Source organism: Coregonus clupeaformis, unplaced genomic scaffold (genome assembly GCF_020615455.1).
Source record: "Coregonus clupeaformis isolate EN_2021a unplaced genomic scaffold, ASM2061545v1 scaf2507, whole genome shotgun sequence".
Classification (NCBI taxonomy): Eukaryota; Metazoa; Chordata; class Actinopteri; order Salmoniformes; family Salmonidae; genus Coregonus; species Coregonus clupeaformis.
The window spans coordinates 8335-74091 of NW_025535961.1; the positions used below are offsets into that span (position 1 = coordinate 8335).

Below are 65757 nucleotides of genomic sequence, written 5' to 3' on the forward strand. Positions count from 1 at the left end.
CTCAAACCATAATATACAGAATTATTTTAAATCATGTCGATTCATCAATGATTTCTCTTTAAGTTGTTTATTGAAATGAACAACATTACCAAAGTTTAACTGTGGTACATCTTGCAATCAAACAAAAAGGTTGAACAAACACTCGGAGCATGCTACGTTTCGATCGGTTTTCCTCAGGCAATGCAGTTCCTCCAACATGTGGCATGCTCTTGAGTGTTTGTTCCTTTTGTTTGAATTCTGTTCATTTCTTGGAAAAGGTACCACAGTTAAACTGTTTTGTTACAGTATATGAGTAGGGAAGATCGGGGACAACAGTTACACATGAGTTTTTTTAAACGTATTTATTTAACACGGTTTGTTTTAGAGATTTCAACATTTCACATGAACAACTTACATTTATCTGCTTAACTAAAAGTAGGCTACAGTTACATGTAGACATATTACAATTCTGGCTTAGACCCAAAGTCTGAAAAAGTCCTAATGTTACAATAACCCCAATAGCAGGGACAGTTCTAACACTGTCTTTAATGGTAAAACATTAGGGGTAATTCAACAATGGTATGATTTAAAATTGATATTTGGATGAAAATAAAATTAATGGACGAAAAAATTAAGTTATCTTTTAGGCATGTCATATGGCCCATAAACTGAATTAGCGTTGAAAAAGATTTTGGACTCCATGTGGACTCCATTGGGTGCTGTAGGTGTCTTGGAGGGCGGGTAGTTTGCCCCTGGTAATGCATCGGCAGACCGCTACCACCCTCTGGAGAGCCCCTGCGGTTGCGGGCGGTGTAGTTACCGTACCAGGCGGTGATACAGCCCGACAGGATGCTCTCAATTGTGCATCTGTAAAAGTTTGTGAGGGTTTTAGGTGCCAAGCCAAATTTCTTCAGCCTCCTGAGGTTGAAGAGGCTCTGTTGCGCCTTCTTCACCACATTGTCTGCGTGGGTGGACCATTTCCAGTTTGTCAGTGATGTGTACACCAAGGAACATGAAGCTTTCCACCTTCTCCACTGCGGTCCCGTCGATGTGGATAGGGGGGTCCACGATCATCTCCTTTGTTTTGTTGACGTTGAGTGAGAGGTTATTTTCCTGGCACCAACTCCCAGAGCCCTCACCTCCTCCCTGTAGGCGGTCTCGTCATTGTTGGTAATCAAGCCTACTACTGTTGTGTCGTCTGCAAACTTGATGATTGAGTTGGAGGTGTGCTTGGCCATGCAGTCATGGGTGAACAGTGGGCTGAGCATGCACCCTTGTGGGGCCCCAGTGTTGAGGATCAGCGAAATGGAGATGTTGTTTCCTACCTTCACCACCTGGCGGTGGCCCGTCAGGGAAGTCCAGGACCCAGTTGCACAGGGCGGGTTCAGACCCAGGGGCTCAAGCTTAATGATGAGCTTGAGGGTACTATGGTGTTGAATACTGAGCTATAGTCAATGAACAGCATTCTTACATAGGTATTCCTCCTGGGATAGGGCAGTGTGCAGTGTAATGGCGATTGCATCGTCTGTGGATCTTTTGGGGCGGTAAGCAAATTGAAGTGGGTCTAGGGTGACAGGTAAGGCAGAGGTGATATGATCCTTGACTAGTCTCTCAAAGCACTTCATGATGACAGAGGTGAGTGCTACAGGGCGATAGTCATTTAGTTCAGTTACCTTTGCTTTCTTGGGTACAGGAACAATGGTGGCCATCTTGAAGCATGTGGGAACAGCAGACTGGGAAAGGGAGAGATTGAATATGTCCGTAAACACACCAGCCAGCTGGTCTGCGCATGCTCTGAGGACGGGGGTTAACATGCTTAAATGTCTTACTCACGTCGGCCACGGTGAAGGAGAAACCAAAGTCCTTGCTCATGGGCCTCGTCGATGGCACTGTGTTATCCTCGAGCGGGCGAAGAAGGTGTTTAGCTTGTCTGGAAGCTGAGACGTCGGTGTCAGTGACGTGGCTGGTTTTCCTTTTGCAGTCCGTGATTGTCTGTAGACTCTGCCACATACGTCTCGTGTCTGAGCCGTTGAATTGCGACTCCAATTTGTCTCTATACTGATGTTTTGCCAGTTTAATTGCCTTGCGAAGTGAGTAGCTACACTGTTTGTATTCTGCCATATTCCCAGTCACCTTGCCATGGTTAAATGCGGTGGTTCGCACTTTCAGTTTGTGCGAATGCTGCCATCTATCCACGGTTTCTGGTTAGTGTAGGTTTTAATAGTCACTGTTGGCACAACATCACCTATACACTCCTGATAAACTCAGTCACCGTTTTCAGTGTATTCGTCGAAATTATTTTCACAAGGTACCGGAAAATATCCCAGTCCGCATGATCTAAACAATCTTGAAGTGTGGATTCCGATTGGTCAGACCAGCATTGAATAGTCCTTAGCACGGATACTTCCTGTTTGAGTTTCTGCCTATAGGAAGGAGGAGCAAAATGGAGTTGTGGTCAGATTTGCCAAAAGGAGGGCGGGGGAGGGCCTTATAACCATCCCGGAAGTTCGAATAGCAATGGTCGGGGATTTTAGCAGCCTTGAGTACAACTAGTCGATATGTTGATAGAACTTGGCCAGCCTAGTCCTCAAATTTGCTTTGTAAAAATCCCCGGCTACAATAAATGCAGCCTCAGGATATGTAGTTTCCAGTTTGCAAAAAGTCCACTGAAGTTCTTTGAGGGCCGTCGTGGATGATGTAAAGTTGATGTAAAGAAGTGAAATTTGATATAAATATGTGAATGTGTCTAAATACTACATAATTTTAGGTAAAGGGGTAAGTTGTACCAATGAGTTACAACAACTAACCCCAATCATAGGAGTCTTGTGAGAAAATACAACAATAATTATTGTCATCAACTAGACTAATCAAAAGGCCTCTTACTGATAAAAATAATATATGTGTCGATACATGGAGAATGTTCCTAAGGTCAATCAAAATAGAGGCGGCAAAAATATATTTTAAAAAATGGCCTCAAAACAATGTTTTGTCAATAAAACCAAAGATAATTGATGGATACCATTTTTATTTATTTATTCAACTTCATAGTCATGTAAAGACTAACCAATCATTGGCACATTGAACAGCTTTCTAAGTAGGTTTTAATTTGATATATTTAGCCTGTTACAACTGATCCATGTTACAATTGACTTAAACTCTGCAGAGGAATTTGGATGGCCAGCCAGGGAGCCAGTGATCCCAGACAGATGTTCCAGCAGAGGGTCGGTGGCGTTCTCCGTCCGCTCCCGCACCCTGCTCCTCCCCGTGTGGGCATCCGGCTCCCCAACCCCCCACCACCACCCACCTCCCAGGGTAGTAGCCCTGTCATCCGCCTCCAAAGCCCTGGGAGCCAGGGCATGAACCAGGGCCTTCTCAGGAGAGACAGGAACCCCAGCCCTCAGCAGGCAGCTCACCAGGAGGCTGGAGGGAGATGCGGGGGAGGGGGAGGTGGGGGTCTCCAGGAGCAGGTCCAAACCCTGGGCTCTGAGATCCACAGTCTGGGCCTGGCGGTGCGCATGCTGGTGGAGCAGCAGTACCGTCTGGAGAGGGAGCAGGTCCAGCAGACCCATGTCCAGAGGCAGATTCTCAGCGCCCTGCAGACCCTGGCCTCCAGACTGGAGGCACCCTGTACCAGCCTCCAGCAGCAACGACAGCATCCCAAAACTCCCCCACCCCCGGTCTTACCTGCCTCAGGCTCTGCCTCCGCCTCCTACAGCCAGGACACGTTCCCCTTCAGCCAAGGAGGGTATGCCCAGTGCAGCCAGGCCCAGCCCAGCTCAACGGGATGGACAGCTCCAGTCTGGAGACCGTAGAGGCCTTCAAACTGGTCGGACTCAGCCCCAACGGCATCAACGGCTTCCAGACGTGCAGCAGCAGTACCACCGATAGCCTCCCGCTCACTCACACCCCGACACACACACAGCCTTACACGTCATCCTACACACAGCAGCCACACACTCAAACACACATGCCCTCATGCACACAGTCTTACGCCACCACATACACGCAGTCGCATACGCAGTCCTATAGAGGAACAGACATTACAGACTATCCCAGCACCAGCACAGAGGGGGCTCTCCAGGACTGCATGGCCCCCACCCAGGTCTCTGTTGACCTGGACTCAGACATCACAGTCTCCCCACAGGAAACTCAGCTCAACATCATTAAAGTGGAGGCACTCTAAGGCTTTAGTTCGCTCATATCCAGAGCTTATAGGGACAGTTTCCTGGACACAGATTAAGCCTAGTCCTAGACTTAAAAGCATATTCAATGTATAATGGAAATTCTGGAAAATGTGCTTTTTAGTCCAGAACTATGCTTAAATCGGTGTCTGGGAAACCAACCCCGTAGGGTTCAGTTCCATAGTTTAAATCCAAAGTTGCTTCTGCTCTGTTCACATTTGTACATTTGATTATCCACTACCTCTCCATTAGCCAAATGTTTCCGTACATGTTATGTCTTGGGTTTTTTAAAGGGATATTTTTATGCTTTTGTAGCATGGGTCATAATTTTAGAACTGTGATATCCCAATCCCCATAGAAAATAATACCACTTCATTGTCCATTCTGAAAGGGACATTAGTCGTCGAGCCTATCTACAATTTTTACATGAAACACGTTCTATTATCAAATCCCAAAGAGCAACACAGAAGCAATTATTTTCATTTTAACAATAATGCATTTAGATTATGTTGCCATCAGTCTTTACAGTGCATAAAACTCTTCACCAATGCAACATCTCTGCTGCCTTCTGCTAGATCAGCCTTAAAGTGCAGAATGTCCTGTCTGTGTACAGAACTAAAGCTACTTGAATAAATTGCTACATAATATCCAACATGAGTCTCCATCTTGTTTATAAGTTAGGAAGTTATTTTGGTTGAAATATGTATGTCAGTGTTAAAGTGAAACTGGCAGCATTTTAACTACTTTGCAGATATGAAACAAACAGACAATCATAATATCAGTAAAAAAGATCAAATTCCCAGTGTATGCTTCAAAACCAACTTTATAAAACGTTTTAAAAATAGGTTCTATTTTACTCAAAAATCCATGACCTACAGTAAGATATTGTTGACAGAATATATGGATGCAGTTCAATGCATAATTAATATAATTCACCAATACATTTCTTGGTAGTCCAAAAAATATTGTTATCAGGTTGTAAATCACAGCTGGCCTGGTACATAGTTTGCTGCCGCCACCCATTCCGGATGCACCGTTTCAGTTTCAATGACTCAATATTTTGAACAAAAACACGACTATAACTAAGGCTGGGAATGTCAATACAATCAAACTAGCAAGGGCAATGATCACAAGCCAGTCATAACGTGGCTAATAGGCTAGCGTACATGTGTCAAACAAGGCTCGCGGGCCGAATAGGACACACACAAGCGAGTCTAAATGAGTCAAGAGTTGAGTCATTTACTTTATTAAATTACAGCCTGATGCGCTCGCATTGGTGTGTCCAGTTTACAGTGCGCAGCCGAGGGAAAGTGTATAGACACATGCCATTGTCCTACCAAACTACTAAAATGTTGCAGTCTGGCCGGTTTTTAAAGCTTGACAATTAATAACCAAAAACAAAACACAATGCAAAATAGAAACATGTAGGCTTATTACAGCAACATTTGAGCAGTAACCTAGGTTGGCTACTCAACTACAATATACAGTATTTTGAGTGCACCATAGAGCAATGCTGCATTCAACTGCATAGGTGAACCATGTAGTGCAAATTTTTTTTAAACATGTTTTAAGTTTAAATGTACAACAACCCATAAAGTTATTTGGAGTTAAATACTTTTTGATTATGGTTGCAGCATGTTATGCACACCTCTGTAAGCATAGCAGCAAAGGCTGGACAAACATTATTTATCTCTGGTTTTAATATGTTAAAATGCGACAGCATTATGTACATAAGTGGACATTATAAAGGGCCATATTTATCCTAATAAAACAATGGCCAGTTTGGGTCGCAGTTGCACGTAAAAAAACAAATAGGCTATGTCTGGTCCGCGAATTCGTTTTTTTTCCCTCTATATGGCCCATGCACTGATTGAATTTGACAACCCTGGGCTAGCGTATCTAATTATGTAACTAGCTACTTATTTAGCAAGCTAAAAACACAGAGCCAACGCTAGCTAGCTGCTGGGAGGATGTCATGTCATTGGAGGAGTGGGTGAGTGACCGACATTTACCCCTCATATCATTTTTCGTTGGCCACAGCTAGAGATTCTGCAGGTGTCATTTGGTACACGTTCCATTGGAAATGAATCTACTAGCTATGCTGAACTTGAACAAATGTATTTGGCATCGATCAAATGGGTCGGCAGGCAGGCAAGTTCCCATTCAGTTGTCAAAACGTGGGTTGGGACATGCATGCATTGGCAGGCAAGCTGCAGAAGGACGAGCAGGCTACTATTCCCCATATTTTATCAGGCAAATTTTGACGGCCAACTAGCTGAAATCGTTTGAGAGGGTTTATCAAACGTTCCCTCGTTAGATTTGAGCTCATCTCGCTGTGGCTAGCATTAGTTGTTGATGTGCATAGGTAACTGAGGGAGAAAGAGCCTACCTTTTCATGGTTGTTTGATCAATAGGGTTGTGAAGTTCCCAAATGTAAGAGGACTCCCGTGGTGGTATTTACATATTTGCATAAATCCATTCACGTGGCTTTTGGCGAATGCGTTCTAATGATCTAAAGTCGCGCTGTTGCTAGTGCTACTGCCTGTAAACACACAGTCCAGTTCAAAGTGAATGTTGGCAGGCCCTTGTGGCAACTGGCTTATTTGCATATAGGCCTACTGTAGCTTTGATTGGCTATGGTGCACCGGTCTGTGTAGACTCCAGTCCTGGACAGGACAGACGTTTTTATTAGGTTTTATAAACTGGGTGGTTCGAGCCCTGAATGTCGATTTGTTGACAGCCGTGGTATATCAGACCATATACCACGGGTATGACAAAACAGTTATTTGTATTGCTCTAATTACGTTGGTAACCCGTTTATAATAGCAATAAGGCACCTCGGGGGTTTGTGGTATATAGCCAACATACCACGGCTAAGCGCTGTATCCAGGCACTCCGCGTTGCGTCGTGTTAAGAACAAACCTTAGTCGTGGTATATTGGCCATATACCACACCCCCTCGGGCCTTATTGCTTAATTATTTAATGCAGTGTATATTCATTGTCCAAACGCACGGCCGCTTTCCCACTCTATATTGCAATAGAATTTTCACAAATGCCTTACTATATGAATTTATGATAACGTGAAAATGACCATATCTAAGTGCTCGCTTGTCAGAAGATATAAAAAAAGGTGTCATATTCTTCCTGGGGGTGTATATGAACAGATTTTATTAAGATTTCATGTTGTTAAAATGCTGATAGTTCCACTTTAAACCTTTATTAACAGTTTTGGTGAAATCTTCTAGTTGACTGTTCTACATTGCTGCACAGTGATTGGTTCCACTGAGCACAGACAGCAATTCAATATCTATTCCACGTTGGTCCAACATAATTTATTTTGGTGAATGACAATGACTCCAGGATTTTTGGAGTCGACTCCAATTCCAACTCGTTGGAGTTGACTCGCTCCAAACTCCGACTCCGATTTGACAAAATGGACCAAAATTTGCCGATGTCAAGCACACTAATGAACTGTATTATTGATTAGCAATACATATTAAGCCTTCTGACACTCTACTAACCAAATAGTCAAAGGCAAATCAGCAGCCTACATCTTAGCTTAGGGGTGTATCCAAGCTTAGCAAAGACAATCATCATCTAGCTGTTATCAATAACTGACACTGTTAGTGTTATGTACATTAAATTTTTGTCATTTAGCAGACGCTCTTATCCAGAGCGACTTACAGGAGCATTTAGGGTTAAGTGCCTTGCTTAAGGGCACATCGACAGATTTTTCACCTAGTCGGCCCGGGGATTAGAACCAGCGACCTTTCGGTTACTGGCACAACGCTCTTACCCACTAAGCTACCTGCCACCCTTTGGTTGGCCCGTTTGAATAGGACAAGAAAGCTTAAAGGTGCAATAAGTTGGATTTTCGTGCCCACATTTACCCAAATGTATTATATGTAAATAGTAATTAGTAGCTAATGTGGCTAATGCTAACCACTAGCTAACGTCAATGGACAAGGAGTAGCTTAAACTAGCCACCAGCTAGCTAGCGAACAGTTTGTAAATAACTTTACTTCACGCAATACTTTTTGGCTGCGTTTACACAGGCAGCCCAATTCTGGTATTTTGCCTAATTGTAGGCAAAAGAGCTGATCTGGTTGGTCAAATGACCAAATAGTGGAAAAAGATCAGAATTGGGCTGCCTGTGTAAATGCAGTCTCCTTCAATAACTGGCAGCCGAACTTCCACTCCGGCTGGAGCTAGCTAGCTAGTTAGTGGTTAGTGTTAGTTATTTGTTCTAGCTAGGGAATATGGCTAAGTATGCTTGCTAGTCATATAAAAACATGCCCACAAGGTTGCATACTCAGTAGTGTCAACTACTGATAACATTAGCTAGATAACTGATTGACTTTGCTTAGCAACAGCTGTCCAGTCCCAGACAAGGCAGGACAGCAAGCAAAAAAATAAACATTCTGTACATACATAATAGCAGTGCTTTGTATCAATCAATTACATTGTCGGAATGTATAGCAGTCAAATTCAACCAAAACCATTAAGGGACGAATCTCTCATCTTAGACCTGGCTCACAGCACAGCCGGTAAGGTAACCTATTTCAGCATGTTTGTCTAAAGTGGAGCATTTGTTTTAAGTCATGTATAATATACATTAGGCCCAGACTCTGAACCCCACGGCCGGTGTCAGGTCCAGATCATCCTCTGTTACTCCAGGAGGAGGAGAGAAATGAAAGCGCTGCAGGAAGGAGGTGACGAAGAGGAAGAGCTCCATTCTGGCCAGACCCTCCCCCTGACACACCCTACGACCTGGAAGAAGATAACATCAAACCAAATCAAATTGTATTTGTCACATACACGTGATTAGCAGATGTTATAGCGGGTGTAGCGAAATGCTTGTGCTTCTAGCTCCGACAGTGCAGTAATATCTAACAAGTAATATCTAACAATTTCACAACATATACCTAATACACACAAAACTAGTAAGGAATGGAATTTAAGGAAATATACATATATGGAAAAGCAATGACAGAGCGGCATGGACTAAGATACATTAGAATTTTATAGAATAGAATGCAGTATATACATATGAGATGAGTAGTGCAAGATATGTAGACATTATTAAAGTGACTAGTGTTCCATTTCTTAAAGTGGCCAGTGATTTCAATAGGCAGCAGCAGCCTTTAATGTGCTAGTGATGGCTATTTAACAGTCTGATGGCCTTGAGATAGAAGCTGTTTTTCATTCTCTCGGTCCCAGCTTTGATGCACCTGTACTGACCTCCCCTTCTGGATGATAGCGGGGTGAACAGGCAGTGGCTCGGGTGGTTGATGTCCTTGATGATCTTTTTGGCCTTCCTGTGACATCGGGTGCTGTATGTGTCTTGGAGGGCGGGTAGTTTGCCCCCGATAATGTGTTCGGCAGACTGCACCACCCTCTGGAGCCCGCTGCGGTTGCGGGCGGTGCAGTTGCCGTACCAGGTGGTGATACAGCTCGACAGGATGCTCTCAATTGTGCATCTGTAAAAGTTTGTGAGGGTTTTAGGTGCCAAGCCAAATTTCTTCAGCCTCCTGAGGTTGAAGAGGCTCTGTTGCGCCTTCTTCACCACATTGTCTGCGTGGGTGGACCATTTCAGTTTGTCGGTGATGTGTACGCCAAGGAACTTGAAGCTTTCCACCTTCTCCACTGCGGTCCCGTCGATGTGGATAGGGGGGTGCACCCTCTGCTGTTTCCTGAAGGTTATTTTGATGATTGAGTTGGAGGCGTGCTTGGCCACGCAGTCATGGGTGAACAGGGAGTACAGGAGGGGGCTGAGCATGCACCCTTGTGGGGCCCCAGTGTTGAGGATCAGCAAAGTGGAGATGTTGTTTCCTACCTTCACCACCTGGGGACGGCCCGTCAGGAAGTCCAGGACCCAGTTGCACAGGGCTGGGTTCAGACCCAGGGCCTCGAGCTTGATGATGAGCTTGGAGGGTACTATGGTGTTGAATGCTGAGCTATAGTCAATGAACAGCATTCTTACATGAGGAAGACAACATGAGGACAATAGATCTACATCTATTGGTTCCTATAGTTGACAAATATCAATACTGTCATCAATATAGCTTCCATCCCCTCAACTCTCTCTGGGCCAAAGCAATGAGCACCATAGAAGGATATCTGATTTAGATCATTGCAGGATAGTGTCAATAAAGAAACAAACAGTTGAACTCACATGCAGAGAAGGGCATGAAGGCATCCCTCTCAACGAATCACCCTTCCTCATCCAGAAAGTGGGTGGGGTTAAAGGTGTGTGGGCTCTCCCATTTGCGTCTGTCTTGTAGGACAGACGTAAGTAGAGGAAACACAAGCGTCCCCTTCTTGATGAAATATCCCTGGAAGGTGATGTCTCGGCTGGTGGTGTGAAGGATGGCCATGGGTGCAATGTTGGCCAGTCTCTGGATCTCATGGATCACTGCATCAGCGTAGGGCAGGTTCTTCCTGTCCTCTACCAAGGGCTGACGACTTCCTATGACCCTGTTGATGTCTTCCTGCACCCGGTCTGTAAATTAAAGAAAGAGGGAGGTACAAAGTTAATATAAAATCTGAATGATCTTTACCTTGGCTGCAATTCAAAGACCTGTGGTTCAAGTGGTACTAAGGTGTATGTGTCAGGTTAGTGTATGGGTTTCTATCAAACCTTACCCTGTATGTGGGGGTACTTGGCCATTAGCAGCAGACCCCAGTGCAAGGTGGTGTCGGTACCAGCAGAAAATAGGTTGGCCACAGTCTATCAAATTCTAATTGTGGTAATGAGAGTCCATGATGCCTGATTCCTTACATACACAAACAAACGCAGGTAATGTTTCAGCAAACAAGAACAGTTATTTCAACTGTTTTTAATAAAACGTGTATATTTCTTTTTTTATGTGTGTGGGGGCTACCACCGGACTCCCCTAGTTATTAATTCCAAGACGTTACATGTTTCTAACTATAAAAAGTCTCCTTACCTCCAGGGTCTGCTTTCGGATGAGGAACAAGTCCACGAATCCTCTACACATCTAACGGTTGAAAGTCCCCTCACCAGCTCCCTCATCTCCTTCTTGTTGTCAATTTTTCATGACAAGCGTCCTGATCTTCAACAATGGGTCCAGCCATGGAAACATGTTATACAACAATTTCTCCATAAACAAAAATGAAAGCAATAATTCACTTTTATTTTGTCTGGATATTATAATTGAAATAATCAAATCAAATCAAAATGTATTTGTCACATGCACCGAATACAACAGGTGTAGACCTTACAGTAAAATGCTTACTTACAAGTGTAGTATCTGAACAGTTTATAATTTTGGCTGACGTTTGCAAATGGTGTGTTAGATGAATTTTACTCTGTCTTGCTGAAACATCTGGAAAGCATCACTATATGGGCCCCCTGAAACAGAGGAGACTTGGATATGTGGAAGCCAGGGATTGGTCTATTCAAAACACCCATCTTATGTTACATAGGATATATATCAGGTTTTCAACAAAAGACGGGGAGAATAATCATATTTGAGATTGGGTTAGTTGTTCTCCAGATTCTGCAGAAATCTGTAAATTGACGCTGAAATCTTTTGATATAATAAACCTTTATAATCAAAGTACAGTGTCAGCGGATTCCTTGTCAACACAGCATATCAGCATCGTTGTCTCGACACCACAGAGAATTGGCGACGAGGATTTTAGGTCGTGTTGCATCTGTTTCAACGTTCCATCGTGGGCTGCGAGCTGACTCCCGCTACAGAGGCCGGCAGATAAGGTGAGCTTTCTCACAACTTTGGGCGCTGGTCAGTTCGTGTGCCTGTGTGTGCGTTGGGGGATGCACCGTTAAAAACTTGTGTGTGCGCTTTGCTGTGGGATGACAATCCGTTCTAAATTTCTAAAGTTGTTTGCGTTGAAAACAACGCAAACAGGGGGGAGTGCGAATATATAATACAGGATAAAAGTGTCTATAGGAATTGATAACACTGGGCCCATGGAAATTTGGCTTGAATAAAATTAAAGGGAAAAGGAATAAAATAACGGAATAGAATGGAAAAGGAACTAAGGAAAAAAGTATACTGTTAGGACGTCGCTGATCTACGGAAGCCCTCAAACGAGGCGATCATTAAGATGGGCCATAAATCCTGGAGAGTCACTAGGTGAATTTTCAGGTCAGTTCAAGGAACTGTGAGATTGTAGAATATACATTCAATTGTATGTTACCTCTCGGTATATAGTTGACGAAGTATATGTCCGAAGTAGCCTCTCATTGAATATCTGCAACTCAAGGTAGCATAAATTTAGGAAGGAATATAAAGGAAATAGGAGCGACGTAAGCATGCTTTTAAGGACCGTATGAATGGATGCATTCTTTTCATGTGTGTGTGAGGGAATGAGAGTGTGTGTGTTTGCGCAAAATTAAAGAGGTCTCTGTTGTGTTTCAGCTGTGTGTTGACTCATGCTATGATAAGATTTATGTTAGAGATATATACATATATATGTTTTGGTTGAGAACAGGGGTTTTAGTTTTTGTAAGGAAATATGTTAATTACGGTTAAAACCTTATGAGTCTCCATTTGAGAGAACGTTTTTAAAACATTGTTAAAAAACTATGAGCCCCGGGGAGGACGTTATGATTGTTAAAAAACTATGAGCCCCCGGGAGGACGTTATGATTGTATAGAGAGGATTCGTTTTAAACATTGTTAAAAAACTATGAGCCCCCCGGGAGGACGTTATGATTGTAAAATAAAAAATAAATAATATGCCATTTAGCAGACGCTTTTATCCAAAGCGACTTACAGTCATGCGTGCATACATTTTTTTGTGTATGGGTGGTCCCGGGGATCAAACCCACTACCTTGGCGTTACAAGCGCCGTGCTCTACCAGCTGAGCTACAGAGGATTCGTTTTAAACATTGTTAAAAAACTATGAGCCCCCCGGGAGGACGTTATGATTGTATAGAGAGGATTTGTAATGGATAAGAAAATAACTATAAATCTGCAGATTAGAATAAGTGAAGATAAGAAACTTCGAAGTAGGATTTGTGTTCTATGTTTTGTGTTGGTTTGTGCGTTTGTTCAGTGTTACTGTTTGTCTGTGTTAGAAAGAACGGAGGGACAGCTGGTCTGTCTGCTGTCTGACTTAGAGAAAAGTTACTGTGGGAGAGCTCCTCTCACCTTGAAATCGCACTAGCAAATGTGCTGCGCATGCGTGGGATTTTATGAGTTTAGAGTTACACAGAGCAAATATGCCACTCCCCTGCCTGCACTGAGCTGCTGGGAGACGCAGACTTAGAGCTGAAAAAGAAGGAGGGGGACTTTGAATACACACGAATAAAGTATTCTGTTTGTTAAGTGGCTGTTGCTTAATTATGAAACTATTTGATTGAGATCCATTGAATGTACAAATAAGAGTTATGTTGATGGATTAAAAATAAAAATAAATAAATAAAATAAAATATTATTGCGCTATTTATAATATTCCTGAGTTAAGCTGTTTGCTTATTTCTTAGCACGAATGTGAACATAGGTATGTCTAAACGTGTATTGTATGGTTGAAATAACCCAGTGAGTGCATAAAAGACTAAATTCTTGTCTGTTTCTTTTGTTCTTCTGTGATGTGAGAAACGAGAAGGAGGGGACAGAGAGAGAGGAGGTGCTGACCAGTACGTCACGCGACAGCGTGTGCTGCCCCGGATCCAGTCCAATTAAGGCCAGTACTGTTCTATCCACAAACTTACTTTTCCTTACAGGATATAATAGATACAGTGGGGAAAAAAAGTATTTAGTCAGCCACCAATTGTGCAAGTTCTTCCACTTAAAAAGATGAGAGAGGCCTGTCATTTTCATCATAGGTACACGTCAACTATGACAGACAAATTGAGAAAAAAAATTCCGAGAAAATCACATTGTAGGATTTTTAATGAATTTATTTGCAAATTATGGTGGAAAATAAGTATTTGGTCACCTACAAACAAGCAAGATTTCTGGCTCTCACAGACCTGTAACTTCTTCTTTAAGAGGCTCCTCTGTCCTCCACTCGTTACCTGTATTAATGGCACCTGTTTGAACTTGTTATCAGTATAAAAGACACCTGTCCACAACCTCAAACAGTCACACTCCCAAACTCCACTATGGTCAAGACCAAAGAGCTGTCAAAGGACACCAGAAACAAAATTGTAGACCTGCACCAGGCTGGGAAGACTGAATCTGCAATAGGTAAGCAGCTTGGTTTGAAGAAATCAACTGTGGGAGCAATTATTAGGAAATGGAAGACATACAAGACCACTGATAATCTCCCTCGATCTGGGGCTCCATGCAAGATCTCACCCCGTGGGGTCAAAATGATCACAAGAACGGTGAGCAAAAATCCCAGAACCACACTGGGGGACCTAGTGAATGACCTGCAGAGAGCTGGGACCAAAGTAACAAAGCCTACCATCAGTAACACACTACTCCGCCAGGGACTCAAATCCTGCATTGCCAGACGTGTCCCCCTGCTTAAGCCAGTACATGTCCAGGCCCGTCTGAAGTTTGCTAGAGTGCATTTGGATGATCCAGAAGAGGATTGGGAGAATGTCATATGGTCAGATGAAACCAAAATATAACTTTTTGGTAAAAACTCAACTCATCGTGTTTGGAGGACAAAGAATGCTGAGTTGCATCCAAAGAACACCATACCTACTGTGAAGCATGGGGGTGGAAACTTCATGCTTTGGGGCTGTTTTTCTGCAAAGGGACCAGGACGACGACCCGTGTAAAGGAAAGAATGAATGGGGCCATGTATCGTGAGATTTTGAGTGAAAACCTCCTTCCATCAGCAAGGGCATTGAAGATGAAACGTGGCTGGGTCTTTTAGCATGACAATGATCCCAAACACACCTCCCGGGCAACGAAGGAGTGGCTTCGTAAGAAGCATTTCAAGGTCCTGGAGTGGCCTAGCCAGTCTCCAGATCTCAACCCCATAGAAATTCTTTGGAGGGAGTTGAAAGTCCGTGTTGCCCAGCGACAGCCCCAAAACATCACTGCTCTAGAGGAGATCTGCATGGAGGAATGGGCCAAAATACCAGCAACAGTGTGTGAAAACCTTGTGAAGACTTACAGAAAACGTTTGACCTGTGTCATTGCCAACAAGGGGTATATAACAAAGTATTGAGAAACTTTTGTTATTGACCAAATACTTATTTTCCACCATAATTTGCAAATAAATTCATAAAAAATCCTACAATGTGATTTTCTGGATTTTTTTTTCTCATTTTGTCTGTCATAGTTGACATGTACCTATGATGAAAATTACAGGCCTCTCTCATCTTTTTAAGTGGGAGAACTTGCACAATTGGTGGCTGACTAAATACTTTTTTCCCCCACTGTACATTGTGTATGCATAGAATATTTCATGTTGTGACCATTTGACAGGGACTTGGCATCAGACTGATTAATTGATGTAATTGACAATTGCACATTAGGGTATTTTTTTTATGCATGAGTTGTTTTGATTAGAGTTGTGTTGGAAATCCAGCACTGAGATTATTCTGTAAAATTAAAGTGATTGGGTGCTTATTAAGCAATTGGTTTGTGGGTGCTGTAGTGTTGCTGGATTGCAGGTCTTTCTTTTTTGATTGCTCTGAAGTTGACTACTTTCCTTTACTTTTCTTTATCGGATGTGGTAAGATTGCCACTAATCAATAATTTGGTTTAAAAAATAAATACATTAATAAATAAATAAATAAATAATCTAAAAAAAGTTTTAAAAAAGAAAGAAAAAAAAATAGGAGGGAAAGATGAGCTACATAGCTTAAAGTATTTTTTCGTTTACAAATTAATTAGTTTAAAATAAATAATAATAAAATAAATAAATAATTCACAATAAAGGAATATAAAAGAGTTGTTACAATGGGGAAAAAGGACATAAAAACTACAAAAGTAATTACTCCTGTTGATGTAGTACAAAATAGTAATCCTCTAGTTAATGGTATTGCAAGGTTATCTGGAAAATTGAATAAACGTTGGCCTGACATTGAACAACCATGGCCAGTGGAAGGGACTCTTAACCCAGACGTAATTAAAATAATGCAAGTGCTTGTGGCCACATATAAGGCAGATCAAAAGAAGGGGAAAAAAGGGGAACAACGTAAAGAAAAGAGACAAAGAGAGCTGGGTGTTCTTAAGTTGTTTGAAAATGAGGGACAAAAACTGATAAAAGATAAAAGAGACAGAGGTATAGAGAAAATGGCAAAAGAGGCGAAGGTAACAGAAAAACTAATGGCAGAAGTCAATACACCTTTCTCACATACGGATTCAGCAAAGAGGCCCCCACCTTACGAGGAAAAAGTAGAGTTTAAGGACGTCTATCCTCAGCTTCCAATGATCATTCAGGAGGGTGATTATTGCATCAGAGATGAAGATGAACGAATAATAGAGAGAGGACAAGCAGAAACAACCATAAAGATTAATCCAAACTCCAAAAGTAAGAAGAAAACGACATGTCTGGAAACTAAGGGTAGAGTGAGGTTCAGGAGGATGGAATTTGAAGATGATGATGATGATGATGATCAGAGTGATTCAGAAGAGATCATGGGTGGATATGACCCTGTAATCAGACAGAGGTTGGCCAGAGTGGAAAGAAGGTGTGATGGAAGTTGGAAGGAGAAGGATACAAGAGATCCGAGCTCTGATGAAAGTCAAGATGAAGACAGCGATGAAGATTTGGAGATTAAAGGTGCTTCATGTTCAAGAGGATTTTATTCTACAATGACTAGCACAGAAGAAATAGAAAGAGATATGGATCGATGCATATCATGCTTGGATAAGGCGAATAATTTAGAAGAAGTAAGAGAATTGGAAAAACAACTAAAGAAGCTGAAGATACAGAAGGAAAAACTGCTGAAAAAAGGATCTCAAGAATTGGGGAGGAGGTATACATTGCGGCCAAGAAAAGGGAGCACGAGTAAGAAGATGATGCTGTGATAATTCGAGGACAGAATCTGGAGTATAAGCCTTTGCAGAATACCGATATGTCAGATATACTTGAGAAGCTGCCTACTCTTCAAGATGGAGCATATCCTTGGATTTCTAAATTGGAAGAAATTACGGTGGGAACACAGTCTGCCATAGGAGACATTAAGAGACTTTTGGCTAATCTCCTTGGGATTCCAGGGATGGAAGACATTTTTCAGAGAGCTGGACTTAATCGATATGTGGAGACTGCGGTGAATGATCCTGAGTTGTTAGCTGCAAGTAGAAATCAGCTGTGGAGAGCACTGAAAGATACGTTTCCAACAAATGTGCATCCTGACAACATTCTGATTGACCCACTAGGACAACAAGAAAATCCGAGAGCCTATGTGTCAAGAGTTCATCAAGTGTGGATAAATATTACCAGAAATGATCCAGATGTGAGTCAAATAGAGCAGTCAATTTTGCGAGCTAAACTGCAGATGGGGCTGCCCTCACCGGTAAGGAGCAAACTGGCAGAGGTGGTTGGACTTGGAAGCATGACAAAAGGTGTCTATACAGATCATATAGCCCATCAAGTGGATCTGTACCGGAAAAAGGAACACAACCAGAAAGAACAGGCCAAGAAACTCTCAGAAAACTCAATCAAATACAACTGGTGGAGAATAAGAAGAAGGAGAAGAAACAGGCTTTGGTTATGCAGAATCAGTGTTCACCAAATCAACAATCACTGCCACAGCTTCAACCGAACCAGGTCCAACCGCAATTGTACCAGCCACCATTAGTGGGATCAGTTGTTTCATATCCACAGCCAGTTTCTGGACAGACACAGAATTGGAGAGGAAGAGGACGAGAAGGCTTAGGAAGAGGAAGAGGAGGAAGATTTAAGCCATACTTCCAGCAATCTTCAGAAGTGTGTTATAATTGTGGACAGGTTGGTCACTTTGCCTGTGAGTGTAATGGACCAGGAGGAAACACCAGAGGGAATTTCAGAGGAAGATACAGGGGCCAGTCAAGATCATTTGGAGGACCGGTGAACCCTTATAGGGGCCCGGAGCCAGGACTCTAGAGGTGCCCAGAAGATCCGAAAGGGGGGTGTCAGCTGGTAGCATCAGGACCGGAAAAAGATCCAACAATTGAGGTGAAAGTAAACAATCGACCATTGGAAGTGATGGCGGATAGCGGAGCTGCTTTCACCTGTGTTCGAACCTGAAGATGCTACACATCTTCCCATGTCCAATCAACTAATTAGGACAATCGGATTTGAGGGAGTGAAACAGCTGATTCCTCTTACGGAACCAATTGAGCTCTGCTATAAAAATCAAAAAATTACAATACCCATACTGGTATCGGAACATACACCTATTGCATTGTTGGGAAGAGATGCATTGTGTAGATTGAACTGTACAATAAAATGTACGCAAGACGGCTGTCTGGTAGAAGTGCCAAAAGAAAAGGTTTACCAATTGTTGATGACGACAGAGATGGATTCTTCTTCAGTATTTTGGATTGGATATCTCAGTGCAGATTTTTTGAAGCAGGCTAAGATATGGGAGAAATTCATTGTGGCAAACATGCCAGGTGCGAGGCTTCCGGAATATCCATTTCATTGTACGCTCAATTATTTCAAGAATGCTGCCCAATCGAACTCAGAGGAATGGTTGAGTCATCAACCAAAGAAAGTTCAACTCAGCTCATGTTGCATAATTTTAGGACCACAAGGAGCAGCTATGAAGATAAACACAGACGATTTTCTGGATAAAGAATTTGAGATTGAGAAGAGTGTGCCACATGTGACCTTGTTGGTTTCTGAAGACTATGAGCAGAAGCGTATAGGAGGAATTATGACAGAAGTAGAGAAAGCTGTTTTCGTACCAATGAAAGAGAATTTGGCGATTTGGAGGAGTGAAGATCAGCGATTTCTCAAAATCATGATTTCGGCTCAAGGACAAGGACAGCCACAAGCTGTACGGATGACACATGAATCTATTTGCAGTGCGAAGATGGATTCAGACCCTATGAAAGAGGAGATGTTGCAACAAGTTCCAGAAGGTTTGTGGTCTCAACACAGTGCCGATATTGGACTTGTGAAATCAGCCCAACCGGTGAAAGTTGAACGTCGACCAGGAGCCAGACCTCCTTGGAAGAATCAGTATCCATTGAAAGATGAAGCAATCCAAGGGATCGAACCACAAATTGAAGGACTTTCGAAAGCAGGTGTTTTGAGGACAACAAAAAATCCTCAGAGTAACACGCCTTTGTTGCCTGTGAAGAAACCCGATGAAACTTATCGTGTGGTTCATGATTTGAGAGCGGTGAATGAGGTAGTGACTGATTTTCCAGCAGAAGTGCAGACCCACATACAGTGGGGGAAAAAAGTATTTAGTCAGCCACCAATTGTGCAAGTTCTCCCACTTAAAAAAAGATGAGAGAGGCCTGTAATTTTCATCATAGGTACACGTCAACTATGACAGACAAATTGAGAAGAAAAAAAATCCAGAAAATTACATTGTAGGATTTTTTATGAATTTATTTGCAAATTATGGTGGAAAATAAGTATTTGGTCACCTACAAACAAGCAAGATTTCTGGCTCTCACAGACCTGTAACTTCTTATTTAAGAGGCTCCTCTGTCCTCCACTCGTTACCTGTATTAATGGCACCTGTTTGAACTTGTTATCAGTATAAAAGACACCTGTCCACAACCTCAAACAGTCACACTCCAAACTCCACTATGGCCAAGACCAAAGAGCTGTCAAAGGACACCAGAAACAAAATTGTAGACCTGCACCAGGCTGGGAAGACTGAATCTGCAATAGGTAAGCAGCTTGGTTTGAAGAAATCAACTGTGGGAGCAATTATTAGGAAATGGAAGACATACAAGACCACTGATAAGCTCCCTCGATCTGGGGCTCCACGCAAGATCTCACCCCGTGGGGTCAAAATGATCACAAGAACGGTGAGCAAAATCCCAGAACCACACGGGGGACCTAGTGAATGACCTGCAGAGAGCTGGGACCAAAGTAACAAAGCCTACCATCAGTAACACACTATGCCGCCAGGGACTCAAATCCGGCAGTGCAAGACGTGTCCCCCTGCTTAAGCCAGTACATGTCCAGGCCCGTCTGAAGTTTGCTAGAGTGCATTTGGATGATCCAGAAGAGGATTGGGAGAATGTCATATGGTCAGATGAAACCAAAATAGAACTTTTTGGTAAAAAACTCAACTCGACGTGTTTGGAGGACAAAGAATGCTGAGTTGCATCCAAATAACACCATACCTACTGTGAAGCATGGGGGTGGAAACATCATGCTTTGGGGCTGTTTTTTCTGCAAAGGGACCAGGACGACTGATCCGTGTAAAGGAAAGAATGAATGGGGCCATGTATCGTGAGATTTTGAGTGAAAACCTCCTTCCATCAGCAAGGGTATTGAAGATGAAACGTGGCTAGGTCTTTCAGCATGACAATGATCCCAAACACACCGCCCGGGCAACGAAGGAGTGGCTTCGTAAGAAGCATTTCAAGGTCCTGGAGTGGCCTAGCCAGTCTCCAGATCTCAACCCCATAGAAAATCTTTGGAGGGAGTTGAAAGTCCGTGTTGCCCAGCGACAGCCCCAAAACATCACTGCTCTAGAGGAGATCTGCATGGAGGAATGGGCCAAAATACCAGCAACAGTGTGTGAAAACCTTGTGAAAACGTTTGACCTGTGTCATTGCCAACAAGGGGTATATAACAAAAGTATTGAGTAACTTTTGTTATTGACCAAATACTTGTTTCCCACCATAATTTGCAAATAAATTCATAAAAAATCCTACAATGTGATTTTCTGGATTTTTTTTTCTAATTTTGTCTGTCATAGTTGACGTGTACCTATGATGAAAATTACAGGCCTCTCTCATCTTTTCAAGTGGGAGAACTTGCACAATTGGTGGCTGACTAAATACTTTTTTTCCCCACTGTACCTTGTTAGCCCAAATTCCTCCTGATGCGACACATTTCACAGTGTTAGACTTATGTGGTGCATTTTTTAGTGTTCCACTTAGTGTAGAAAGTCAGGGTTTATTTGGGTTCACATATAAGGGACAGTTCTATGAGTACAGTAGATTGCCACAGGGGTACAAGCATAGCCCTCACATTGTCAATAAAGTACTGAAGGAAGATTTGGTAGGGATAGATCAGATATTGCAAAGCACTGTCATTCAGTACGTGGATGATATAATTATCTGTTCACAGAATGAGGAAACATGTCATAAAGACTCAATTAAATTGCTACAGGTATTGGCAGAAAATGGGCATAAGGTTTCACAGAAAAAGTTGCAATATTGCCAGGAGAAGGTTGTTTATTTGGGTCAGAATATAACGCATGGACACAGAAGCATTTCAGACAGTCAATTGGAAGCTATTCGTAAGGCTCCGAAGCCTAGAACTGTCAGAGAGATGATGACATTTCTTGGTATTGCTGGTTATTCTTCAGCTTGGGTTGAGAGCTATGCTAGTTTGACGGGACCTTTGAGAGCTATGGTTAAAGATACTGGGAGTGGTCAACTCCATAGCAATCTTTCCTGGACACAAGAAGGCCTTGTGGCATTTGAAACGATCAAACAGAGGTTACAGGAGGCACCTGCACTCACACTACCAGACTACTCTAAGAATTTCTTGCTATATGTGTCTACTTCCACTGGAGGTAAATATGCATGTGCAGTTCTTTGTCAGCCGACAGGTACAGGGACGAATCCTCAACCTATTTCCTACTACTCTACTGCCTATTCAGAAGTAGAACTAAGGCTACCACTGTGCTACAGAGCAATGGTGGGAGTATATTCAATGTATGACAAAGCATCATCTGTTACGATGGGTTACCCAGTAACAATTCTTACCCATCATAGTCTCAGAAATCGTCTGAACTATGGAAAATATACATTGACTATGCCTAGGCTTAGAGCAGGAAGATGTCACCCTAGTGAGGTGTGATACGGTGAATCCAGCCGAGAATTTGCCAACTTCAGAGGATGGTGAGCCACATGATTGTGCTCAAGAAGCAGAAAAATACTTGAGGCTTAGATCAGATTTGAAAGCCTTTCCATTACGTGAGGCAGACCTAGAGTATTGGATTGACGGGTCTTGCTATCGTGTGGGAGATAAATTGTGTGCTGGCTATGCAGTAGTTAAATCCCAAGGAACTGGATTTGTTGTTGAAAAGGCTGAAGTAATACCACAGCCTCGTCGCACAACTTGCTGAACTTGTGGGGCTAACAGAAGCGTGTTTGTTAGCAGAAGGAAGCGAGTGACAATATATACTGATTCTGCATATGCACATAGTGTATGTCATTTGTTTGGAGCAGTGTGGAAAGGTCGAGGGTTTAAGAAAACGGATGGTTCTCCGATACAACATCATGCGCAAATAATGAAACTGTTGCATGCTATGATGAAGCCTAAAGCGATAACGATAGCTAAGTGTGCAGCTCATAAAACCGATGTGTCAAAAGTCACACAAGGGAACAAAGCTGCTGATGAAGCTGCAAAAGCCGTCACAGGAGTGGACAAATTGGGCAAGGTTTTTCTGGTCACTCATGGAGTGGACTTGGAAGACAAAAGTACGCTTAAGGATTTGATTTTGATGCAGGAAGCTGCTTTTACGATTGACAAACAGTTATGGCTAGACCGAGGTGCCGTCAAATATGCTACTGGTCTTTGGAGAAACCATGAGGAGTTGATAGTAGCGCCTCTAGACCTATTAGGCCTGATGATTCAGGAAGCACATGGGTTAGCTCATGTTGCAAGGGGAGAAAAGATCACAAAGGAGTATGGTTTTTGGGCACCATATTTGCTTGAACAGGTTGACTATGTCATAGGCAGGTGCACAATCTGTCTGAAAAATTATGTTCGTAGGGGTGTGACTGTTCTTCCTGGTCACATTCCTACACCGAGAGGTCCTATGCGTGAGTTGGTTATCGACTTTGTTGATATGATAAAACCAGTTGAAGGGAAAAGATATATGCTGGTGGTTGTGGATAGATTTTCACGATGGACGGAGGCCTGTCCAACCAAGCGAAAAGACGCTCAATCGGTTGCCAAGTTCTTGTGTAAAGAAGTCATAAGCAGGTGGGGACTTCCTGATCGAATATCCTCAGATAATGGGAAAGAGTTTGTGGATAAATCAGTGAAATTGATGTTGCAAAAATTGGGAATTAAGCAACGTCTTGGAGCAGTTTATCACCCACAAAGTCAAGGGATTTGTGAAAAAATGAACGGTGTTTTGAAAAATCGCATTGTCAAAATTTGCCAGCATACGGGTCTAAACTGGTAGGCGGCGCTTCCTTTAGCATTAATGGTATGTCGCTCAAGTGAGTTGCGTGATCTACGTATGACACCCCATGAACTGGTCACAGGAAGAAGGATGCCTACGCCTTGTTTGCGAACAAGCGGAAAGGGTCCAAGTTTGGCTCTTTTGGAAGATGAAATTAGAGCGAACGTTACATATATGGCCAATTTTCATAAAAAGTTGTCCACATATGTTTCTGACAGGCAAAGAAAAGAAGAGGTGCAGGAGAAGCTCGATGAGCAAAAAAGGAGTACAGTGCAACCTGGGGACAAGGTGTTCGTGAAGGTATTTAGAAGGAAGTGGTATAACGAACGTCGTGAAGGACCATTTGAAGTTGTTCGTAGTACTGGAACGGCTCTCCAGGTTAAAGGGTCTCCAACGTGGTATCATTTGTCACATTGTGTTAAAGCGCCTAGAGAAGAGGTGTCACGCGCAGAGAGACAGGATGTTGAAGGCTCAAGAGAGCAGGATGAAGATAGGGAAGAACAGGCAGAAGGAGAGATGCATGACAATATCCAGAGTCAAAACCCAGAAGGAGAGATTGTCCATGCTGTGGAGAACGTTGATGATCATGTGTACACTTCTGATGATGCCAGAGATGACTCTGCAATGGATGGACAGGAAAGGAGATTTGGAGACATTGATTTTTGTCCCAGAAACAACAGGGCATATTTCAGTGGAATGTGAAACCGCAGAGATCACCAAGGGCAACTCTGTTACAGGAGAAGCTGGTGATTCGGTTAGACAAAGTAGCCCCAGACCAGTTAGGAAAAAAGTCAGACCAAAACGTTACGAAAACTAGGGTTGAAGTAACTCTAGAAAAGTCAGCTCAGCTTCCATGTCAGTGTACGAGAGAGAACAGTGGTGAAGGGAAATTTAGAGTTCAGTGGGAAGATAGCTATGGCAGGAGTTTAGATATGTTAGGAGCAGTTGCATTGAGAAAGTATGCGTTGCTGAATGATAAAAAAGACTGAAGATTGAGGTGATTGCAGTCTCTATGTGTACAATTCCCAGCAGGAGGATCAAGGTGATTATAAATGTATTTTTTATAATCCACAGTTTGAAAGTGAGGGATTAGAGTCAGGACTGAGAGTTAATGTAGTGACACTAGTGGTGATAGATGGAAATACAAGTAAAGAGCGCCAAGCTGTAGGGATAATAGATGAATCAACAACAATGACATCAACACTTCAGCCTAATACAACAACAATGAGAAGCAATTCAACTCTTTTAACGTTGACAGTTATTAAAGCTATAAATGTATCACATTTGATTACAATGGCGCCTCAGAAAATCGGCTCAACACCAATTTTAGAAAAAGACTGTGATTAGGGTTAGGATGGGTGGTACAGCTCATCTTCCTTGTAGATGTAGAGACGGAGTGGGGGTGGTGACATTCCTCCCACGTGGAGAGATAATTATGGAGAATAAGTGTTGGTATCAGGACCAGAAGTAGAAGCTGTGCCCCCTAGTCAAAGGAAGTATATTTTGTACAACGATATGAAGTGGAAGAGGGTTATGAGTGATTGCTCACTTCTTTTTGCATAATGTTACATGGGAAGATCAGGAGAATATACTTGTACTTATTTAAAGCCAGCGTTTAAATTTGTTCGGTTAAGAATTACTGGTTAGAAGGCTATGTAACTCGTAAGGTGACGCTTATGATGAAAGATTTAAAGTCTGTTGAAGTTTCCACAGTCACCAAAGGAGTTCAGGAGCAGTATATTACAGTACTCACTCCAAGAGTAAATAATACACAGAGGATATCTGCCACTTTGCCCTTGGAAATAATTAAGAGTGTTAATATATCAACTAAAGCCACTATCTTAACAGTAACTCTGAAAGAGATTAATGTTACGACGGCGATAACACATTTCGGAAATGTGACACAGACACCAACAACAACTTTTCTGAAATTAAAGGATGTAGTAAATGTGACTCAGAAGTCTATGATACAGATGGAGATTGGTGTAAATGGTAGTAAGGACAGTGTTGAAATAGGAGAGCAGATGGTAGCAGAGAATGATGAAGATTCATCTGAAATAGTGCAGAATTCTATCCCGGAGGTACAGGATGAGTTCTTTAATTTTGATGGAACACCAGAATTTTTACATTTTAGTCATTTAGCAGACGCTCTTATCCAGAGCGACTTACAGTTAGTGAGTGCATCATACTGGCCCCCTGTGGGAATCGAACCCACAACCCTGGCGTTGCAAACGCCATGCTCTAGCAACTGAGCTACACGGGACAGAAGATACAGTGGGGAAAAAAAGTATTTAGTCAGCCACCAACTGTGCAAGTTCTCCCACTTAAAAAGATGAGAGAGGCCTGTAATTTTCATCATAGGTACACGTCAACTATGACAGACAAAATGAGATTTTTTTTCTCCAGAAAATCACATTGTAGGATTTTTAATGAATTTATTTGCAAATTATGGTGGAAAACAAGTATTTGGTCAATAACAAAAGTTACTCAATACTTTGTTATATACCCGTTGATGGCAATGACACAGGTCAAACGTTTTCTGTAAGTCTTCACAAGGTTTTCACACACCGTTGCTGGTATTTTGGCCCATTCCTCCATGCAGATCTCCTCTAGAGCAGTGATGTTTGGGGGCTGTCGCTAGGGCAACACAGACTTTCAACTCCCCTCCAAAGATTTTCTATGGGGTTGAGATCTGGAGACTGGCTAAGCCACTCCAGGACCTTGAAATGCTTCTTACGAAGCCACTCCTTCGTTGCCCGGGCGGTGTGTTTGGGATCATTGTCATGCTGAAAGACCCAGCCACGTTTCATCTTCAATGCCCTTGCTGATGGAAGGAGGTTTTCACTCAAAATCTCACGATACATGGCCCCATTCATTCTTTCCTTTACACGGATCAGTCGTCCTGGTCCCTTTGCAGAAAAACAGCCCCAAAAGCATGATGTTTCCACCCCCATGCTTCACAGTAGGTATGGTGTTCTTTGGATGCAACTCAGCATTCTTTGTCCTCCAAACACGACGAGTTGAGTTTTTACCAAAAAAGTTCTATTTTGGTTTCATCTGACCATATGACATTCTCCCAATCCTCTTCTGGATCATCCAAATGCACTCTAGCAATCTTCAGACGGGCCTGGACATGTACTGGCTTAAGCAGGGGGACACGTCTGGCACTGCAGGGATTTGAGTCCCTGGCGGCGTAGTGTGTTACTGATGGTAGGCTTTGTTACTTTGGTCCCAGCTCTCTGCAGGTCATTCACTAGGTCCCCCGTGTGGTTCTGGGATTTTTGCTCACCGTTCTTGTGATCATTTTGACCCCACGGGGTGAGATCTGCGTGGAGCCCCCAGATCGAGGGAGATTATCAGTTGTCTTGTATGTCTTCCATTTCCTAATAATTGCTCCTACAGTTGATTTCTTCAAACCAAGCTGCTTACCTATTGCAGATTCAGTCTTCCCAGCCTGGTGCAGGTCTACACTTTTGTTTCTGGTGTCCTTTGACAGCTCTTTGGTCTTGGCCATAGTGGAGTTTGGAGTGTGACTGTTTGAGGTTGTGGACAGGTCTCTTTTATACTGATAACAAGTTCAAACAGGTGCCATTAATACAGGTAACGAGTGGAGGACAGAGGAGCCTCTTAAAGAAGAAGTTACAGGTCTGTGAGAGCCTGAGAAATCTTGCTTGTTTGTAGGTGACCAAATACTTATTTTCCACCATATTTTGCAAATAAATTCATTAAAAATCCTACAATGTGATCTTCTGGAAAAAAAATTCTCAATTTATCTGTCATAGTTGACGTGTACCTATGATGAAAATTACAGGCCTCTCTCATCTTTTTAAGTGGGAGAACTTGCACAATTGGTGGCTAACTAAATACTTTTTCCCCCCACTGTATATCTGATCAATAACGCTCGTTAGGGAAGAGAGAAACTAAATGGAAGGCATATGGATTTGATTCTTCTGTTTTGCAAATTAAAGATGGATGGGCAGGTAGGAATCTATGGTTCCAGCAGTTAACTCATTCTGTAAGATCAATGAGGAATCTGGACGGTCCATGTCTGTTGAGAATTCCAGCACCAGGCACATGGGGTTCAATCTTAGAGATGGTGGCTCAACCTCTATCAACTGTTTGTCAATCTTATGCTTTATCATGGCTGTTGTATCAGCAACAATCATTAACAGATATAATGATGTCGTTGTCGAAGCACTTGTTTAGGCCTAGGTTTAATTGTTCTTGGTTAAATTAATTACCCTATGTGAATTTGTTAGATCGGAAGGAAAATAAGTTAACAGCGATTCCTGAAGCACTGGAGGTAAAACCCGTGAGGGCTAAAAGCTGTTTTTGTTCAAATAAAACATATGATGGACCGGGTATGTTTATGGGAATATCAGATTGTGATGCTTATATGATGACTTTGGGTATGCATGACCGTACATTTAGTGATGAGATATATAAAGTAACTTTTTCTGTTCCATTTAGTAAGAAGAGCAGGACTTTGATGGTAAAAGATCAGCTTTTGCCTGGCAATGTGACTATAGGGAATTTTCGAGATATTTGGTGGGTTTGTGGTGATAAAGCCTATATATTCTTACCCTATGGATGGACAGGATGTTGTTACATGTCGACGTTGAAGCTTCCATATGAGGTTTATACCATTCAAAAGGGGGAAGCACCGGACACAGCTCAATCTGATTCTAGGTCTGGAAATAGGGTGAAAAGGGAAATGGCGCAATTTCATAATCTGGAATCCTACCATTGGAGGATAAGTCTAGGAGAGAAGTGGGGACTTGGACTTTTTCCATGGTATGGTGTAACATTTTTGGCAGTTCACATTGATAATATTACCTATACTTTGCAGGGTTTTGCAAACAAAACGATACGAGGGTTTAACCTTCTGTCAAATACTCAAAGAAGTCACAGACTGACGCTGTTGAAACATGACATGGCTCTTGACTATATTTTAGCCAAACAGGGTGGCTTATGTGTGGCTATGAACTTGACGGGGGACGATTGTTATACTTTGATTCCCGATAATTCCGATAATATCACTAGTGTTATAGATGCATTGAAGAGTATAAGGGATGCGTTTGGTCAATCTGAAGGAGCTGGATGGTCAGCGAAGGCTTGGTTGCAAGATCAGTTAGGCCCAGTGGGAGCAGTGATAGTTCAGATTTTAGTAGTGGCCCTTGTAGTGCTGTGTGTGATGTTTTGCTTTTGTACTTTGTTATTGACTTTTGCGAAGGCTATGATATTGAGATGGGTTGGTTGTGATGCCTGGAGAAAACACTCAGATGCCGTTGTTAACTGTTACTGATCTAGATGGAGATGAACAAGTGGGACTGGATGGAGTATTGATGGATAGATATCCATTTTGAATATCTGATTGTGTGATCATTTTTCACATTTCATTACATATTATTGTGATATTTAGTATTTTCGAATGAATCAAAGGGGGGAAATGGAATGTGATTCATTTTATATACAGTGGGGAAAAAAAGTATTTAGTCAGCCACCAATTGTGCAAGTTCTCCCACTTAAAAAGATGAGAGAGACCTGTAATTTTCATCATAGGTACACGTCAACTATGACAGACAAATTGAGAAAAAAAAATCCAGAATAACTAATTGTAGGATTTTTTATGAATTTATTTGCAAATTATGGTGGAAAATAAGTATTTGGTCACCTACAAACAAGCAAGATTTCTGGCTCTCACAGACCTGTAACTTCTTCTTTAAGAGGCTCCTCTGTCCTCCACTCGTTACCTGTATTAATGGCACCTGTTTGAACTTGTTATCAGTATAAAAGACACCTGTCCACAACCTCAAACAGTCACACTCCAAACTCCACTATGGCCAAGACCAAAAGAGCTGTCAAAGGACACCAGAAACAAAATTGTAGACCTGCACCAGGCTGGGAAGAATGAATCTGCAATAGGTAAGCAGCTTGGTTTGAAGAAATCAACTGTGGGAGCAATTATTAGGAAATGGAAGACATACAAGACCACTGATAATCTCCCTCGATCTGGGGCTCCACGCAAGATCTCACCCTGTGGGGTCAAAATGATCACAAGAACGGTGAGCAAAAATCACAGAACCACATGGGGGACCTAGTGAATGACCTGCAGAGAGCTGGGACCAAAGTAACAAAGCCTACCATCAGTAACACACTACGCCGCCAGGGACTCAAATTCTGCAGTGCCAGACATGTCCCCCTGCTTAAGCCAGTACATGTCCAGGCCCGTCTGAAGTTTGCTAGAGTGCATTTGGATGATCCAGAAGAGGATTGGGAGAATGTCATATGGTCAGATGAAACCAAAATATAACTTTTTTGGTAAGAACTCAACTCGTCGTGTTTGGAGGACAAAGAATGCTGAGTTGCATCCAAAGAACACCATACCTACTGTGAAGCATGGGGGTGGAAACATCATGCTTTGGGGCTGTTTTTCTGCAAAGGGACCAGGACGACTGATCCGTGTAAAGGAAAGAATGAATGGGGCCATGTATCGTGAGATTTTGAGTGAAAACCTCCTTCCATCAGCAAGGGCATTGAAGATGAAACGTGGCTGGGTCTTTCAGCATGACAATGATCCCAAACACACCGCCCGGCAACGAAGAGGTGGCTTCGTAGAAGCATTTCAAGGTCCTGGAGTGGCCTAGCCAGTCTCCAGATCTCAACCCCATAGAAAATCTTTGGAGGGAGTTGAAAGTCTGTGTTGCCCAGCGACAGCCCCAAAACATCACTGCTCTAGAGGAGATCTGCATGGAGGAATGGGAAAATACCAGCAACAGTGTGTGAAAACCTTGTGAAGACTTACAGAAAACGTTTGACCTGTGTCATTGCCAACAAAGGGTATATAACAAAGTATTGAGAAACTTTTGTTATTGACCAAATACTTATTTTCCACCATAATTTGTAAATAAATTCATAAAAAAATCATACAATGTGATTTTCTGGATTTTTTTTCTCATTTTGTCTGTCATAGTTGACGTGTAACTATGATGAAAATTACAGGCCTCTCTCATCTTTTTTAAGTGGGAGAACTTGCACAATTGGTGGCTGACTAAATACTTTTTTTCCCCACTGTATAATTTTATATATCATTTTTATATTATTGTTGATATTGATGTTTTAATTTGCATGTGTTGCTTTGCAAAAGATACTGGTTGGTGTTTTCTTTTCTTCCAGAAGCATATGGGGGAATGTATAGAGGGGATTCAAATACTCAAACATGGACAATATGAATGGACTGGAGGAAGTTGAACAAGGAAGGTGTGGAAATGTTCAGATTCCATCATCGACGTTGTATTGAAAGTCGACACTGCTGAGGAGATGCAGTGTAGTGGACTACATTTCAGTGTCTGCAATGATTTATATACATATTTGCATGTGTAATACATAATTTGTGTCATATTCTTTCTGTATAAATTTTTTGAAGAATGATGTTTTCTGTTGTTGGGTACATGTGGGGACCTCAGATGTTGTTGTTTTTCGTGGATGCTTAGGGATATTGGGTCTAGGCAGGGACAGAGAGAATCCACAGGAGGGTCCGATGGAGTCGACCAGCCTGAATGTGGACATTTTTGATTGTATTTTTGTTTTCTGAGGTTTTCATGTATTCAAGTGCATCATAGCTTAAAATGCATTGATAAAGATTTATAAATTGATCTGGAGTACTTAGGTGGTCGCCTGGGGCAGAGGGGCCGTGAGAGAATTTTCCTGTCTTGATTGATTGATGGATATTTGGAATGAAAGCTGCCAGACAGGTTTTTCGCTCTCACACTCCATAAAAATTTGTTTACACTAAATTTGTCTACATAAAAATGTGTTTATTCTCCATACATTTTGTTTTATTGCTAAAGTTACTCAAGAAGCCTGATGTAATAAAAATTGTTATTTGTCATAATCTTATTATTTTTGTTTTCGAGACTTAATTAGTCTCGAAGGGGGGAAATGTGTAGTATCTGAACAGTTTATAATTTTGGCTGACTTTTGCAAATGGTGTGTTAGATGAATTTTACTCTGTCTTGCTGAAACATCTGGAAAGCATCACTATAGGGGCCCCCTGAAACAGAGGAGACTTGGATATGTGGAAGCCAGGGATTGGTCTATTCAAAACACCCATCTTATGTTACATAGGATATATATCAGGTTTTTAACAAAGGACGGGGAGAATAATCATATTTGAGATTGGGTTAGTTGTTCTCCAGATTCTGCAGAAATCTGTAAATTGACGCTGAAATCTTTTGATATAATAAACCTTTATAATCAAAGTACAGTGTCAGCGGATTCCTTGTCAACACAGCATATCAGCATCGTTGTCTCGACACCACACAAGCCCTTAACCAACAATGCAGTTTTAAGAAAAATAAGTGTGAAGTAAAAAAATAAAAGCAGTAAAATAACAGTAGCGAGGCTATATACAGGGGGTACCGGTACAGGTCATGTGTGGGGCACCGGTTAGTTGAGGTAATTGAGGTAATATGTACATGTAGGTAGAGTTAAATTGACTATGCATAGATAATAAACAGAGAGTAGCAGCAGCGTAGAGGGTGGGGGGCTGGAGGGGGACAATGCAAATAGTCCGGGTAGCCATTTGATTAGCTGTTCAGGAGTCTTATGGCTTGGGGGTAGAAGCTGTTAAGAAGCCTTTTGGACCTATAGACTTGGTGCTCCGGTACCGCTTTCCGTGGTAGCAGAGAGAACAGTCTATGACTAGAGTGGCTGGATTCTTTGACAATTTTTAGGGCCTTCCTCTGACACCGCTGGTATAGAGGTCCTGGATGGCAGGAAGCTTGGCTGTACTGATGTACTGGGCCGTACGCACTACCCTCTGTAGTGCCTTGCGGTCGGATGCCGAGCAGTTGCCATACCAGGCAGTGATGTAACCAGTCAGGATACTCTCGAGGGTGCAGCTGTATAACTGTTTGAGGATCTGAGGACCCATGCCAAATCTTTTCAGTCTCCTGAGGGGGAATAGGCTTTGTCGTGCCCTCATCACAACTGTCTTGGTGTGTTTGGACCATGATAGTTTGTTGGTGATGTGGACACTAAGGAACTTGAAGCTCTCAACCTGCTGCACTACAGCCCCGTCGATGAGAATTGGGGCGTGCTCGGTCCTTCTTTTCCTGTAGTCCACAATCATCTCCTTTGTCTTGATCACGTTGATGGAGAGGTTGTTATCCTGGCACCACACGGCTAGGTCTCTGACCTACTCCCTATAGGCTCTCATCGTTGTCGGTGATCAGGCCTACCACTGTTGTGTCATCGGCAAACTTATTGATGGTGTTGGAGTCGTGCCTGGCCATGCAGTCATGGGTGAACAGGGAGTACAGGAGGGGACTGAAGTGTTGAGGATCATTGTGACAGATGTGTTGTTACCTACCCTTACCACCTGGGGGGCGGCCTGTCAGGAAGTCCAGGATCCAGTTGATGAGGGAGATGTTTAGTCCCAGGATCCTTAGCTTAGAATAATCTAGCCTAGTGTGACCAGTCTGTCATTGTTCTCAATGTAATCATCATCATAAGCACGGTACAATACCTGTACTGAAACAGAGCCTCCAAGTTGGATGGTCTCATTGGCTCGATCCATCATGCCTTAGAACTGGGGATCAGAGTTTTCAAACCTGCTGCCAAACACAATGTTGCAGATAATGTTGGAGACAGCGTAATTCATTTGCTTGGTTGTGTCAAATGCCTTACCTGTGACAAAGACCAACAACAGAATCGAAATAAGAAAAACTGAGAAGATTGCGCAATACAAATGTAAACGTAATTTCCGATTGAGCCGACATATGCAGCATCTACCGTGAATGCAGTCTCTGCTAGTGCCAACGCGGGAACATTGCCTTTAAATTTCAATCACGCTGTAATGCTGAACCTCCGCGATACGGATTGTATAAAGCCCTTAGACTTGTTTTGATTATGTTTCTGATTATCAGAACTTCAAACTCTTACCATTGTGTACTTCAAACATGTAGCAAACTTCCTCTCTATGACCATCTCTTCACTCGCTTTCTTACCCATTCCAAAGTCTCTAAGGTTTGTCAGGGCAAAGCGTCTCATCTCTTTCCATGAGTCTCCATTGACAAACAGAATCCCTATAGAAAATTACAGTGAAACAATATTGTTCTTGTGGAGTTGAGTGACATTCGTACAGGAATCAAGATCTCCTTTCAGAAGCACAGATTAATGGAAGTAGCAGGTTTCATACAAAATCTGTTTTTTTTTCTTCATAGTTTAATATAGTCAGGAGTAGGGTTGCAAAGGGAAGGTATATTACTGGAGACTTTCGAAGTTTACCAGTAAACTACCAGAATTTTGGTAGCTTTCTATGTTTAAAAAATATATATATCAGATGATATCTAGTGGCCTTTTGGGGTACTTCAGCTCATCACAGGTGTTTGTAATGATCTCTGGCCCTCTTTGTGGCCTTATCACATGTAAAATATATAAAATAATCAAATAAGATTATGAAGAAAATGAATTAAAAAGCTGTAAAACATTATCCTAAATATAAACCATCGACTTAGTGAATAACATTGGTGTTTAATATGAGGGTTTCAGTATGAAATATCCTTTATATTTATTTTTACACACTTTAATTTATTTTATTATGTCAATGTCTTTGTTGTAAATGTTTTGGAGCAAACTGGTGGCAGTTGTAAAAAACTAAATAGTTGGAAGAGTTGCAGAGTTAATTGAAAATAATGGCATTGTTGATTAGATGCTTTTTTCATTGAGGCTTTTTGTTACAGGAGTGGGTCGCAGTTCGGGCGACCCACTAAGTGTCATCCTCCGACAACCATAGGCACCTCCTCACTCACAGTTGGGACTAATTATCTGCCTATTGGTGTCACCTGTGGCTATCTGATTCACCTGTGTATTTATGCCCTCACTTCCCTGTGTTCCCTTGCTCAGTTTTCTCTGCTCATTCCTTTATGTCAAGCAGTATGTATCAGTGTCGGATCACATGACGGAGTTACAGGTACTCGAGAAGTGTTCTCCCTGTGTCATTGTGTTTTCCAGTCAGAGTTAGTATTTCGTATTGTTTGTTGTCAGCCTGTTTTTTGGAGACCTATGTGCTCCTCATTTGTTTTCGTGTATAGTCCGTTGTTTTGTATCCTGGCTTTTGGACCACCAGTAAAGATCCTGTTTCACCATCCTTGCCTACTGCCTACTGTTTATCCTGCACCGCAACTGGGTCACACCTCACACCAACCCTTACAGCTTTTCTCTTCAACCTTATGGTCTATCCACTAGAAACCTCTGGATTCAGGGTTTCATATCTGTGTACAATATGGACACAGATGCGAATATTTTTTTCAAAGTAATTTAAGTATAAATTACCAAAGTTGCCATAGATGACTTGTTTATTACCAAAATTACTGAAGATTCCAGTACCTTTGGTAATTTACCGGTAGCTTTGCAACCCTAGTCAGGAGAGAATAACAGATTTGTCAGATATTTAGGGTGGTGTTTACAGTATAACACCAACCATACCTGTTTAATGGTCCATTGTCAAGTGCAACGTAGTTGGCCTGTGCACCAGGTAAGTTATCTGACATTATATGTCCTTTGTTTAGTTCACTGAGCACAGGAGTGATGTCCCTGTCCCCAAACTCCTCTGCATGGTTTACCAGTGCCTGCTTGACCATCTTGTATCCTGCCACAACAACCACTTTTCTGGGTCCAAAGTGAATCATGAAGATGGAGACATATTTCTTGGAAAGCTGTTGAACATTAAATGAGCTGAAGGGCCAGCTTTATTAAGACAGATACGATCCTTTCATTTCAGAGACAAATACCTCAAATATGACTGGATGACCATCCGAGGTCAATGTTTGACAGACAAGTTTAGTATTTGGTTTATTGTGTTACCTCCCAGAAATGAATGACTGATAGTCTAAATACTGTAAGTCGGTCAATACCTAGAGAGGAGGTACTTGAAATTGAATAGTTCAATCACGCAAGCTTTTGATTTATTGATCTCACCCCACAGATAGTCTGGTAGGGCCTCTTAAAATCCAGCAGGAGCATGTTACCAAGCAGGGCAGTGGGATGGTCCTGGAGGCTCCTTCAACTGTTCCTCAGAACTGGAAACAGAGGAGAGGAGGTAGAGGACCAGCAGAAACAGCACAGCCCCCAGCAGTGTCACCGTGCTCGATGTCTGGAGAAGACCTATAAGAGACCTCTTCAAACTCAGCTCTTATACCTTACACTGGGCTAAAAAGAGACTAATTGTGTTCACACAAAACAATAACTCTCTAAGAACTTCCTGCTCATTGATCTGCCTGTCCATGAAGGCACACCTTTTTATAGAGGAATGGACAGCCACAGGGGAGGCTAGGCAGTTTGAAAAACATAGAATAATACTGCCAAGCCTAGACAGCACATGTCCTGCAGATCATTGAGTAAATTATTGTATGGTCTGATACCAGTGACTGTGGTTTATCATGTTCACTATACCTGTAAAGAAAACTCTCTCAAACCCTCTCTCTGGTCCTGGGACAAGAGACAAACCTTGGGATTCTCTAGCTGCTGCAGTACGCTCCCTAACCCCCTATTGGTTGTAAATCATCCGTTCACACTTCTGTTGCTAGGCCAGTTTGCTATGGTTGCCTTATCTAACTCTCCTGAACAAGTCAGCTGACTGGGGTCAACCAATTAGGTGTCCACCTGGGGTAGGAGAATCCCCAACGCTATCCCTGAGCTCCTCAGTCTCGCTCTGCAGCTTCAGGTTTCTAAACCTCCTGGCTGCATCAAGAGGGCCTCACCTATGGACCTCCCACCCATGGACACTTTCCTTCACTCTGGACTTTCCCCAACATCGTCGTGGTGTTAGTGCGTGAATACCATACAACCACAATTCACTATTCCATCAGTCCTCTTCCTGTCGCTGTGTGTGTGCCTGTCTGTTCAGCGTGGTAAGAAAGTGTGGATTCTATCCCTGTCTCCTAGTGGTCATTTACGTTCTCTAACCGGGACACCGGGGCAGTTACACCTCAAATCGGAACTGACACCTCTTTTGGAGACCACCACATGGTGGCGCTCTTTTTCAATACTTGTCATCCTGAGAGATGTTCCGCTCTTTATTCAACTCTAATTTAAACACTGAATAGAATTTCTGACAAGTAGAAAAAGAATGAGGAACAAACTGATGGGGCGATTATGCAATAGCTAGGATATGTTTGTTTCTGATGTCACAGGGTTCCTCCTACACTTCCCTATAGGTGTATACCAACGAGTACAGAGAGTGCTGATTCAAACTATACACTTAGATTTCGGTTGGACAGGCAAGTTACACAGGAGGCAGACAACAGTTTCCAAACATTAGTTATCACCACCCCACCTTTGGACAACATCGGCCTCTGATGCTCAGGCTAATTTTAACAACTTTATTTATTTTGAATTCCATTGTAATCTTTTTTTATTTATATTTTGTTATTGTAAGGATTAAGGCTTGGCTCAGTAGGCTTTTCCAGGAATTCAGTTTCACCAGTTCAGTTCCAATACTAGATACATTTTCTTTCAATTCATTAATAGTTACAAGCAAACACACATCCAAACCAAACACACAAAGAGATCATCTGAATGATCTTTAGCTTGGTTCAATAACCTGTGCTTCAGGTTGGCCCTTTGACAGTGTTTATAGCTGATAACACCAGTCTCTGTGTTGTGTCACTGTAAAAGGTCTTGGATGGTTTTTATGCAGTCTAAAGGTCCCTACATAAAGGCTGTGTGTTTCTATTGGTCCTTACCCTAATTAGACACCTGTTACTGATATAAGTACTGGCGAATCCACTGTCACAAATAGACACATTTTAATATACTCACATTTTATTTATTAGGATTATATATTTTTTCATTAGTAGGAAATGGTTTGTTCTCTATAATTGACTTAAACATTTGAGTCCTCTTGCTCGCCGGTGTTGTGATGCAAAATGTCCAAACACATTTACTGTACCTAGCGCTGCATAGCAAGGTATTTCTTCAGTATACAATAATAATGTCATTTAGCAGACGCTTATATCCAAAGTGACTTACAGATCATTCACATAGATTATTCACAATACAAAAAGCAATAAAAATAAATCAACATAGTCCTATGTTTGTCTAAAGTGGAAAGTTGTTCTAAGCAGTGTGTAATATACATTGGTCCCAGACTCATCTCAGATCCGACTCACGGCACACAGCTGGTGGGGTGAAGGATTCAGGGTGAACCCCAGTAATGGTGTGAGGTCCAGATCATCCTCTGTTACTCCAGGAGGAGGAGAGAAATGAAAGTGCTGCAGGAAGGAGGTGACGAAGAGGAAGAGCTCCATCCTGGCCAGACTCTCCCCCAGACACACCCTACGACCTGCTAGAGAGACCAAAGATACAGTGGGGGAAAAAAGTATTTAGTCAGCCACCAATTGTGCAAGTTCTCCCACTTAAAAAGATGAGAGAGGACTGTAATTTTCATCATAGGTACACGTCAACTATGACAGACAAATTGAAAAAAAAAATCTCCAGAAAATCACATTGTAGGATTTTTAATAAATGTATTTGCAAATTATGATGGAAAATAAGTATTTGGTCACCTACAAACAAGCAAGATTTCTGGCTCTCACAGACCTGTAACTTCTTTAAGAGGCTCCTCTGTCCTCCACTCGTTACCTGTATTAATGGCACCTGTTTGAACTTGTTATCAGTATAAAGACACCTGTCCACAACCTCAAACAGTCACACTCCAAACTCCACTATGGCCAAGACCAAAGAGCTGTCAAAGGACACCAGAAACAAAATTGTAGACCTGCACCAGGCTGGGAAGACTGAATCTGCAATAGGTAAGCAGCTTGGTTTGAAGAAATCAACTGTGGGAGCAATTATTAGGAAATGGAAGACATACAAGACCACTGATAATCTCCCCTCGATCTGGGGCTCCACGCAAGATCTCACCCGTGGGGTCAAAATGATCACAAGAACGGTGAGCAAAAATCCCAGAACCACACGTGGGGGGACCTAGTGAATGACCTGCAAAGAGCTGGGACCAAAGTAACAAAGCCTACCATCAGTAACACACTACGCCGCCAGGGACTCAAATCCTGCAGTGCAAGACGTGTCCCCCTGCTTAAGCCAGTACATGTCCAGGCCCGTCTGAAGTTTGCTAGAGTGCATTTGGATGATCCAGAAGAGGATTGGGAGAATGTCATATGGTCAGATGAAACCAAAATATAACTTTTTGGTAAAAACTCAACTTGTCGTGTTTGGAGGACAAAGAATGCTGAGTTGCATCCAAAGAACACCATACCTACTGTGAAGCATGGGGGTGGAAACATCATGCTTTGGGGCTGTTTTTCTGCAAAGGGACCAGGACGACTGATCTGTGTAAAGGAAAGAATGAATGGGGCCATGTATCGTGAGATTTTGAGTGAAAACCTCCTTCCATCAGCAAGGGCATTGAAGATGTAACGTGGCTAGGTCTTTCAGCATGACAATGATCCCAAACACACCGCCCGGGCAACGAAGGAGTGGCTTCGTAAGAAGCATTTCAAGGTCCTGGAGTGGCCTAGCCAGTCTCCAGATCTCAACCCCATAGAAAATCTTTGGAGGGAGTTGAAAGTCCGTGTTTCCCAGCGACAGCCCCAAAACATCACTGCTCTAGAGGAGATCTGCATGGAGGAATGGGCCAAAGTACCAGCAACAGTGTGTGAAAACCTTGTGAAGACTTACAGAAAACGTTTGACCTGTGTCATTGCCAAAAAGGGTATATAACAAAGTATTGAGAAACTTTTGTTATTGACCAAATACTTATTTTCCACCATAATTTGCAAATAAATTCATAAAAAATCCTACAATGTGATTTTCTGGATTTTTTTTCTCATTTTGTCCGTCATAGTTGACGTGTACCTATGATGAAAATTACAGGCCTCTCTCATCTTTTTAAGTGGGAGAACTTGCACAATTGGTGGCTGACTAAATACTTTTTCCCCCCACTGTATAGAAAATAGCATGAAGTCTGTCCAAAAGGCTACCACGATTTCTCTACTTCTTGCAATGAAATAATTTGCTAAATGACAAAGTTGATGTGTGGTCCTCTGTAGCTCAGCTGGTAGAGCACGGCGCTTGTAACGCCAAGGTAGTGGGTTCGAACCCCGGGACCACCCATACACAAAAAAATGTATGCATGCATGACTGTAAGTCGCTTTGGATAAAAGCGTCTGCTAAATGGCATTTATTATTATTATTATTATTATTATATACCTGCAGAAAAGGCCATGAAGGCGTCCTCTTGACGAATCGTCCCTGCTCATCCAGAAAGTGGGAGGGGTTAAAGCAGTGGGGGGCTCTCCCATTCGCTATCGTCATGTAGGATGGACGTCAATAAAGGAATCACAGACGTCCCCTGCAGTGAGAGTGAAGCGTAGGACACCATTATATTCAGAGTAAAAGTGATGAGTGATGAAACTTTGTTTAATAAATAAAGTGCACACTCAAAAGGAGTGGATTGCAATAATTTCAGGACAACTAAAAAAATACAAAAAAAAACTATTTTGTACAGTATCTGACCTTCTTGATGAAATATCCCTGGAAGGTGACGTCTCGGCTGGTGATGTGAGGGATGGACATGGGTACAATGTTGGCCAGTCTCTGGGTCTCATGGATCACTGCATCAGTGTAGGGCAGGTTCTTCCTGTCCTCTACCAAGGGCTGACAACTTTCTATAACCCTGCTGATCTCCTCCTGGACTCGGTCTTGAAAAAATACAGGAAAAGTGCCACTGTTACTCTAACCCAGAGGTGAAAGGTTAATCTGAATGATCTTTAACCTGTTATCTGTTCAATAACCTGTGCTTCGGGTTGGCTTCTTGACAATTTTACTCCTGCCAACACTTTAAGTGTCTGTGTTTTGTGTCACAATGTAAAAGGTCTTGGACGGTTTTTTATTAAAGGCCCAGTGCAGTCAAAAACGTGCTTTTCCTGTGTTTTATATACATTTCCACACTATGAGGTTGAAATAATACTGTGAAATCGTGAAAATTATGATAATACTTTTAGTGTAAGAGCTGTTTGAAATTTCAGCCTGATTTGGTGGGATGGAGTTTTGGCCTGACTGGTGACATCACCAGGCGGTAAATGAGTTAATAGACCAATAATAAAGACAGTTCCAAACCTCTCTGCCAATAACAGCTAGCATTTTCCGTTATACCCTCCCCACTCAGACCACTCCCAGACAGTCCTAGCTAAATTATTGCTTGAGAAATTGCTCTTGCAAAGAAGCCATTGGTTTCTTTTTTACCATTTTACTTTTAAAGAATCACAGTAAGGTACTTAATCGTTACCCAGAAATGTTTTGATATTGAGATAAAAACGGCTGCATTGGACTTTTAAGTATAAAGGTCCCTTTATAAAGGTTGTGTGTTTCTATTGGCCCTTACCCTGTATGTGGGGGTACTTGGCTATTAGCATCAGACCCCAGCGCAAGGTTGTCCCAGTGGTGTCGGTACCAGCAGCAAACAGGTTGGTCACAGAAGATATCAGGTTGTTTTCATGATAGTGAGAGTCCATGTTTCCTGATTCCTGAAAGATACAGAGCCATGGGTTACATATGAGTACTTAGGTATATGTTATAGGCATCTATTCTAATGGATATCAAAGTTAGGTGTGGACATGAGAAGTTCCACTGGACATATTTTTTTCCCTTTATTTAACCAGAGAAGCCACATTGAGATTTTCATCTATTTTTCAAGTGAGCCCTAAGATGAGGGATTTGAGTTAGTTAGTTGTCATACCTCCACTTTCTGCTTTCGAACGAGGAATGAGTCCACAAAGCCTCTGCACATCTGAGGGTTGAGACTCTCCTTCAGGCCCCTCACCAACTCCTTTACATCCCTATGGTTGCTGTCGAAATTTTTCAGCATAAGCTTCCGACTCTTTAGCCACGGGCCCAGCCATGAAAACATGTTGTACAGCTATCTCACCATACAAAAAAAGTAGAGTGTATATAAAACAATTTTGTGAGTACAGTTTACTTACAGTATATTTTCACAACTTTGTTTAGAGCAGGGCTTTTCAATGTTGGTCCTGGAGGTCCGAAACACTTCTGGTTTTCATCCTCTCCTTCTATTTGATTTTATTTATTTAACCTTTATTTGTCTCATTGAGAAAATCTATTTTTCATGAGGGACCTGGTCCAACCAAGACAGCAGCAGGGGGGAACAATGTTTGAGACATATCAGACATACTGTAACAACTTACAGACATAGACACACCATAAAAAATACAAACATGTTTTGACATAGACACATACATTTCAATCACAGAAACAAATCATATGTATCACCGCATCAAGTCAGAATGACAATCACATTCCTCAGTAACATGTGAGTCAACCAAACTTTTTAACTCCTCCAAGGAAACAAGATTCTGGAGTTTCAAGCTGGTCTGGAGAGAATTCCAAGATTTTAGGAACCGTTAAAAGTTAGTAGGAGTGAGACCGTAACTGTTATTTATTTTCTGACCTTATCAAAGAAGAACAGAGATAAAGTGGTAGTTTTCCCCAAAATGGCCTTACAGATCATAGTATACCAATGTTTAAGCCTATGTAGAGGCAACGAAGACCAGCCAGCAGCACTATAGAGATCACAGTGGCGTGTCAGATGCTTTTGGTTGGTACTAAACCTAAGAGTTGCATGATACACAGAATCAAGCACCTTCAGGGTAGTGCTTGAAGTCTGCATAGAAATGACATCACTGTAGTCCAAGACAGACAGGAATGTACACCGTACCAGTTCTTTTCTGGCCTCCGAAGAAAAAAACAAGCTTTATGCCGGTAATAAAACCTATTATCAACTTCAGCTTCTTTACCAGGTTCTCAACATGATTAGTGAAGCTCGGATTCTCATCCACCCAAACTCCCAGATATATGTACGTCTTGACTTGCTTTATAATGACATGGTTTTCAGAGTGTTTAGTATTGGAAAATACCATGTGTTTTGTTTTAGAGGAATTTAGAACAAGATTCAAATCATACAGATTCTGTTGAATGATGGGGATATAAGTGACTAATTCAGACCTGGGACACCAGATGAGTGCAATTACGTACCAGGTAGAAACCAAACCAGAAGTGTTTCGGGCCCTCCAGGACCGGAATTGAACAGGCCTGGTTTAGAGTGAATGTGAAGACAGTACCTGAATAGACGCAGAACCTGAAAAGACGTATGCTCTCATTGGCTCTGTCCACCATGCCTCGAAACTGAGGATCAGAGTATTCAAACCTGCTGCCATACACAATGGCAGAATGATGTTGGAGGCAGCGTAATTCACGGGCTGGGTTGTGTCAAATGCCTTACCTGCACAAAGAAAGACAAAAGAGGATGAGTAAAATATACATTTTTCGTGTCACCTAGGAATATTCATTTTATATTACTACTACTGTACTACTAGTTGCTCTTACCCTTGTGTTTTTCAAATACTTCAATCAGGTAAGGAATCTCCTCAATGATTTTCTCCTCTGCCCCTGAGGTTCGTCAGGGCAAAGCGCCTCATCTCTCTCCATGAGTCTCCATTGGCAAACAGAATCCCTGTGAAAAAAAAGCTTGTTTGAATAATCTCAAAGGATAGAATGTGTGATAATGAATTTTTGTTGGGCTAAACGCGTAGGTGAAATGTTATACTTAGTCAACTATCCAAGGACCAGTCATTCATAATTGTTTACCATGTCCTTGGTTGATGTCTCTGGACATGCGGGGAGGTCCCTGTCCCCAAATTCCTCCGCGTGGTTGACCAACGCCTGCTTGACCGTCTTGTATCCTGCCAGAACAACCACTTACTTGGGTCCAAAGTGAACCGTGAAAACGGACCCATATTTCTTGGAGAGCTGGAGCAATAGATTGAGCAGACAAAGTACTATGAGAATCACAATGTAAATCAGTCAGGGTGTTACTGGCGTATCCAAATACCCATAAATGCATCCTAAATAGTAGGCTGTTTAAGTATGCGAAAAAAGTGTTTAATAGTATACAACATTTCGAAAATCTAGAATACTTTAAAATGCCCGGATGTCATACTCATTTCGGCTCTGACAACAGCTGATCAATTAGATATGGGGATACCGAAATCAACGAATAGCGGGAAACAAACGCAATCACGCATGACGCATCTCTCAGTATGTGAAACTAGAATGTTTAATAAAAGTAACAAATTATGAGTTATAATACCCATAAAACCTAGCAGTCAAACAGGGAAATGGTTCCAATCGTTTTCCCACCATTCATTTTTCCCATATGGGATTTTAGAAACATTTAAAATAAGGGCTGTGTTTTGTGTAGACTTACCCTAGCATGACAACTGTGTAAATCTCTCTAGGACAAGGTGACTTTTACCAATATATCTGCTTGTATTTATCCCCCCAAAAATGAAATGCTGATTAGCTGCTACTGTGACTATCATAAAGAGCTACAAATTCCATGATGATCTGGACGAGACTGACGAATCGAGGCCAAGGTAAGAATCTCTGGATTAAATATCTAATGTTAGATAAATGTAGTAATTAATAAATTGGCAACATTTCTTTAAATTGACAATTATGTGAACTGTCTTGTGCAAGTTTTAAATTGACATAATACCTGTTAGCAAAGGCTTTAGCTAGAGATGACATGCAGGAGCTTGAAGAGATTTGTAGTCTTGCATGATGTCTACTTTGATGCTAATTAGCGTTTTTGAATCTGAGAGTAAATAGAGCCAAATATATAAGTAACCTTGTCCTAGAGAGACGCCAGGGTAAGCCTACGAAACACAGCCCTTATTTTAAGTGTTTCTTAAATCCCCAATGGGAAAAAATTGGAACCATTTCCTTGTTTGACCGCTAGGTTTTACGGTATTATGAAACCTCCACTGTGGGGCTCTATAGTATGCGACATTTAGAAAATCGAGTATGGTTTGAATGCCAGGATGTTATACTCATTTCGGCTCGTTATCTAGTAGAATTTGTTGGTGAACACATAATAAGGAGAGGGAGTACAAACCATCGACGCTAGACAGAGAGGAATTTGCTTAATGCAAAAAGGCAGTTTATTAAAACAGAGAGATCTTGTCCTGCTCAAGCTACATGCATGGACCCCAATCAATTGCCTCTCATGGAGACAGTTGAGAAGGGTGTTTAAACAGAGTTTACAGCATTATTTTATACAATGTAACATAAAGGAAGGGGTCCTTCTTCTAGTCCCTTGATTGGTTCCCGAGGCGTAGGAGGCGGGTCTGCTCTGTCCAGAGCAGATGCCCCATTGGTGCACGGCAGAGTCCTCTGCCCTTGGCACCCGACCAGTAGACAGGGGGGTTGAGAATGAGTGTGGCGTCCACAGTGAGATGTCTGTGTGTGTCAAAGGAAACTCGTGAGAAGCAACTGGTGGGGGCCTTGGGCCTGAGGTGTGGGTGTTGTCCAGTTATCGTACTCCTGTAAGATTAGGCCATCTGGTGCTCTGTTCTTTGTTCGCTACTAAAATGTTATGCACAGACAACTAACACACTGTTAGTATCAGACACATGACACAGAACATTTATTGAAAACAAGCTCCTAACACAATTTGTCTTGCACAACCTCTTGCGCAACATATTACTCAGATCAATCTATAACATTTTATATTTACTACGACAAATTCGATGCACACTTTTCCACAATGCAATGGAAGAGGTGGGTTGCGAGTGATAGGCCCTAGTTCTCTTCAAAAAGCCAACAACAAAACTAGGCTACTTAATGGGGAAGATGCCCAAAGCTTCTGCAGTGGTGTTCAAATGTAGGCTAAGTAGTTTTTGTTCTCCTTAAAATTATCACCAGTATTGTATCGTAGGCTACATCTTTGAAAACAAGTTGTTTTTTTTATTACCCAAAGTGGATTTCTGTTTTCTCACTGAAAAGTGTGTATTGTTCTCTTGGCCTTCGTCAGAGATTTTTAACTAAATACTAAACCCCTCAATCTCAACTCTGGACCTCGAAGACAGTTCCACTGGGACTGATTTAGACCTGGGATACCAGGTGGGTGCAATTAATTACCAGGTAGGTGCAATTAATTACCAGGTAGAACAAAAAAACAGCAGGCTCTGGACCTCATAGAGTAAGAGTTGACTACCCCTGTACTAAACCATCTTTTTATTTCTGAATGTGTCAGCACCGGAGAATCGGATGTGGCTGTGTTATTGATGTCATGTTAACCAGGCCTTTTGATTTGAACAGATTGTTTTAGTTTTGTATGCTAGGCTACCTATGGAGTTATTATATTCAAGCCTTTGCAGTCATTCTGATCTCGTGCCAAATGATCAGTGCTTTAGTTTTGGTGATGGCGGCGGATGAATGGCACGACAATGGGCATCAGGATCTCGTCACGGTATCGCTGTGCATTGACATTGCCATCGATAAAATGCAATTGTGTTCGTTGTCCATAGCTTATGCCTGCCCCTACCATAACCCCACCGCCAACATGGGGCACTCTGTTCACAACGTTGACATCAGCAAACCGCTCGCCCACATGACACCATACACACTGGAGAAAGGAGAAATGCTCACTAACATGGATATAAATCTGAAAGAAATACGGGACCAATACTTTCACATGTTGCATTTATATTTTTGTTCAGTATAGTTTTAAAGTAACTGTCCAGTGTAAAAACAAATGTTCATATTCTGTTAAATCATGCCCAAATAATTAGGGCTGGGAATTGCAGTGACCTCACGTTACGATATCACGATACTTAGGTGCCGATACGATATGTATTGTGATTCTCACGATTCTATATGTATTGCAATTCGATACTGCGATTTTATTGCGATTTGATGTTCCAAACATATTGCTCACTATTTGTTTGCTGCAGAGAGATGAGGGAGCATGAGAAAACGACTTCTGATCAGTCAGGAAATAACAGTGCTGGAAAACATGTTGGCTCACTAATTAAAAAGATGGACAACAATCTATAAGATGAAAAATACTGGAGTTTTGGCGCAAATACAGCCAACTAGTGCTAGCTAACGCTAACTATCGATTTTTTTTCAAATCGATACTTTGAGTCAAATATCAATATAATATCGTACAAAAATAATATTGCGATATATAACAATACATTTTCCCCCCATCCCTACAAATAATGTTGTTGACTCATCCTGTAGTCGTATGTGGCCATAGGAGCACCGTTAAATATCCGAGCTGCTTCCTAAAACCAACGTTATTTACGTTACACTTGAAAACGCTCGTAATCTAACCCCTGCCTCAGACCACTCGTAGAACAGCTAAGTGCATTGTTAGATGCTTTTTTGTCCTCCCGCGTCACTTTATACACAAAATATCTCCGCTAAACATAGGAAGTTATGGTCAAACCATGTGATTCTAACAAAGTTGACTACAGTACAAATACAAAGTTGCCAATGTCTTTGCAATTGATACAAACAAGTGACGTATAAAAATATGCTTCTAATGAAAACCGAGATGACTGCATTAAAATATAAACAGTAGCCTATAGGCCTATTTCAATCATATTGAAATACATTTAATTACATTTTACATTTTTACATTTTAGTCATTTAGCAGACGCTCTTATCCAGAGCGACTTACAGGAGCAATTAGGGTTAAGTGCCTTGCTCAAGGGCACATCGACAGATTTTTCACCTAGTCGGCTCGGGGATTAGAACCAGCGACCTTTCGGTTACTGGCACAACGCTCTTACCCACTAAGCTACCTGCCCCCCATATTTAATGTTCAATCAATTGAGGTTTATTTTGCTACATGTAGGCTGTCTGTAATTTGTCTAAATATATTTCATGATGTGTAGCCTAACGTGCCAAATCAGTGATTTTTGTGTATTTTCATTAGGTAAGCATTATAATAAGCCGCCTCTATACTTGCAGCCTTAAGCTGATCCAAGAGCAGCACTCCCTTTCTTTCGGGACCTATCAGGATCGACACATGCTCCAACAACGCACTTAGTGACCATTCTCTATGCGTGGTGTTTTGGGAAACACATGTTACATCTTCGGCCGTAGTAGGAAAGATGCATCATTATAACACTCATAAGCCTAAGTCCCATCGCTATCGGAAAACCGGGCCCCGACCGTTTAAAAATGCTTGCCATTTCCTCAGAGGATAATGTCATCCTGAGGAGGATGAGCTGGTCAATCAGCGATCTACTCAGGGACGGCTTGTTCAATAGGGCGATATGGGCGACGCACTGCCAAACGGGAAAAGGAAGGGATTTTTTTTCTAATCAATTATAAAAAAATAATTAAAAAAAATTATTAAAAAAATATATAAATTTATAAAAAAATTATATCACGGCAACAGCAGTTATCAGTGTTCACGTCTGATCTGCCAGCCACTAAATGTCAAATCAGGCTAAAGTCGTGCTTCAAATGGCCCCGCCGCTTTTTTGGGCGATTTCAGTCAGGTTGAAAATCGCCCAGAAGTCTCTCATAGCCTGTCATGTAAAATCTATTTGTTTCACATTTCAAAGCTTTCAATACATTCTCTATGGGTGTCTGTGGGTTGCACTTACGTGCTTTCGTCATACATAACGTAACCACGAATGAACGCTGAACTAAGAAAAGACCAGGTAGCAGCCTCAATCAATTCACTACTACTATCAAATGGCTAGGCTTCAGTCCAACTCGATTGTGTCTTTGAAAGAAGTTCCTTTTTGTCGGCGAACAAATGAAGATAAATTGGCTACGAAACAATTAGGACCTCCCAGACCAAATTTAATAATTCAACAGGTTTCTACTAAAGGCGGAAAGTCCTACACCCGAGGATTTTCCAAAAATTGGTACGAACGAAAAAAAGACATTGCCACTCACTCAACTGGATGACGAGGATACAGGCTAGCTGTCCGCCGCCACAACGATGAGGTTAGTGTTGATAATCACAAGTTTACTGGATGTGGATATGGTGTAATAAAGGCAGTTTATTCAGAGGTAAATATATCTGGAATCGCGTTCACGGACCCGTTCAGCAAACTCTTAGGGAGTTATAAATTAAGCCCCATTACTTACCATATCAGATAAGAGAAATTGCTGCAGCTACATATATTTTACATCCTGGCCCTTACATAGTTCACTATTTGCATCACTTACCAAAATATTACATGTGGTCATATATGCTTGGAAAGTGGAGATGCCATAGAACGTCAAAAAGTAAACATTGCTGGAGACACATTGTCGTTTTGGAGAAGACATCGCGTTTGCTAGCGAAGAGATTTGTTGTGGCAAATGAACTTGGGCTGGGAATTGCCAGGAACCTCACGATAAGATATATGCATCAGCATTGCGAGTCTCATGATTCTATACGTATTTGATTCGATACTGTGATTTTATTGCGCACCATATGTCTGTTGCAGAGGGATCAGAAAGCCATGAGAACGAGTTTTGATCAGTCATGGAAATAAAAGTGCTGAAAACTAATTGGCTCCCAATGTGAAAAGATTGAGAACAAGCTGTGAAGGAACAATAATGGTGTTTTTGGTGCAGGTACAGCCAACTAGCGCTAAAATATTGCGATATTGTCAATACAGTATATCGTAAAGTATCACTATGTAACTCGATTTCTTCACCCCAATCCCTCAAATTAACGGTAAATAACTGAATTGTTTGCCCCACATTTAGCTAAGATGATTAGCTAGCCAGCTAAAATGTTTTATTTAGTTAGCAGTCGCATCTACAATAGTTTACTGTCAATAACATGTCTCCAAAAATGACGTGGTGTCTCCAATTGTGTTGACATTTTACAATTGCAATGCGCATCCATGAGTATCCACTTTCTGTAGCTCAGCTGGTAGAGCATGGTGCTTGTAACGCCAAGGTAGTGGGTTCGATCCCGGGGACCACCCATACACAAAAATGTATGCACGCATGACTGTAAGTCGCTTTGGATAAAAGCGTCTGCTAAATGGCATATTATTATTATTATTATTATTATTATTATCTGAAGAGAGCCCGAAACATTGTGTGCAGACATTTTATGCAATAAATGAAGTAGGTTCAATCTAGTAGTTCTGATCTTCTGATTGGTCCTGATGAGTTGGGCGAGGTCACCTCAGGCTACTGTCACTGTTGCATTGGCTCTGAGTCGGGTTCTCTGTCTTCAAATGTTCAGCCTAAGAGAGGGGATTTTTTGTGTGTGTGTGTGTGTGTGTTTAACAGTGATGATGTGTGTGTGTGTGTGTGTTTAACAGTGATGATGTGTGTGTGTGTGTGTTTGTGTGTGTGTGTGTCCTCAGAGCAAGAACTCGTGAGTTGGAAGAACTGAGAGGCCTATGGCGTGGGTGTTGTCCTTGGCCACCTGCTGACAAGGCTGACAAGATAGGACCCCTTTGTCCATTGTTATTGGATAGAAACAGAACTTATAACCAGCTCCTGACCTAAATAGATCTTAGCACAACATTTTACTCAACATATCATATTCCATATTCACTATAACAAATATATTTACTACGACATTAGCAAGAACCGCCACATCCTCAGCCGGCTAATCCATGTGTGTGAAGTTTTGCGGAGTGTTTGAGTTAGCTTTTACAGGCAAAGATGAAACTGAGGGCTCCACCAACCCTGGTAAGCCAACACTTTTTGAGATCAGTCAATAAATGCTTCTGGTATTGACTTATATGCTGCCCCTGTCTTCATGTTGTTGCTGGACATATCTTTTTTTTAAATGTGTGTAGGTCACCTAAATCATCAGAAAAATTGCCCCTCCTGAGAATTTTTTCAGGAGCCGCCACTGGATCTACTTGCATGACTATTTTTAGCTACCGGTATAAGCCCCACACCATTCTGTTGTTGGGGTTCACCCACACCATTCAACACAGAATACCTGCTTTTTAACATACTTAATTTTTACAAAATTGGAAGGAAATCTGACACTCATATTGTAATTAATTATAGGTCATATTTCTTAGAAATCTGGAAACACTGGACAGTTACTTTAAGTTAACAACTAAAACAAGTGTAAACCATTCAATTTAAGTAATCAACGCTTTATTTAATATAATTTCAAATTGTACAAATAAGCCAATTTGTATGTGAAGGTTGGACATCTTAGTAACAAGTAGGCTATAATTACAAATTAAAGCATAATATCAGGAAAATATATCCATATCAGAGGTGGCCAACCTAGCAGAGAGACTTCTATTCCAGCCAACCAATAGCACACTTGATTGTCAACTCATTAGGTTTGATAGGTTGAATCAAGTGTGTTAGTGCTGGGCTGGAACAGGGTTGGCCTGCTCCAGTTGTAATAGGTTTATACATTTGTGTAACTTTTAAACTGGATTTTGTTTACAACATTAGCTAACACAGGCACACGTATAACCATTGTGAATTGATTGCCCCCCATCTATCCTCAGAGTTCGTATTGCTTGGTGACTGGGATATGCTTAACACCCCGGCCATCCTACAATCTAAACTAGATGCCCTCAATCTCACACAAATTATCAAGGAACCTACCAGGTACAACCCTAAATCCATTAACATGGGCACCCACATAGATATCATCCTGACTAATTTACCCTCTAAATACACCTCCGCTGTCTTCAACCAGGATCTCAGCGATCACTGCCTTATTGCCTGTGTCCGTAATGGGTCCGCGGTCAAACGACCACCCCTCATCACTGTCAAATGCTCCCTAAAACATTTCAGCGAGCAGGCCTTTCTAATTGACCTGTCCCGGGTATCCTGGATGGATATTGACCTCATCCCGTCAGTAGAGGATGCCTGGTTGTTCTTTAAAAGTGCTTTCCTCTCCATCTTAAATAAGCATGCCCCATTCAAAAAATTCAGAACTAAGAACAGATATAGCCCCTGGTTCACCCCAGACTTGACTGCCCTTGACCAGCACAAAAACATCCTGTGGCGTACTGCATTAGCATCGAACAGCCCCCGCGATATGCAACTTTCCAGGGAAGTCAGGAACCAATATACACAAGCAGTCAGGAAAGCAAAGGCTAGCTTTTTCAAACAGGAATTTGCATCCTGTAGCACTAACTCCAAAAAGTTTTGGGACACTGTAAAGTCCATGGAGAATAAGAGCACCTCCTCCCAGCTGCCCACTGCACTGAGGCTAGGAAACACTGTCACTACCGATAAATCTACGATAATCGAAAATTTCAACAAGCATTTTGCTACGGCTGGCCATGCTTTCCACCTGGCTACCCCTACCCCGGCCACCAGCTCTGCACCCTCCGCTGCAACGAATAACATACTCAATTAAAATTGTTTTGGAAGGAAGAATATGTCACTCATATTGTAACAAATTATCGGTCATATTTCATAGATATCTGGAAACACTGGACAATTACTTTAAGATGATTTGCACATAAAACGCAAAACAAGCTAATAGAGTTCAATGTGTCAAATCGGACGGCCTGTTGTCTGGACCTCTGGCAGTCTCTATGGGGGTGAAACAGGGTTCAATTCTCGGGCCGACTCTATTCTCTGTGTATATCAATGATGTCGCTCTTGCTGCTGGTGACTCTAAGATCCACCTCTACGCAGATGACACCATTTTGTATACATCTGGCCCTTGATTGGACTCTTTGTTAACAAACCTCCAAACGAGCTTCAATGCCATACAGCACTCCTTCCATAGCCTTCAACTACTCTTAAACGCTAGTAAAACTAAATGCATGCTCTTCAATCGAACGTTGCTTGTACCCGCCCGCCCGACTAGAATCACTACTCTCGGCGGGTCTGACTTAGAATATGTGGACAACTACAAATACCTAGGTGTCTGGTTAGACCGTAAACTCTCCTTCCAGACTCACATTAAGCATCTCCAATCCAAAGTTAAATCTAGAATCGGCTTCCTATTTCGCAACAAATCCTCCTTCACTCATGCTGCCAAACATGCCTCGTAAAACTGACTATCCTACCGATCCTTGACTTCGGCGATGTCATTTACAAAATAGCCTCCAACACTCTACTCAGCAAATTGGATGTAGTCTATCACAGTGCCATCCGTTTTGTCACCAAAGCCCCATATACTACCCACCATTGTGACCTGTACGCTCCGTTGGCTGGCCCTCACTACATATTCGTCGCCAAACCCACTGGCTCCAGGTCATCTATAAATCACTGCTAGGCAAATCCCTGCCTTATCTTAGCTCATTGGTCACCATAGCAACACCCACCCGTAGTATGCGCTCCAGCAGGTATATCTCACTGGTCATCCCCAAAGCCAACACCTCCTTTGGCCGCCATTCCTTCCAGTTCTCTGCTGCCAATGACTGGAATGAACTGCAAAAATCTCTGAAGCTGGAGACACTTATCTCCCTCACTAACTTTTAGCATCAGTTGTCAGAGCAGCTTACCGATCACTGCACCTGTACACATTCCATCTGTAATTAGCCCACCCAACTACCTCATCCCCATATTGTTATTTATTTTGCTCATTTGCACCCCAGTATCTCTATTTGCACATCATCTTCTGCACATCTATCACTCCAGTGTTAATACTAAATTGTAATTATTTTGCACTATGGCCTATTTATTACCTTACCTCCATAATTTACTACATTTGCACAAACTGTATATAGATGTTCTATTGTGTTATTGACTGTACGTTTTGTTTACCCCATATGTAACTCTGTGTTGTTGTTTTTATCGCACTGCTTTGCTTTATCTTGGCCAGGTCGCAGTTGTAAATGAGAACTTGTTCTCAACTGGCTTACCTGATTAAATAAAGGTGAAATATATATATTTTTATATAAAATAAACCATTGATGTATATAAACCCTGTATAGCTGATGTTATGTATTGGCCAATGAGAGGTTTTGAAGCAACCGGTCGGCCATATTGTCCCTCCCCAGAAGAACCAGTCCTCCAAAGGAAAGAATGGAATTCTACAGCATCTCAACTAAATATTTCAAGGACAAAAGTAGCTCACATAATATAATGTAAAAGTATGCATTAAGGTGTCTGCAATAGAATAAACACTTGGCAAAAACAAATGTAGACATTAATAAATACATTTCCATAGGTTACAAAATATTTTTTACAGTTAGTTAGCTACCTACAAATGCATTTTGAGTTTGTTTTTAATTTCCAATGATGAATACATCAACATAGCTAGCTAATATGAAGACAGCTAGCTGGTGATATTTAATTAACTTAGCTAGCTAGACAGCTATACAGTGAGGGAAAAAAGTATTTGATCCCCTGCTGATTTTGTACGTTTGCCCACTGACAAAGACATGATCAGTCTATAATTTTAATGGTAGGTTTATTTGAACAGTGAGAGACAGAATAACAACAACAAAAATCCAGAAAAACGCATGTCAAAAATGTTATAAATTGATTTGCATTTTAATGAGGGAAATAAGTATTTGACCCCTCTGCAAAACATTACTTAGTACTTGGTGGCAAAACCCTTGTTGGCAATCACAGACGTCAGACGTTTCTTGTAGTTGGCCACCAGGTTTGCACACATCTGAGGAGGGATTTTGTCCCACTCCTCTTTGCAGATCTTCTCCAAGTCATTAAGGTTTTGAGGCTGACGTTTGGCAACTCGAACCTTCAGCTCCCTCCACAGATTTTCTATGGGATTAAGGTCTGGAGACTGGCTAGCCACTCCAGGACCTTAATGTGCTTCTTCTTGAGCCACGCCTTTGTTGCCTTGGCCGTGTGTTTTGGGTCATTGTCATGCTGGAATACCCATCCACGACCCATTTTCAATGCCCTGGCTGAGGGAAGGAGGTTCTCACCCAAGATTTGACGGTACATGGCCCCGTCCATCGTCCCTTTGATGCGGTGAAGTTGTCCTGTCCCCTTAGCAGAAAAAACACCCCCAAAGCATAGATGTTTCCACCTCCATGTTTGACGGTGGGGATGGTGTTCTTGGGGTCATAGGCAGCATTCCTCCTCCTCCAAACGCCGCGAGTTGAGTTAATGCCAAAGAGCTTGATTTTGGTCTCGTCTGACCACAACACTTTCACCCAGTTCTCCTCTGAATCGTTCAGATGTTCATTGGCAAACTTCAGGACGGGCATGTATATGTGCTTTCTTGAGCAGGGGGACCTTGCGGCCGCTGCAGGATTTCAGTCCTTCACGGCGTAGTGTGTTACCAATTATTTTCTTGGTGACTATGGTCCCAGCTGCCTTGAGATCATTGACAAGATCCTCCCGTGTAGTTCTGGGCTGATTCCTCACCGTTGTCATGATATTTGCAACTCCATGAGGTGAGATGTTGCATGGAGCCCCAGGCCGAGGGAGATTGACAGTTCTTTTGTGTTTCTTCCATTTACGAATAATCGCACCAACTGTTGGCACCTTTTCACCAAGCTGCTTGGCGATGGTCTTGTAGCCCATTCCAGCCTTGTGTAGGTCTACAATCTTGTCCCTGACATCCTTGGAGAGCTCTTTGGTCTTGGCCATGGTGGAGAGTTTGGAATCTGATTGATTGATTGCTTCTGTGGACAGGTGTCTTTTATACAGGTAACAAACTGAGATTAGGAGCACTCCCTTTAAGAGTGTGCTCTAATCTCAGCTCTCTACCTGTATAAAAGACACCTGGGAGCCGGAATCTTTCTGATTGAGAGGGGGTCAAATACTTATTTCCCTCATTACAATGCAAATCAATTTATAACATTTTTGACATGTGTTTTTCTGGATTTATTTGTTGTTATTCTGTCTCTCACTGTTCAAATAAACCTACCATTAAAATTATAGACTGATCATGTCTTTGTCAGTGGGCAAGCGTACAAAATCAGCAGGGGATCAAATACCTTTTTCCCTCACAAATACTGCATTCTATTCTATAATATTCTACTGTATCTTAGTCCATGCCGCTCTGTCATTGCTTGTCATTGCTTGTCCATATATGTATATTTTCTTAAATTCCATTCCTTACAAGTTTTGTGTGTATTGGGTATATGTTGTGAAATTGTTAGATATTACTGCACTGTCGGAGCTAGAAGCAAAAGCATTTCGCTACACCCGCTATAACATCTGCTAAACATGTGTATGTGACAAATACAATTTGATTTGATTTGGATGTTATCCTGATAAGTGTGCAAATTTGACCATTTTCTGTCCTGCTAAGTGTAGTGTCTAAACAGTTTATGACATTGCTGACGTTTGCAAATGGTGTGTTAGAGGAAGTTGACTCCGCTTGTGGAACCATTTGGAGAGCATTACTATAGGGGCCCCCTAAAACAGAGGAAGTCTGTTATGTGGCGTCCTGGGATTGGTCTGTGTGGGAAACCACCCATATCATGTTACAGATTATAAATACCATGGTTGAAACAAAGGACGGGGAGGACCAACATATTAGAGATTGGGTCAGTTGTTCTCCAGATGTCTGCAGGAGTCTGTAAATTGACGCTGAAATCTTTGATGTAATAAATTATTATAATCGAGGACAGTGTCAGCGGATTTCTTGTCATCACAGCATCTCAGCATCGTTATCTCGACACTACATAAGCATTCAAAATGTAAGGAGTACTTTTGGGTGTCAGGGAAAATGTATGGAGTAAAAAGTACATAATTTTCTTTAAGAATGTAGTGAAGTAAAAGTAATCAAAAATATAAATAGTAAAGTAAAGTAAAGTACAGATACCACAAAAACTACTTTAAATTACTTTCAAGTATTTTTACTTAAGTACTTTACACCACTGCCAATAAGTCTACTGATTTTTGATCTAAAACTGGTAAGATATTCCTTAGTTAATTTATCTCCTACCAAAGAAATTAAAAACATTGTAAGCATTGTATACATGTTGTGAATAAAGTGGCACTAAAAACGTTTTTTGAAATATAGACAGAAAAGTCATCATTTCAGAGCTTTTGATCGGGATTCTAGCCAAGAAACACGCCTGAACAGCCGACAATGTGCCTTTCCCTGACTTTGGGAGATTTCATTCATGGCAAATGCTGCAAATGTCATTTTAAAGTACCTTCAAAAGGTGTGTGCTGACCTAGCCATATTCGTAACCATAAATTTGCAGTTGATAGTCGGATCGGATCAGGGGCGGCCTGTTCAATAGGGCGATATGGGCGACGCACTGCCAAACGGGAAAAGGAAGGGATTTTTTTTCTAATCAATTATATCACGGCAACAGTAGTTATCAGTGTTGTAATCTATACGTCTGATCTGCCACAGTGCCACACTGCCACTAAATGTCGAATCAGGCTAAAGTCGTGCTTCAAATGGCTCCCCCCTTTTGGGGCGATTTCAGTCAGGTTGAAAATCGCCCAGAAGTCTGTCATAGACTCCCATGTAAAATCTATTTTTTCAAATTTCAGAGCCTTCAATACAATCTCAATGGGTGTCTGTGGGCTTGCACTTACGCACTTTCGTCATACGTTACGTAACCATGAACGTAACTGAGAAAAGAGCGGATTGTTTGAAAGAAGTTCCTTTTTGTCGGCGAACAAATGAAGATAAATTGGCAACGAAACAATTAGGACCTCCCAGACCAAATTTAATAATTCAACAGGTTTCTACTAAAGGCGGAAAGTCCTACACCCGAGGATTTTCCAAAAATTGGTCCGAACGAAAAAGACATTGCCACTCACTCAACTGGATGAGGGATACAGGCTAGCTGTCCGCCGCCACAACGATGAGGTTAGTGTTGATAATCACAAGTTTACTGGAGAACTGAGACCAAGTAGAGACTTTGGACAGGGTGGATATGGTATAATAAAGGCAGTTTATTCAGAGGTAAAGATATCTGGAATCGCGTTCACGGACCCGTTCGTCAAACTCTTAGGGAGCTATAAATTAAGCCCCATTACTTACCATATCAGATAAGAGAAATTGCTGCAGCTACATATATTTTACATCCTGGCCCTACATAGTTCACTATTTGCATCACTTACCAAAATATTACATGTGGTCATATATGCTTGGAAAGTGGAGATGCCATAGAACGTCAAAAAAGTAAACATTGCTGGAGACACATTGCCGTTTTGGAGAAGACATCGCGTTTGCTAGCGAAGAGATTTGTTGTGGCAAATGAACTTGGGCTGGGAATTGCCAGGAACCTCCACGATAAGATATATGCATCAGCATTGCGAGTCTCATGATTCTATACGTATTGCGATTCGATACTGTGATTTTATTGCGCACCATATGTCTGTTGCAGAGGGATCAGAAAGCCATGAGAACGAGTTTTGATCAGTCATGGAAATAAAAGTGCTGAAAACAAATTAGCTCCCAATGTGAAAAGATTGAGAACAAGCTATGAAGGAACAATAATGGTGTTTTGGTGCAGGTACAGCCAACTAGCGCTAAAATATTGCGATATTGTCAATACAGTATATCGTAAAGTATCACTATGTAACTCGATTTCTTTCACCCCAATCCCTCAAATTAACGGTAAATAACTGAATTGTTTGCCCCACATTTAGCTAAGATGATTAGCTAGCCAGCTAAAATGTTTTATTTAGTTAGCAGTCGCATCTACAATAGTTTACTGTCAATAACATGTCTCCAAAATGACGTGGTGTCTCCAATTGTGTTGACATTTTACAATTGCGATGCGCATCCATGAGTATCCACTTTCTGTAGCTCAGCTGGTAGAGCATGGTGCTTGTAACGCCAAGGTAGTGGGTTCGATCCCCGGGACCACCCATACACAAAAATGTATGCACGCATGACTGTAAGTCGCTTTTGGATAAAAGCGTCTGCTAAATGGCATATATTATTATTATTATTATTATCTGAAGAGAGCCCCGAAACATTGTGTGCAGACATTTTATGCAATAAATGAAGTAGGTTGAATCTAGTAGTTCTGATCTTCTGATTGGTCCTGATGAGTTGGGCGAGGTCCCCTCCAGGCTACTGTCACTGTTGCATTGGCTCTGAGTCGGGTTCTCTGTCTTCAAATGTTCAGCCTAAGAGAGGGGATTTTTGTTGTGTGTGTGTGTGTGTGTGTGTGTTTAACAGTGATGATGATGTGTGTGTGTGTGTGTGTGTGTGTGTTTAACAGTGATGATGTGTGTGTGTGTGTGTGTGTGTGTCCTCAGAGCAAGAACTCGTGAGTTGGAAGAACTGAGAGGCCTATGGCGTGGGTGTTGTCCTTGGCCACCTGCTGACAAGGCTGACAAGATAGGACCCTTTTTGTCCATTGTTATTGGATAGGAACAGAACTTATAACCAGCTCCTGACCTAAATAGATCTTAGCACAACATTTTACTCAACATATCATATTCCATATTCACTATAACAAATATATTTACTACGACATTAGCAAGAACCGCCACATCCTCAGCCGGCTAATCCAGTGTGTGAAGTTTTTGCGGAGTGTTTGAGTTAGTTTGCGAGGCAAAGATGAAACTGAGGGCTCCACCAACCCTGGTAAGCCAACACTTTTGAGATCAGTCAATAAATGCTTCTGGTATTGACTTATATGCTGCCCTGTCTTCATGTTGTTGCTGGACATATCTTTTTTAAAATGTGTGTAGGTCACCTAAATCATCAGAAAAATTGCCCCTCCTGAGAATTTTTTCAGGAGCCGCCACTGGATCGGATGATACTCGTGATCAGAAAAAAAACAGAAGTGCTTTAATATGCCTAAATAGATGTTGGCAAAATATCTATCTCCCTGTAAATGTAGACCAAACAAACTGCAGATTAGGAGCAGCGTGCTGAGGGGTGTGTGTGTGTCCTCAATTTGCAGCGGGATGGCAAAAAGTTGTCTCACTCAGTCAGAATATGCATCAGCAGTTCATTTTTTTCCCTACCCTCGGCCCGCTTGTTAGATATTATGCACATTGATTGCTTGATAGATAGAAAACGTGCGCGCCATTTGATTAATCATAGTAGCAGGCAAATAGGAGGCAGCAGCGATCTAAATAATCTGACTAAACACGCCAGCAGGGGAAGTGATTGGGTGAAATTATGAAGCGAGTAGATGGAGAAATACGGCTTAACACTATCCAATCAGAGCAGCAGGATCAACGTACAGCCCGCCCTTCTCTTTCGAGACAGGCAAACTAGCCTGTTTAGTTATTTATAAGGTGTAGCATCTTGCACTTGATTTAAAGATGCGCGCTATATATATTATTTCCGATCACGGATAATTACAAAAAATACTCTGATCATAATCGTATCAGGAAAATTGCACATATCCGTAACGATACACGTTTCAGTCGTCTTGACTACTCCAGATGGTGTGCTTTGAAAACACAACACAAACTCCAACACCTCTCACCTCACAGAGAGTGTGATAGGGCTCTTGAGATCCAGCAGCAGCATGTTGCCAAGCAGGGCAGCGGCCTGGGTCCTGGGGGCTCCTTCCCTGTTCCTCAGAGCTGGAACCAGAGAACAAGAGGTAGAGGACCAGCATAAACAGCACAGCCCCCAGCAGTGTCACCGTGCTGGGAGCCTGGAGGAGAAGATCTCCCATAAGAGCCATGGATCTCCACAAGCAGTGCTCTAAGATAAGACCGTGATGTGAAATCGGGAAAAGTGTGTGCCTCAACACAACAACTGGCTTACAAAAGGATACCCAGACCTCTATAGGGCTAAGGTTCAGCCGAAGAGGAGGGGTTACATATCCAGAAAAACAATCTGGCTCATTCTAGCAGGTTTAAACAGTAGCCTACAGCTCCTACAGATCATTACCAAATCCAATAATGATCTATTCAACGAAACAGAGGAGCGCTTCTTTAGTAATAAATGTCAGAGGAGAGGTGTTCTTTGAAATGGTGATGAACAGTTAAACAAGCAACAAAGTAGATTCTGGTAGTGTGAACAGTGCATAAGCATTAGCAAAACCTTTCAAAAATATAAAGGCACTAGTGTAGAAAAGTTAATAAGCCTTTATTGCAATTATTTATTTTTTTTAATCGAGAGACACATTTCCATTCCTCTTTCACATATAACCCATTTGGAGCCTTTTGCAATGCTTCCACAAATGCAAATTCAAGTTAGCCCCTCCCAGTTTTGTCCGTTTGGTTCCTAGTGAAAACAGCCCTGATAATCCCTCTGTTGCATTAAATTACAAAGACTAGTCTACATTTCTAAAATGAGCTGTACTTTCATTGTACAGTATCTGTGAAAAACTAAGACCACTTAAATAATGATTTATGTACAGGGTCCGGTGTGACTCAGTTGTTAGAGTATGCCAGGGTTGTGGGGTTCGATTCCCATGGGAGACCAGTACGAAAAGTATGAAAATGTATGCACTCACTAGTCGCTCTGGATAAGAGTGTCTGCTATATAACAAAACATATGTAAATATATAAAGTGCAGCATTCTTCATCTCGCCTGCACATGCAGGAACTTTTCATTCATTTCTTATCTACAATAGACTTTGTATGAAATAACAATATCCGATTTCAGCAAAGTCTGTTAAATCTAGGTCTTGTGGATATTCCTATTGGGGTGTATAAAGTCTACAAACTTATTAAAGGTCCAATATGTGCATGTTTTAATTATGATTATGATTCTGAAGAAGGCCATTGAATGCCAAACGTCAATCTTTTAAACTTGCTTAATTAAAATCATGTTTTAATTATTCACATGTAAAATGTAGCCTCTTTAACACCGAAAAATAAGTTATATTTTCTTTATCATTACAGCTGGAAGCAAACAGTCAATATAAAGATCTAATACAAAACTGGAGACCTATTACACTTCTGTGTTGTGATGAAACAATTTTGTATCTGATATTGTCAATGTTGAGCATGATCAAGCAAGTCTTGCAGGGAAAATACATTGTGGATTATTATTATTATTGTATTATTATTATTATTGTATTATTATTATTGTATTATTATTATTGTATTATTATTATTATTATTATTATATTAGTTTTATATTTTCATCCTTTTTTAAGACAAATTATTTTAATTTTATAAATATATATTTTATAATATAAAACAGTATACTATTTAAGGATAAATTGCTTATGAAATCATAGCGTTTGGGGGAAACTGAAGGCATTAAACACAGGGGAAATTTGTGAACTCAGAGGAAAATAAAAAGGTGTTTCATATAAGACAAATACATTACTTCTTCACCAGTAAGTTCAACTATACGGTATTTTTGAATCACCGAGCTGACAAGGTAAAAATATGTCGTTCTGCCCCTGAGCAAGGCAGTTAACCCACTGTTCCCCGGGCGCCGATGACGTGGATGTCGATTTAAGGCCCACACCTCTCTGATTCAGAGGGGTTGGGTTAAATGCAGAAGACACATTTCAGTTGAATGCATTCAGTTGTACAACTGACTAGGTATCCCCTTCCTTTCCTGGGAGAGTTTAAGTATCTGAAATTGGGCCCCTTACAACTCAGCAGTGGCAACGCGTCATTCAGGCAAGTGGGCACAATCCCACCACTATCCAGAAAATGGTGCTGTTTTGCATAAATTCTAGTATTAATTCATGTCACAACATTATATCATATAAGTTAGCAAACTGCTTGAGCTAATAAAGCATACGTGGTCGATTCCCGTCGTATTGTTATTTCGTACAGTGAGGGGAAAAAAGTATTTGATCCCCTGCTGATTTTGTACGTTGCCCACTGACAAAGAAATGATCAGTCTATAATTTTAATGGTAGGTTTATTTGAACAGTGAGAGACAGAATAACAACAATACAATCCAGAAAAACGCATGTCAAAAATGTTATAAATTGATTTTGCATTTTAATGAGGGAAATAAGTATTTGACCCTCTGCAAAACATTACTTAATACTTGGTGGCAAAACCCTTGTTGGCAATCACAGAGGTCAGGCGTTTCTTGTAGTTGGCCACCAGGTTTGCACACATCTCAGGAGGGATTTTGTCCCACTCCTCTTGCAGATCTTCTCCAAGTCATTAAGGTTTCGAGGCTGACGTTTGGCAACTCAAACCTTCAGCTCCCCTCCACAGATTTTCTATGGGATTAAGGTCTGGAGACTGGCTAGGCCACTCCAGGACCTTAATGTGCTTCTTCTTGAGCCACTCCTTTGTTGCCTTGGCCGTGTGTTTTGGGTCATTGTCATGCTGGAATACCCATCCAGGACCCATTTTCAATGCCCTGGCTGAGGGAAGGAGGTTCTCACCCAAGATTTGACGGGTACATGGCCCGTCCATCGTCCCTTTGATGCGGTGAAGTTGTCCTGTCCCTTAGCAGAAAAACACCCCCAAAGCATAATGTTTCCACCTCCATGTTTGGACGGTGGGGGATGGTGTTCTTGGGGTCATAGGCAGCATTCCTCCTCCTCCAAACACGGCGAGTTGAGTTGATGCCAAAGTGCTCGATTTTGGTGTCATCTGACCACAACACTTTCACCCAGTTCTCCTCTGAATCATTCAGATGTTCATTGGCAAACTTCAGACGGGCATGTATGTGCTTTCTTGAGCAGGGGGACCTTACGGGCACGCGGGATTTCAGTCCTTTACGGGTAGTGTGTTACCAATTGTTTTCTTGGTGAATATGGTCCCAGCTGCCTTGAGATCATTGACAACATCCTCCCGTGTAGTTCTGGGCTAATTCCTCACCGTTCTCATGATCATTGCAACTCCACGAGGTGAGATCTTGCATGGAGCCCCAGGCCGAGGGAGATTGACAGTTATTTTGTGTTTCTTCCATTTGTGAATAATCGCACCAACTGTTGTCACCTTCTCACCAAGCTGCTTGGTGATGGTCTTGTAGCCCATTCCAGCCTTGTGTAGGTCTACAATCTTGTCTCTAACATCCTTGGAGAGCTCTTTGGTCTTGGCCATGGTGGGAGAGTTTGGAATCTGATTGATTGATTGCTTCTGTGGACAGGTGTCTTTTAAGAGTGTGCTCCTAATCTCAGCTCGTTACCTGTATAAAAGACATCTGGGAGCCAGAAATCTTTTCTGATTGAGAGGGGTCAAATACTTATTTCCCTCATTAAAATGCAAATCAATTTATAACATTTTTTACATGCGTTTTTCTGGATTTTTTTGTTGTTATTCTGTCTCTCACTGTTCAAATAAACCTACCATTAAAATTATAGACTGATCATTTCTTTGTCTGTGGGCAAACGTACAAAATCAGCAGGGGATCAAATACTTTTTTCCCTCACTGTATATACACTACCGGTTAAAAGTTTTAGAACACCTACTCATTCAAGGGTTTTCTTTATTTTTTTACTATTTTCCACATTGTAGAATAATAGTGATGACATCAAAACTATGAAATAACACATACAATCAAGTAGTAACCAAAAAGTGTTAAACATATCAATTTATATTTGAGATTCTTCAAATAGCCACCCTTTTGCCTTTGACAGCTTTGCACACTCTGGCATTCTCTCAACCAGCTTCACCTGGAATGCTTTTCCAACAGTCTTGAAGGAGTTCCCACATATGCTGAGCACTTGTTGGCTACTTTTCCTTCACTCTGCCGTCCCACTCATTCCAAACCATCTCAATTTAGTTGAGGTCGGTGGATTGTGGAGGCCAGGTCATCTGATGCAGCACCATCACTCTACTTCTTGGTCAAATAGCCCTTACACAGCCAGGAGGTGTGTTGGGTCATTGTCCTGTTGAAAAACAAATGATATTCCCACTTAGCCCAAACCAGATGGGATGGCGTATCACTGCAGAATGCTGTGGTAGCCATGCTGGTTAAGTGTGCCTTGAATTCTATAAATCATAGACAGTGTCACCAGCCAAGCACCCCAGTCCAGCACACCTCCTCCTCCATGCTTTACGGTGGGAAATACACATGCGGAGATCATCCGTTCACCCACACTGCATCTCACAAAGACACGGCGGTTGGAACCACAAATCTCCAATTTGGACTCATCAAACCAAAGGACACATTTCCACCGGTCTAATGTCCATTGCTCGTGTTTCTTGGCCCAAGCAAGTCTCTTCTTATTATTGGTGTCCTTTAGTAGTGGTTTCTTTGCAGCAATTCGACCATGAAGACCTGATTCACACAGTCTCTGAACAGTTGATGTTGAGATGTGTCTGTTACTTGAACTCTGTGAAGCATTTTTTTGGGCTGCAATTTCTGAGGCTGGTAACTCTAATGAACTTATCCTCTGCAGCAGAGGTAACTCTGGGTCTTTCATTCCTGTGGCGGTCCTCATGAGAGCCAGTTTCATCAATGATGGTTTTTGCGACTGCAGTTGAAGAAACTTTCAAAGGTCTTAAAATGTTCCTATTGACTGACCTTCATGTCTTAAAGTAATGATGGACTGTCGTTTCTCTTTGCTTATTTGAGCTGTTCTTGCCATAATATGGACTTGGTCTTTTACCAAATAGGGCTATCTTCTGGTTGAGAGAATGTCAAGAGTGTGCAAAGCTGTCATCAAGGCAAAGGGTGGCTATTTGAAGAATCTCAAATCTCAAATATGTTTTGATTTGTTTAACACTTTTTTTTTACTACATAATTTCATATGTTATTTCATAGTTTTGATGTCTTCACTATTATTCTACAATGTAGAAAATAGTACAAATAAAGAAAAACCCTTTAATGAGTAGGTGTTCTAAAACTTTTGACCGGTAGTGTATATACATATATTTTTTAACTAATGCATCTCCCTAATGCAGCTGTTTCAGCCTCACTCAGTGCTTGTAGCGGAGGGGATGGCCAAGGGACAGCACTCCTTGATCTTCTCTGGTTGTGCGCAGTTGGTTGTGCTTGACTGCTGTGTGCTCAAAGGTTCGGCTCAAAGTTTTGGATGGGTAAGTTAATTCCATAGGGACCAGTCCTCAAAGGTTCGGCTCAAGGGTTCGGATGGGTATGTGAATTCATAGGGACAGCACACAACCGCAGGGCATGCTGGTATGGTCAGGCAGCTTTAGCCCCTTTAATGTCGATTCTGGGACTGCACTACAAGCAATGCCCCACACGAAACGTACATTGGTATTATGTCATTAAACAACCTGCCCACTCATTGACAACTGTTTATTGATCCGAGGCCAGGCTGCTTGTTGCATTGTAGCATTTGTGGCTATTGTTAGCGGCTAACGTAGCATTAACATAGCGGTTAGGATAATTAACATAGCGTTTGGGATCATTAACATAGCGGTTAGGAGAATCTAGCATAGTGGTTAGGATAATTTACACAGTTATCCTACCATGGTTAAGGTTAGGATAGTGGTTAGGGAAAGGGTTAGCTAACATACTAAATAGTTGCGGAACACTTGTGGTTAGCTAAAGTTGCTAATTAGCTAAAATGCTACGGTTGTCCCACATGCGATTCGAACACGCAAATTTTTTTACATTTTAGTAATTTTAGCAGACGCTCTTATCCAGAGCGACTTACAGTTAGTGAGTGCATACATTTTTCATACTGGCCCCCCGTGGGAAACGAACCCACAACCCTGGCGTTGCAAGCACCATGCTCTACCAACTAAGCTACACGGGGCAACCTTTGGGCATTCCTTAAAACTCTCAGTTGGCTCTACTTTGTGGTGTTCTGTGTAGTAAATTGTCACTACACGAAAATCCCTATGCGACA

General features: G+C 41.7%; 2 pseudogenes; both read right to left on the reverse strand.

Annotated features, from left to right (window-relative positions):
- Nucleotides 1–8726: 8726 nt before the first annotated feature.
- On the reverse strand, nt 8727–36172 carry LOC121551871 (annotated as a pseudogene).
- Nucleotides 36173–37487: 1315 nt separating this feature from the next.
- Nucleotides 37488–59851, reverse strand: LOC121551544 (annotated as a pseudogene).
- Between the last annotated feature and the right edge of the window lie 5906 nt (nt 59852–65757).